This window comes from Vicia villosa, linkage group LG7 (genome assembly GCF_029867415.1).
Source record: "Vicia villosa cultivar HV-30 ecotype Madison, WI linkage group LG7, Vvil1.0, whole genome shotgun sequence".
Classification (NCBI taxonomy): domain Eukaryota; kingdom Viridiplantae; phylum Streptophyta; class Magnoliopsida; order Fabales; family Fabaceae; genus Vicia; species Vicia villosa.
In genome coordinates, this window is record NC_081186.1 from 4,536,663 (window position 1) to 4,608,751 (window position 72,089).

A 72,089-nucleotide genomic window follows, 5' to 3' on the forward strand; every position below is an offset into this window, starting at 1 on the left:
TGGTTTTCTTTCCCATGATCATTGGGAGCAGAGAAACTTAAGAAAATATGTTTCCACCCTGATACATTCTTTTGGGAAAAAATGAAATGGCAAAGGAGAAGAAAAAGGGTGCCCAAAAATAATATAAGGGAAACCCCAATGGAACAATCCATACTGTCACCCAATGAAGTATCTACCACGAGAAGTGGGAAAATCGCTACACCTAGAAGACGCGTGTAAGAAACAAGGACAAGTTAGTTTTCCTCAAAAACACCATCTTAAGGTGAATTAACCTGCACCCATGCTCTGTCTCCCACTAAAACACTCCAAGCTTTCAATAGTGATAAGCGTCTCAAGGTCTAATCTGAAGAAATAAGACATCCCCCTCTGAAGTCCATGCATTTAAGGAGCGTCGCCTTCAGCTGAAGGGCCTACCCCTAATAAATATTTGCCTCAAGTTGAGGGACTCGCTCTTTAACAAGTAGTCGTCTTCGACCGAGGACTCGCCTCTTAATGCATGGTCGCCTCCTTCCAAGAGACCCACTAGGACGAGGAGCACCCTGTAAACGAAAAAAGGTCTTAAAAACACTTTGTCCTTAGCAAAGCCCTCGTGCTTGAGGGACAATGTAGTTTTATATTTGTGAGCATCCTAAATTAGGGCGTCCTTTCCCAAGAGTTGTATCACCCAAGTGGTAACATAAAGACTCGCCTTTATCACTGATTATGTTGCGTTGTTAGTCAAATAAAAGGGATTCATCCTCTGTCCCCTAAAGGATAGGTGGTCAAGAACTTCTCGTGATCAAGAGGGAGCATTTGTCGCCACTCAGCGTTACCCGAACCCTAGGCCCAAGAGACCTCTATAAATACTATCTCCCCAAGTGATGAGGGATAGATCATAATAAGCTTATACTTGAGCACATTGTTCATCTACAGAGTCTCTCACCTCACGTAGCAGGACCCCTAAAACCATCGTAAAACATCACTATACAAGGCTTCTCGCCATCGGGGGCAAGGCCTAACCACCATATAGCATTATAAACCTACTAAAATCTCTGAGTCTCCCTGCCCTTGCAGAAGAAACACACACTTGTACTTTTTGACCATACAAGAATGTATGTATCAATTTTACTTTTTCCAATATGTACTACTACTTTTCCTATATTGTCAATTTTTAGTAATGAAGCTTTTATTTATGTTGATTAAATATTTTATTACTTTTTTAACAATTTTATTTAAAAAAATGAATAATGTACTCATATATTTTTCATGCAAAATTAATTAACAACTAATAGTTAATATCAAAAAAGACCTCTTTAAAATCATATTGTATGACTTTAAATAGCCCTAACTTATTAATTTTATTTTTCTCATTCTTCAATTACGATTATTTTATGTTATATTATATATTTAATTTCAAGACTATTTTATAAATTTTTTATTTCTATTTCTATAATATTTTATGGTATCTATATTTATTTTTAATTAAAATCAATACAAACAATTTATTATTTCTTCAATCTTAATCATTTTCAATTTTGAACGTAGGCGTAATTTTAGGCACAATTTTATTACTGGTTGAGCCATAAAAAAACCGTGCGCACCACCCATCTTCCAATCCAACAAGTCATCCATTCGTCACCAATCAAACCCAAAAAAATGAATGAATACTAATTGTCAGTGAAGCAGTTACAAAAGAACAAAACAAGTAACTATTAAAAAAAAAAGTTTTATTATTACATTTATTTCAATTAAAAAACAAAAAATATATATAATATATTGACAATACAACATAATAGAATGACAAATAGAGTGTTGGTGTATCAATCAATGAATGATATCTAAAAAAAGAGAGCAAGATATCTAAAAAAGAGAGCAAGAAAATAGTCCAAGTAACTACCTTTATCTTCATCTTGTTCTTAGATCCAACAAAAGACTGTATAATCAAATGGCGAAAAAAGCTGTGTTGATTGGGATCAACTATCCTGGAACAAAAGCAGAGTTACGAGGATGTGTCAACGATGTCTGGAGGATGCACAAATGCTTGATCCAACGATACGGATTTTCCGAAGACGACATCACCGTTTTGATCGACACCCGATTCGTCCTACACGGAGCCGACAGGAAAGAACATACGTCGTGTGCTGTCCAAGTTGATCCGATCCGCCGAGGAAGGAGATGTGCTGTTCGTTCATTATAGTGGACATGGCACACGTCTTCCTGCTGAAACTGGAGAGGATGATGATACTGGTTTTGATGAATGTATCGTTCCTTCTGATATGAATCTCATCACTGGTTTGTAACCAAAACTTTCCAATTATATTATAGCATATTCTTATTTCTTTTATCTTTTTCTCTATTTAAATGTTTTTCTCTGCTTTTGGATCTTTCAGTTTAAGATTAACAAAAGATTAATATTTTTTTGACAAAAAGTGTCTTGAGATTGAGATATACTATTTCAGTGTATCTTTTGGTTTGGTTTGATTTGATTTGATGATAAGGAATCACCAGATAACTCTTGTTCGATTTGATTATTAAAATTGTATTGATAGTTTCTGGTTGGTTCATAATTTTTTCTATTCTCATCCTTGATTGTCATCATTATTTTGGTTTTCTTGTTAGTTTTATTAGTTAGTATTGGGTCTTTATTTGAGGTAGAATAGAACAGTGTTGAATTGACGTGATAATTTGTGTCTGCAGATGATGATTTCAAGGAATTTGTGAATGGGATTCCTAGAGGATGTAGGCTGACAATTGGTATCTGATTCTTGCCATAGTGGTGGCTTAATTGAAGAAGCTAAAGAGCAGATAGGAGGAGAGCACAAAAAGGAGAAGGAGAAGAGGAAAAATCTGGATCTGGATCTGGCTTTGGATTCTCAAGCTTTCTGCATAGGAAAGTTGAGGATGCCATTGAGTCCAGGGGATTTCACGTCCCTTCGGGATTGCGCCGTCATGCACACAGGGATCAAGAAGATGCAGAAGCTGAAGATGGGGACAGCCAACTCCCACATGGGGAATATGGTTATGTAAAGAATAAGTCTCTGCCACTCTCAACCCTCATTGAGATACTCAAGCAGAAAACTGGAAAAGATGATATAGATGTTGGAAAACTGAGACCTACCCTTTTTGATGTTTTTGGGGAAGATGCTAGCCCTAAAGTGAAGAAGTTTATGAAGGTTATCCTGAACAAACTCCAACAAGGAGGTGGTGAAGGTGAACATGGTGGGATTACTGGGAATGGTGGGTAGTCTTGCCCAACAGTTTCTCAAGCAAAAAGCTGGATGAGAATGATGAGGGATATGCAAAACCTGCCATGGAGACAGAAGTGGGAAGTAAACATGAAGTGTATGCTGGATCATCAAAGCGCGGTATGCCGAGCGGTGGGGATTCTGATGAGCGGCTGTCAGACAGACCAGACTTCAGCAGATGCTTGTCCTGCCGGAAATGCAGCTAATGCTTATGGAGCTTTCAGTAATGCAATACAAGCTATAATTGAGGAGTACTGATGGTTCAGTTACATATTCAGAGCTTGTTCACAAGGCTAGACAGAAGCTACAGAAGGCCGGATTCACTCAAAAGCCTGGACTCTACTGCAGTGATCACCATGTTGATGAACCATTCGTGTGCTGATAAGTTCTGATGCAGACGAAGAGAATAATGAGTGTTCCCCTCCTGTGGATGCAAAATTTGCATTGTATTTATTTTTTTCAAACTTGGCGAGTGAGATGCAGTTGAACAATTGCAATTGGTGTGTTTCTGTATGATACAGTTGTATTACTTGTTTGGATAATCAGTATTTGCTCTAAAGGAATATTTACTTATATTATAAATATAAAAAATATTAAAAAAAAAAAAAAAATATGTATTTCAACTATTATATTAATAATCATTGATAAATTTGATACAAATTGGTTCAAAGTCAGACTGGATTATGTGATTATAGCAGCCTTTTCAAGACTAGACTATTTAATACAGCCTAGCCATCTACTGTCTAGTGAATTATCTTTTACAAATATACAAAATCGAATTATATGCTAAAATGGGAGATAAAAAAAATTGATAACTAAATGAGACTGCACAATTGTGTTGAATGGCACAGAGGATGAATCTTTTCCTCCCAAAAAATTCAGCATCAAGGTTGAGCCTTTTCCTAAAACATTAATTGCCTTGTTGACTTGCAGAGGACAGTGAATACTGGAGACGTCAAGCAACTATCAAAAAGGCTTCAAACTTTGTTATAAAGAAAATGCGAGGCTTCAAACTTAGTTAAAACAAAAATGTGAGCAAAGTCTACTATCACACGTCATCATCAATTTCTTGAACCCATGCTAAACCTGTGAATTATATCAGTAGGTTAGTTTCTTGATTGACTTTGACAAATGAATGGGATGAAAACTTATATCAATTTTCTACCTTGAAGAACAGTTTTCAACAGCAGCATTAGGAACAAGAAGCCCAACAATTCGTTTGCTATCCACAGTAGTAGTTTCTATGCGAACAACTCGTAGCCTCCTATGGCTTAGGCGGGCCTGTACATATTTGATCATCAATTTAGTTTTTTTTCGAGATATATATTTAAGTAATTTCTGAGGCCACTGCCAACAAAAAGATATCAAATAATCAGTCACCCTTGAAGTCATGAAGTATAATGGTCTAAACTAAACAACGGGACCAAGAGCCACCTTACAAAAAAAAACCTTTTCAAGCAGATATTAATAATTCATTTAGTTGAAAGTTCTTCTACAATGCAAACTCGATTGTGCGAACACTTTACTAAAATTTATATCAGAATCCAAGCCATCCATTACAATTTTGACAATGAAAAATCTCGAGATTGAAAAACTCAAACCAGCATATAAATAATAGGACAAAGTGACAAACCAATGCATGAGTTGATATTTTAGCATCAGCAATACAATATTTTCTCAATAAAATGTTTTAGTTTTTGTTTTTCATATATGCTGAAGAAATACCTGCTTAGAAAGGGCCTTTTCTATTGTTCCCCAAACAGGAAGAATGAGGCCACCCAATACATTTACTTCCTGTAGTCTTCTTCCACTGTACAGAAGCTGCCAATCTTACAATTGGGACCGTGCATGCACTTCCAAAAAAGGGAAAAGAGAAGTGGGTGTTAAACAGTTTAGAGTACGTGTGGATTACAATTTTTATCATCTCAGTTCTAATGCATCTTTCAGGTAATATAATACCATTCAGGCATCATACATGGCTATATACTGATCGATGGTGTTAGACAGTACAGATAATAACATCAAGGAAGAAAATACAATATATGTCTAAGTATATGACTAAGTTAAGAATAAATGACTATTGTCCAAGAAATTCACAACAAACAGCTCGAGTCAGTTCTATGTACGACAAATGTGTCAGGAATTCACAAGAGAGAGAGAGAGAGAGAGAGAGGAGAGAGAGAGAGAGAGAGAGAGAGAGAGAAGAGAGGAGAGGAGGAAGGAGGGAGAGAGGGAGAGAGAGAGAGAGAGAGGAGGAGAGAGAGAGGGGGAGAGAGAGAGGGGAGATGAGAGGGAGAGAGAGAGAGAGAGAGAGAGATAAAGAAAGTACAATAGCATATTAGTTGATCTTAGAAAAACATAGTATGTATGACTGCAATATTTGCTTAGTCTACTTCCTTAAACGATTTATTTATGAATCTGTAGTTAATACAGGTGTGGCAGTACTGTATGTGGCGGAAAAAATTGCAAAGAAAATGAGCAGAACAGAGAAGACGAGTGGAAAAAAATGCCCTCGTTTTTTATCATTTTTTTACTTCTGCAACCTCTCCCTTCCCTATCAACCTCTCTTCTATTTCGTTACTTACTCTCTCTCTCTCTGCGAGAAAGCGACCTCACTTCTCCCCTTGTTTTTCTCTCCCCTAAATTTGGCGTAGCACCCTTGCCTCTACCCGACAAACCACTAAGGCATTTTGGTGGTCATCCACCATGCTACGCTACCCGTCATTGACTACATACTTATGAATAGAGGAATGAAGAAATTGACAGTAAGAGAGGAGGAATGATATTATTCTTTAAATTTTATATAACCACTGGCTACAAACCTATATATAATAAATAAACTATTCCCTATGCAGTTTTAGCAAAACTGGTACCCTAATTAACCTGCAACAAGCAACACTAGATTTTTACCGTAAAGCCTCGAGAATTCAATATTTCATTTCAGTAACATTTGGTTTCATTGAAAACTAACAAACAGGAAATACCTTCTAAAGAAAATACCTGTTTAGATGAAACTTCATATTCCTCTTCCCAACCAGTTTGAGCCTTTTCTAAGGATAAAACTTTTCTGTATTTACTTTTCAATTCAGATAGAGGCATCTCCCTAAGGGATTGAAGGGAAACCATGATCAAAATACAAAAAAAAAATAAAATGAAATGCCCAACAAAGCCTAACTGCTAGAATACATACCGGTTTGATTCCCCAACAGGTGGACGGACTATCTTATACATACCCGAAGCAGAACTGGAACTGCGCGAGGGACAAAAATGAGGAAATACAAATCAATAAGAAGATCGAGTGAAGAACAGAAGGACTTAAGCAAATCAAGAAGATCATGTATGCCGCATGAGGTTACAACACCATGCCATGATCTGTATGTGATCATGTCTAACATTATAATGAATTAATACATTGAAAGCATGTAGTATATTCTCCTAAAATTCTCTTAAGCAAGTCAAATATCATGATGATATCGAAAAGTATATTGAGAAAAATGAACATCTTGAACTGGGCATCAGACGTTAGTAAAAACCAGTGCAGAAATCAAGTTTGATAAATGAATCTCCTAATTTAGTAACCAGAAAAAGGAAAACTAAGAAAGAATAAAGCAAACAAAAGGAAATTATGAGGCCAGCTATCTCTACTTTTTTGGAGTATCCAAGCACATGTGAACATAAATAATAAATATAAGCTCAGGTTTTTAATTTGGCAACCTAACTCAGCAGAGAGAAATGCTTGATAATTAGTTAATACAGTTAATATTCAATGAAATTGAATCTGAACTAAGGAAACAGGAATACATAATGAAAAACGATACCTTTCAAACGCTAAAATGAAATGACGTTTTCCCAACCATTCCCTCTTGGACTCATAGAAGCCATCATTGGCTGAGCCAAGCCCATCCTTCTGTTTTTCATTCAGCATGTTACTTGCTGACTGACATGTAAACAACAAGAAAGTCAGTATTTTCCGTTTGAGTAACGCACACTAGTTGGGTCAAACAGAAAAGAACAAGCACCTCCCACGTGATCCCCCGATCCAAGATGAATGTAAACAGAACAGTTGAAGCCGCAGTTAATTGATCAATGTGAACTGTCTGCATGTAACGAAAATTTCTCTAGTCCATATCAGCAATATAACAAAGACTAAAAGAACAAAGACGAGATTTTTTTTCTCTAATGAGAAAAAATGAAGGAGTACAGCTCAAAATATAGGAGTAGAATTGGTTCTAAACAAGGTGTAGAAAATAATTCTGATGTATTTCAAAGTAGTAAAAAGAGTATATGCAGTAATTCATTTAAATAGACTAGTCTAAACCAAATGGGGCTGATATATGGGCTGAGCGTACAATTATTATAAATAATAATTACAAATATACATTATTTACAACACAAGGAAACAATTTTGCACACATGAAATGAAAAGATCCTAAGATCAGCTCAAATATCAAAATGATATTTGGAGCAGTTTGATACAACGCAATTATAATTAACACTGAGGAAGGAATAAGGAAAGAAGTTGATAACATAAATATTGAGCAGACACAAGTTTAGCAAACAAACCTTTGGAGTCCCCTGTAGTTCTATAACATTAGCTTTCAAGTCAACTATTCCTGTGTCGAGGTTACCTTCAATGCGTGCATTCCGAACGAGAAGATCCAAGATGCTCACAAATAACTCAAATAGCCTGTTGATACAGTAGTATTTAGCATATTGAATTTAGTACTATAAATTAGAAGCATCAAGACATTCAATATACATAGGACACACCCGTTTTGAATATCAGGAGGTAGACCCAAAAGCCGGTTGAGGAATCGTCCAACTTCGTGCATATCTGAATCAATAATTCGACCAGATAACCTTCCAGGATCTTTACCGTTTCCTATAAAATAGAAATCACGTGTATAGTCAAAAGGTTAGGTAGTGCAATTTGGTATCACAACAATACTTCAACAATGAACTTAACCACTCCATTGAATGTTTAGTTGAGGGTAGTAATGAATTACCAAGAACTGTGTCCCTAACTATCCCAACAGATACAAGAGCAGCTTTTGCCTGCGTAATGAAATCTTGAATAGTATCTGGTCTCTCAGATGAACATCCTGGAGGAACAACAGGTAGAGAATCCTAGAAAACAGTTTGTCATTAGATGGATTTGAGCACTCTTTTCATATATATGGGGACGACTCTAGTAAGAACACTTGGTTACTTTGTGAAATGAAAACAATTACCCTTAACCACCAAATTTAAATCAATGCTCAGATTACATTTTAATGTCACAGAACTTTATTCCTTTCTCTGTTGCTTCGCCTTCGCCGCCCTTTTTCTTCACTCATGGTTCTTCGCAAAACAAATCCCAAGAGGCGGCTCAAAAAAAAACACTTTGCACAACAAAAATAGTCATGAATGATATACCAATGCACATCAAAACACACTCGAACACCAAAGCTCAATCCAGTGATTGTGGCAGTATCACTCACTGATGCCCATTAAGTAGTCAGTTATGCGTATACACACCAAAGCTCAATCCAGTGATTGTGGCAGTATCACTCACCGATGCCCATTAAGTAGTCAGTTATGCGTATACACACCAAAGCTCAATCCAGTGATTGTGGCAGTATCACTCACCGATGTCCATTAAGTAGTCAGTTTTACGTATACAGGATCTTTACTAGTAAAGATATAATTACTCTTAGGAATATGGGTTTGGCTTAACTCATCCTTACAAAAGCGACTTGTAGGTTGAGGATTATCCACACTTACAAACAAATGTTCTTGCCATATATTATCCGATGTGGAACTCTTAATACACCCTCTCACACCCAGGACTAGATATATGGAGCGTGAAAATAAATGGTGGCCCAACAAATCTTACACTAGGCTCTGATACCATTTTAAGAATGTGGGTTTGGCCTAACTCATCCCTACAAAATTGGCTTGTAGGGTGGGGATTGTCCCCACTTTTAAACACATGTTCAAACCATATATTATCCGATGTGACCCAACAAATCTTACACAAAGCTCTGATATCATCTTAAGAATGTGGGTTAGGCCTAACTCATCCTTACAAAACCGGCTTGTAGAGTGGGGATTTCCCCCACTTATAAACACATGTTCAGGCCATATATTGTCCGATGTGGGACTCTTAACGTATACTAATAGCCAACACTAGTTAATTAGCATTCAAATTCAACATAAATCCTCGCAGGATTAAAGAAAAGTTGGAATTTCACTATACTCAATTTTACGTCATTGTTATGCTTCTGGTGTTGACTAGTTGGCGTCATCTTGAAGGACCCTCACACAAGTAAATTAAATTGAATAAAAGAATAATTAATTGGTATGCTAATCACACCCAAACATTGGGTCTGGTCCAGCTTACTAGATTATACCAGTTTGCTATTGTAGAATTTGGGTGAAGTCGCCATTGTAGATGAGAAAAGGAAGAAGGTTCAGTCACATGATACTTTAATTTAAAATGTAATATGAGCCATTCATGCAAATCTAACAGTTAGATCAATTGTTCTCGTCTCTCACAATAACCAAGTATTCTCGCCGGAGTTGTCCCCTATATATTTGTATGTGTATGTGTGATTGTATGCCTCCCTATTTCAAAGAATAATATGAAACCTGCTCCATTATTCCTTTGTACATAATCACCAGAGCCCTCTTTCCATAAGCACTATCATAATTATAAGCACTTAATGAAGGCCCAGCCCTGTAAGACATAAAGGAAGTCAGGAACATAGACAAAGATGTAAAAGTTCACTGATCCAAACACATTGAAAATAAAAAAACAGGTAAATCCAACATGCCTGCGGTCGCCTTGAGTCAAAGCACCGAGAGATTCTAATCTCTTCGCAACAATTGATGCAAATCGTCGTTCTCCACCAAGATTAGTAAAGAGTATCCTGATGCATTTATGAGCATAGAGATCAGGTAAACTGGTGTAAACTGGCGGGATAATATCAACAAAAACTATTGCTGGAATCATTTCATATCCAGTCTAAGGAGATTACATCTTAACTTCTATAGAATTTATGAAACAGTGCATAGTATACACCAGAATATAGCATTTTGACAAAGCAGTATAACCTATTTTATCAATCTCGGATAGAAGCACTGCGCAGCCATCTCCAAAAATGGAATGGAAAAGGAGCAGGGAGCAGAACGGACGATATTTTAGTGACGTGGACACTAATACCGTTATTACTAATGAAAACATAATTGTTAAAAACTAAAATAAATTAATCAAAATTTATGAAGTATTCATATTTAGAAATAAAAGTCTAAAATAATCTTGCTATCCTTAAAAAGTTAAGGGTAATATCATATACGGATGACGTGCTGCTCAGTGCAGTGATGCTCTCCAATCTCATTATTGTAGTCGAACCAGCCGAGTCACCCATTTGTGACGGAACGGCACGGTCTGACGCAGTTTTCTTGGTTTTGCTGTTCCGTGCCGAGATAACGGCCGGGACCGCTGAGGTTAACAACTTATGTCTTGGGTTGAAACTTGAAACAATTGAAATTATCTGGTTACAGTAAGACAGTAGAATGGTGAAAAAGAGAGATATGAGACTCTCAATATTTCTATTAGATCAATGTATATCAAACACCGTAGTATCAATGTTTTGGACACACCTTTGACACTCATACTTCTTTAACATGTGTCACACACTACTCACTAACTCAGTGGGTGTCCAGTTAAAAAAAACTTTAAGATAGGGATCAAACAATTTTGTCCAACCATTGCTTAAGCCATTTTGAACTTATATGTCTGAAACTGAACACTTTGGTTTCGGGCGTCGGTTTTAAGTTAACTATTTTGCAGATAATGAAACCAGAGAGACAGCAAGTTAACAAATTAATTTAGTCAACATAAATAACAATATGAAAAGCAAGCAAACAGAGCGAATGCAATTCATTCTAATCAATAACCTGTATTCTGGTGCTGAAGCTTGATTTGATCTATGAGTTCTTCCAAACTGCTGAATTGCACGGTCAGCACTCCACGGAAGCTCTAGCGTTAAATGAACCCTTCTTTTCTGTTATGTAAAGATCACAGGGCATAAAATTGGGAGAAAAGGCAGACAAAAAAGAATAAAACAGAGCATAAGTTCAATCACAGAAGTTCTAAACCACACCAAATCATAAACATAGGACAGACAAGACAATGGTATCAGGGACAAAAACACTTTCAAGTCAGTTTGACATGCCTGATTTGCCGCTCTCCTATCTGCCTGCAAAGAAACACCAGCTGATCCAGCTTCAGAAATAATAGCAACAAACTTTTTTCCGTCCATAAAAAGCTGCTTTTCGTGCATGTTAACCATTTCCATGGTGACATCCTTTCTACACAGATACACAAAACTTGGCATAATGCGGCTACTATTAAATGCTGTTAAACAATAAGATATGGACACTACAACTTACGTATTACGAGCCTGATAAGTTACACCCTTTCCGGTAGGGCCCCTCACAAGCATGCCTCTCCTTCCTGTAATTTCTGCAACTTTGTCGGGCCCTCCTAGCTGTTTTATAAATAAAAATTTTAACCAGAAATGTGAGTAATTTTAATTCATAAACAAAACAGTAATAATCAGAAAAGGTACAACAAAAAGGACATGGCACTCTCACAAAATGATAACCAAATAATAAAAACTAGAACCTATGAGATTTAATGATACAACACAGCATGCTAATGCCTCTGAATGTTTTACAGAGTGTTAAGAGTCCCATATCGGACAATATATGGCATGAACATTTCCTTATAAGTGGGGGCAATCCTTACCCTACAAGCCGGTTTTGTAGGGTTGTGTTAGGCCCAACCACACTTCTTAACATGGTATCAGAGCCTCGTTTAAGATCCGGTGGGCCACCTTCTATGGTTTCCGCTATCGGACCACCCGCCATTTATTTCCACGCTCCAGTTGTCTAGTCCTGGGCGTGAGGGGGTGTGTTAAGAGTCCCACATCGGACAATATATGGCATGAACATGTCCTTATAAGTGGGGGCAATCCTCACCCTACAAGCCGGTTTTGTAGGGTTGTGTTAGGCCCAACCACACTTCTTAACACAGAGAAACACATAAAAAAATCATTAATATAACAACAAAAAGAAAGCTTAAAATAATTCTATCACTAATGATTATAGCCACAATTAAGATTATTCTCTCTACTACTTATTGTTGATATAATTTCCTAAATATTTCAAACAGAGGTCAAATTATTTATACAAGAACAAAACTGGAAGTTTCAAAACTCTAAACCAAACATTTTAGTTATTCCATGACAGCAATAATAGAGTAGCTTACTAATATGCCTTTGTTTTTATCTTTCTATTCTGTTATGCTGAGCTGTCAGCTTGTTAGTGGTGTGCTGTTAGTTTGTTATACGCCTCACACCTTTTCTGTTTTGTATCACATGGCTATATATAGTAGCCTCTTGTATTATTGTTAATCACTGAATACAATGAGAGTTTCTTTTCATTCTCTCTCTTTACCTAATTCTATCATGGTATCTTGAGCCTGAAATTTTTTTTCGATCCATGGAACCTCTTTTCCCTTCCTCTCAGGTGAAGCTATCTCACCTGATTTCTGTTAAGCTAGACGACAAAAACTTCAAACAGTGGAAGCAGCAGATTGATGGCGTCGTCCGTGGCCATCGTCTACAACGCTTCGTCACTGTTCCGGTGATTCCGCCACCGTCTCCCTCAGATCCTGCATCTCACAGTGCATTTCTTGAGTGGGAGCAACAGGATGCTCTCATCTGCACCTGGCTTCTCTCTACCATCTCCGACGCTCTTCTTCCCAAGCTAGTTGACTGCAAGCACGCGTGGCAGGTGTGGACAGAAGTTGATCGCTACTTTGATGTTCTTCTCTCCACCAAGGCGCGTCAACTTCGTTCGGAGCTCCGGCGACTTACGAAAGGTTCGCTAACGATTGCTGAGCTTATGACGCGTTCGCGTGAAATCAGTGAGTCACTAACCTCCATCGGCGATCTTGTTCCTCTTCGTAACCTAATTGAGATTGTTCTTGATTCGTTACCTGAGGAGTATGATTCCATTGTTGCCGCTGTTAATAGCAAAGATGACGTTAGCTCCTTGGAAGAATTGGAATCTTCCTTGCTTGCTCATGAGTCGCGATTGGAGAAGCATCGCAAAGCTGCGATTACTGAACCAGCGACGGCGACAGTCAACCTCACTCTGACTACCTCTTCTCCTGCTCCGGTCGCTTCTGATCAAGTCGTCTCAGAGGCCTTTCCTCAAGGAACGAGTCACGTTACTGCTAATGCTGATAGTCATTCTTATAGTGCTCGTGGTGGTCGTTCTGGTCGCGGTGGTGGTCGTTTTGGCCATGGTGGAGGTCGCTTTGGGAAATCACCGTGTCAGATCTGTCACAAACCTGGTCACGATGCCTCAGTGTGCTACTATCGTTATGCAAATTCTGGTGGTGCTAGTTATTCACATCAGCGCGCTCCTTTCAATCCGTTTCTTATGGCTCCTCGTGTTGTTTACCCTGTGCAACTTGCTTATGCTTCTCCTAGAGCTGCACCTCCTAGATCCTCTGCACCACAAGCTTTTTATGCAGGCACTGAAGCCAGCAGTGCAAACCAGTGGTGGTATCCTGACTCAGGGGCTTCTCATCATGTCACTCCTGATGCTTCTAATGTGTCTGACTCTTCCTCCGTGCCTGGAACTGAACAAGTCTTCATAGGTAACGGCCAAGGTTTGTCCATTAACTCTGTAGGATCTGTCTTTTTCCTTACCTCACAAACCTCACCTATCTCTCACACTTAGAAATCTCTTACATGTCCCTCACATCACCAAAAACCTTATGAGTGTGAGCAAATTTGCTCAAGATAATGTTGTTTTCTTTGAATTTCATCCTAAGTTTTGTGTTGACAAATCTCAGGCTACTTCTGAAGTCTTACTCAGTGGTCTTGTTGGTGCTAATGGCCTCTATAAATTCCCCAATCCAGCTGCTCCTCCAGTGTCCAAGTCTCCTTCCTCTTCTAGTTCTAGCCATAGTTATCCTACTACATACAATTGTAATACTTCCTATAGGACAGATTCTAGAGTTCTATATCTCAATGTACTGAATCTGTTTCCAATCATACTATAGATCATTTATCTCCTTGTAATGAATCTTACAATCATAATGTTACAAGCTCCTTTTTCAATCCCTCTCTGAATTCTGCTACTGTTAATACATTATCACCTTCTTCACATTCTAATACTGCTAACTCTATTGCATCAAATAAATATGTGCTTTGGCATACTAGGCTGGGACACCCCAACCATCATGCTCACTGAAATTTCTAAACTGTGTAATCTGTCTTTTCCATCTAAACCACCTGTTGAATTATGTCATGCTTGCTGCATTGGCAAGTCACATAGACTACATTCCTCCTTATCTACCACAGTTTACTCTCATCCTTTTGAGCTGGTTGTTTGTGATCTCTGGGGCCCTGCCCCTATGCAATCTTCCAGTGGTTATACCTATTTTCTTACATGTATTGATGCCTTTTCTAGGTTTGTTTGGGTCTTTCCTCTCAAACTTAAGTCTGACACCGTGATTCAATTCCTTCAGTTTAAGAAAATGGTTGAACTTCAGTTCAACTGTCCCATTAAATGTGTTCAAACTGATGGGGGAGGTGAATTCAGACCTCTCACCAAATATCTCACAGACCTAGGAATTGTTCACAGATTCACCTGTCCCCATACACATCACCAAAATGGCCTTGTTGAACGTAAACACAGGCACATTGTTGAAACTGGTCTTACCCTTCTTGCTCAGTCCACTCTTCCCTTAAAATTCTGGGATCATGCCTTTGTCACAGCTGCATATCTTATCAACAGAATTCCCACTCCTATTCTTGATAATGTCTCACCCTATTTTAAACTGCTTCACAAAAATCCTGACTATACTACTCTTAAAGTCTTTGGATGTGCATGCTACCCTTTCCTTCGTCCCTATAACTCTAACAAGCTTGACTTTAGGTCTCAATTGTGCATTTTCCTAGGGTACTCTACCTCTCACAAAGGCTACAAATGCCTTCAGATGGTCGCATCTTCATTTTCAAGGATGTTGTTTTCAATGAAGCAAACTTTCCTTATTCCACCTTATTTTCTTCCTCTAAATCTTCCTCTCTTCCTAACTCTGCATCATCTCTCTCTCCCTCTCCCAGTTTTCCTCCTGTTCCCTCTGCTCCCTCTACCCCTACTCTGTCTTCCTCAAATTCTGCTTTTCCACAACATAACAGTCCCACTGTACCTCATATTTCTCCCTTATCTTCTCCCTCTTCCTCTGCTGCCCCATCTAACACCTATTCTCTTTCTGGTCAGCAGTCCATTCCCCAACCCCTAACTGTCATTCCTATTATCTCTTCCCCTTCTCCCTCTCCTGCTCTTATTCTATCTGATCTAGCTGAAGCTAGCACCCTTTCTCCCTCTTCTTCACATTCCTCCTCCTCTGTTGGCCTTTCTCCCAGCCCTAGCCCTGTTTCCACTTCTGCTGCCACACCCTTACCTTTACCTTCAATTCATCCTCAAAACGTTCACCCTATGCAAACTAGAGCCAAAAGAGGAATCACCCTCCCTAGACTTCACCCTACTCTTCTTTTAGCCCACCTTGAACCTACATCTGTTGAGCAAGCCTTGGCTGCTCCTAACTGGTTTCAGGCCATGAAGGAAGAACATCAGGCACTGCTGGAAAAATCAGACCTGGACCTTGGTGAAAGCTCCTGCTGGAAGGAAGCCTATTGGCTGCAAATGGGTGTTTAGGATTAAGGAAAATCCTGATGGTTCCATAAATAGGTATAAAGCCAGGTTAGTGGTTAAGGGTTTCCATCAAAAGGCTGGCAGTGACTTTCAAGAGACTTTTTCTCCTGTTATTAAACTTGTTACTGTAAGAATTGTTCTTTCTATTGCTGTTACAAACAGGTGGCCATTGCAGCAGATTGATGTTAACAATGCCTTTCTCAATGGCATTCTTGAAGAAGAAGTTTTTATGCAACAGCCCCCTGGTTTTGAAGCTGCTGACAGAACTCTTGTTTGCAAGTTAAATAAGGCTATTTATGGTTTAAAACAGGCTCCTAGGGTCTTGTTTGATAAGCTCAAAAGTGCCTTAATTCATCTTGGTTTCTCTGCCAGTAGATGTGATCCTAGCCTGTTTTTGTTGCATCAAGGCAAACTTTAGATTCTAATTCTGGTTTATGTTGATGATATCATCATCACAGGCAATTCTGCTCCATTTATAGCTTCCTTGATCAAGCATCTCAATGATAAATTCTCTCTTAAGCAGCTGGGTCAGCTTGATTACTTTCTTGGGATTCAAGTGACTCACCTCTCCAATGGTTCTCTTCTCCTATCTCAGACTAAATATATTACAGACTTGCTTTCAAGGCTCAATATGCTAAATGCCAATGGCATGCCTACCCCTATGGTCTCTAGTAGCAAACTGTCCAAGATTGGGTCTGCAACTGTTGATGACCCTACTCAGTTTAGGTATGTGGTTGGTGCTCTTCAATATGCTACCTTAACTAGGCCTGAGATTTCTTTTTCAGTCAACAAGGTTTGTCAGTTTCTGTCTAATCCTTTAGAGGACCATTGGAAGGCTGTTAAACGAATTTTAAGATACCTCAGTGGTACTCTCCATCATGGCCTCCTTATTCAGTCAGCCCCTGTTCAGCAGCCAACGCAGTTGCTAGGGTTCTGTGATGCAGACTGGGCATCATACCCTGATGACCGACGATCCACTTCAGGGGCCTGTATATACCTTGGTCCTAATATTGTTTCTTGGTGGTCTAAGAAGCAACAGCTTGTTGCAAGGTCCAGTGCTGAAGCCGAATATCGAAGTATGGCTCAGCTAGCTGCTGAACTCATTTGGATTCAGTCCTTACTTAAGGAACTCCATTGTTCTTCTCAAGTTCCTAAGGTACTGTGTGATAACTTAAGCACAGTTACATTGGCTCACAATCCCATTCTCTACAACAGGACTAAGCATATGGAGCTTGATATCTTCTTCCTGCGGGAGAAGGTACTCAGTAAAAGTCTGACTGTTGTTCATGTACCAGCTCAAGACCAATGGGCTGACATTCTCACTAAGCCCCTCTCTGCTGCCAAGTTTGTTCCTCTTCATTCCAAGTTACGTGTGTGTGATAAAGCTGCTTTGACAAGTCTGCCATCAGCTTCTAAGGGGGACTAATAGAGTAGCTTACTAATATGCCTTTGTTTTTATCTTTCTATTCTGTTATGCTGAGCTGTCAGCTTGTTAGTGGTGTGCTGTTAGTTTGTTATACGCCTCACACCTTTTCTGTTTTGTATCACATGGCTATATATAGTAGCCTCTTGTATTATTGTTAATCACTGAATACAATGAGAGTTTCTTTTCATTCTCTCTCTTTACCTAATTCTATCAAGCAATTGTGATAGAGGAAAAGGTCAGCATTCGGCAAGCATCTTTATTTTCTTGCTCCCTTGCATCTATGTAGTTGTTTTCAAATAACCTCTAAACATTATAGTTAAACTGTATTTGAGTATTTAAGCAAACGATCTTCAAAGCAAGCAGGTAAAATCAAACATGGAATCACTACCTGGTCAGTAATATCATCCAAGGGGTTATTTGGAAGATCCAAAGAACGAATGATCTCTAATATTTTTGTCCTACGTTCCAAGGCTGCATCATATCTGCCATAATTTAATAAAGCAAACAGCACTTTATTATATAATTTTCCCTCTACTTTAGGTTCATGAAGATAATGTGTCTTGTAATCTCTTTTTTAATCAGTTATTCAACATAAAACGATAATTAAAACCATTAAAGTCAGACCCCAATAACTTAAGAAATGTTTAAATTGTATACCTCTTCTGGAGTTCGGCTATGTAGGCCTGCCTTGCTAGAAGATATTCATCTGTTTTTTCCTTACATAAATGGCATGACCACTCTTCAGGAACTATATCACCAATTGGTGGCATCAAGCATGTGGAATGGACTAATTTACCACAGCAGGAACACTGTAACATTTTTTTCCTTTCCTGCGGTGAAAAAACTATGTGACTACTACATCCATAGCATAACATCAAAATAATTCAAGAGATTCAAAACAAAACAAAAAAAGAAAAAATCGAAGAAAAACTACCTCCTCAGTGGTGCAAATTTCACATATCTGAAACTCCTCATCAGAGTCATTAGACTCAATGTCAGAATCACCTGCATCAAACCAGATGAATCTTGATGAAATTGAAAAATATCTTGATAAAATTCATACACTCATTTTCAAAGGTTTGGTAAGAGGATAATAGAAGTTTGGTGCAAAGTGTTGTTAAAGGGATAATGTGTTGTGGTTGAGGTTGTGGTTGGGAAAGAACCACAAAATCACCGAGGATTTCTCCTCGCCTCAGATTTGTCATGGTGCTACTGTTGCTTCCCTTTAGACTGTGTTCTTATTTTGACGGATTCACTATCCTCCACTATTGCAGCTTTTGTCTTCTATAAATTCTTATGGAAAAAAAGTAATAAGCTCTTGCAAAAAAAAATGTTATCACTTTTTTTCCATAGAATAAACAATTATTTACAGCAAGGTATTTAATTTGCATTTTTTACTATCTATCAGCATAGCAAGCCAAATGAGTAAATAAATGCTAATACATTATGAAATAGAAAGTGCGTCAAAGCATGCATTTGTGCATACAATGTAGTCCTCAAGGTTGTCAAACTCATAAATCCTGCCTAGGGCTATAAACCGCATACTGTACCATTGCATACTAATTAATTAATTAAATATAGTACAAATGGAAGTATATCTTGTTTTCCTCCTAATAACAAATAGTGGCTGAAAACATTTAAGTTCACATTACCACTGGAAACAGTAAACCCTGATTTCAATACATAATGGTCTTGTCATTCATGTTTTTTCTTGTTAGGACTTCAATCCTAGTATGCTTGTTATTTAGTACAGTAACTAATTTGTATGACATGTATTCTCATATCCCAGAAAAAAAGAGATCACAAGAAAAGCTTACAACAGTGTGTTTTAGTAGCCAGCGTATCTCCCTTTCCGGGAACCTCTAAGTTGGGGCTACGTAATTTAGGAAATATGGCTTCTCATCCATGTACCACAGAAGAAATTTTATTACAACTGTGAAGCTTGCAATGATGTATGGGACTAACTGTTGGGAACCAAAGTGTGATAAGGCTCCATTTTTGTTTTTTGTTATTGGCCACTCATCTAAGTAAATTGGGTGGCTAGGATGGTACTGGTGCGCTAATGCTTGATTAATTGAAATATAATCTCAGCAATAGAGTTATCAATGTTATGAGGTGAAATTGAAGTGTGAGGACCACATACTAACTACTTTTTTCTAGAATGAATTGCTGAAGCAATGGTAGTTCAGTGGGTTAAAAGCAAGATGAAGACTAAAATATATAAATAAACAAAAAGAAAGTTCTCATATCTAAATGGTTTTTTTCTGAACACTTGACATTCGAAATATAGCAGTAGCACAGTGGCTTCATTGTTCAGTTTAGGTGACCCAACAAGAGAGATGAGGCTTGGATGTAGATATTTGGAAAAATAGCTTCATAACATATGCAACTAAAGCAAAAAAAGGAAAAAGGCTGTGTATACAAAAGATTCATCAACTTTGCTTGGAGACTCACTTTCAGATTCTTCGTCAGTTTCTGCATCACTAGGAGGTTGCCACTTGGCTACTTTTCTGACCCTTCCTTTTAATGAAACACCAGGGGTTGCAGAGTGCCTCTTCCTTTGGAGCTCCTTAACACCATCCTCTCCTATAATGTAAAAGAAAAAAACTATAAACTAAGTGCACAATAAACAAATGAAAATCATTTGGCAAAAAAATCTTAAACCTGGGAGGAGTTCAGGTTTCTCTGGTAATGGATAATTTTCTTCCACAAATTTAAGCAGCAATTCTCGAGGTCCAGAAACAAAGTCATCAAGTTCAGAACCCTTTACAAAAAATAAAACAAGTGAGAAAATTGAATTGTAGAAAAGCAATTGTTTACATGGAATTGAATACATAATCCAAATACACACATATTTTGTCACAGCTTCCTCCGTCCTTGCTTCACCAGTACTCTGAAGACCAATGACTACACATTTTTCATCTACTAATGCTTGCTTTGCTAGTCTTACAGTAGCAGGGACTTTAGCAGACATACACATGTGTCTAAAGAAACGCTACAGAGTTAAGAACATATTTAGTATACAGACAAATGACACATCAAAATAGAGATTCTGCCTGCAGGTACTAACTATAAATTAATACCTGGTGGCTTGCCCAGTACAATCGCCATAGTTGACTAGTGTTAGGTTTATCATTTAGGAAAGCACTAGCTGACAGCAATTCTACTCGTAATTCTGCCCAAAATTCTGCTGCCTTTTTATACATGTCCTAAGTAGTTTGATATGAACAATAAGGTCATCAGGTGAAAATATTTACCTCAACGGATAAATAAGCAAAACATCAATGTCATGATATCATATATGACATGGATAATACATGTTACAAATTTACAATTATATGAAAACAAAAGTTGACCAGTATGCAGCCAGGAGACGTCTCTAGTTTTCTACAATACCAACCCCTTTCTTACCATACATAGAGTGAACCAAAAGGCATTGAAATATACAAAATAGAATGGAAAAATATATTCCTAATCTGATACTTCCAATAATACATCCACAATCGTCTAAATATAATGCAGGTAATTTGTATATTAATCAATAAAATTGAAATTGGCAAATGAAAATCAATGAAACACAAACCAGATGTGGAGGGAGGGGGGAGCCAATTACAACACATCACAAAACTAACAGACAGTTGAAACTGGTTGATGGGATTCCTTTTTCTTAACCTTCTGCTCTACGGTTATTATTTTCAGATGCCAGTCAACCAGACAATATTTACCAGATAATCTCCATTATTTCTTTTGTAGAGCACTTAAGTTACAGCTTTATTAAATAAAGATAACATTAGTTAACAAGTTAGTATCCCATACCATCATTTTATCTTCTAATGGTGCTTCAATAACTTCAAACTCAGCACCCTCATAACTAAGTGTCCGGCATAAATACATCCCCCTACAATGAGAAAAGTGAAGCAAGACAATATTTTTTCATAAACATACATTCTTAAGTCTAAATGTTCATGTATACGTGAAAATATTATAACCTTGCTTTCATGTCCATGGCAACTAATTCTAGAGCTCCAACACCCCCTCTGTCAAGAGCACCTGGATGTATAAATTCAAATAGTTAATTTAAATTTACGCATTAAGGGGATGGGCCTGTGAGGAAAACATATTCAGAAAGAAAAGTATATAAGAAATTCTATTATGTAGCTATAGTAAGTAGAAATGTAAAAAATTGTAAAATATTAGTTATCTATCAATACATTCATAAATGCTTTTAAAGTTATAATACCGGTCAAAAAATTGAAATATGGTAAGTTGAAATATAAAAAATTCTAAAACATTTTATATTATGTAGCTATGGTAAGTTGAAATAAAAAAAATTGTAAAATTAATATTAGTTATCTATCAATAGATTTGTAAATGCTTTTGAAGTTATAATACAGGTCAAAAATGGTTATATTAAAACAGCAGTATGTTCATGAAGAAAAATACATAGTGGAGGAGCATAAGTACTTGCCAAACATTGCAGCAGCAAGTATTGTAAAAGAAGTGCAAAAATTAATTTATCCAAGAAAAATATCTAAAGTAGATCAATAACAAAAAAAGGAAATGGTACCCAAAAATTCACGGAACTCAGAGAAAGAAGTTCCATCTCCCCAAAGACCAAGTCTAACCATATAACCCATATTGCGGGGTTCAGATGCACCAGTTGCTGAGCAATAAACAACACGAGCTTCAGGTAGTCGATCCTGTAAAATTAAATCGCAATAACTGAAATCATGCTTTCAACGCCAAATTTTGCAAAGTAATTTGACTTCAAAAAATAATGACAGAGAGCAATAGACACTTGGGTACCAGCCAAAAAAATACACATTATAAGTAGTTAAAAAACCTGCAGTAAGTGTACAGGCACAGGTACTGTTGACACGGTTGAGCGGATAGAGAAGCGATTACAGGTGCTTTACTATGCACACTGCTTTGCACCAGCATAATATTTATTTATATTAGTATACACACTTACATCATATTTTAAAAAGAATCCAATCAAATTCCTTATGCGACACTTATTTAATGTGCATAGCATTTGCATTTAGGAAATGTTTTTGGTTGAAGATATTAGTTTCACAAGGGTTCAGTCTTATATATAGGATTAAATAGTTTCCCATATTTTAAACTAAGTATTTGAAGTCAGTTTTTATGATTCCAGTGAAGATGATTTCCAGTATTGCTATTAATATTATATCAAAAAGATGATATATTGCAGCTTAATAATGAGGTGACTGCAAGAGACTTTAGGTGATAATAAAACTTGAAACAATATGTGTAACTAGATAATAAGGATGAGTTTGACACCTAAATGAGTTCATAGATTGTGTTCGGAAACGCAGTGGGAACCCTTTCAATGTATGGTAGCCCAACACGTCAACATGTAGCTTTTGTTAACTGTGAGATTCCACCATGAAAAGTGTCTTCCAAACATATGTTGAGTTTGAAATTTTAAAATTGTTGTTGCTCCTAATGTTATTTAACAATTTATTGTAGTGAAATTGCAGGTAATGGGTACGGATACGAGTAGTTAGCAACTCCGCGGGTATAGATAATGAAATTGTTAATCGCGCAGATACGCGTACTTTTTCTAACTGTGATTATGGGAATAGGTACTATAGTATACTGCCTTGCAAAATAAGCTAAAAAATAGTATATAATCGTTCATAACTAATTCTTGTTTCAAAACACAGACAAAAAATATAATAACCAAGCCTTATCTCACTAGGTGAGGTCAGCTACATGGATTCAGACAATGATATAATCTCTAAACAAACTAAACTGACAACTACTCATTTTCTATATGACCTTTTGTAGTTGGAGTAGGGGAAGGAATGTTTGAGAGCAACATCCCATCAAAACTTGCAATTTTAACAACTAAAAAGATATCACTACTGCTATCTTACAGATCAACCACCCAAATATTTTTAGTACTGTAAAAGCTATTATCTTCTTGTCTACTAACAATTATATCAAATATTTTTAGTACTGTAAAAGCTATTATCTTCTTGTCTACTAACAATTAGATTAAATAGTCCCATGTTTGGGAACTATATTTTCAGTCATAAAATAATATTCCTTGTTTCAAAATAAGTTCATAAGTTTGGATCGAAATTCAATCTGAATTGCATCATTAGGCCCAACCTTCAACAAACACTATCAAATTTGCACTCTACCCAGCAAAAGACTTTAAACTTCTGTAAAATTAAGTGGATCAAAACTAAATTGTTCATATAGCCTAGTTTAAATAATTGTCCATTTATTTTTGTTATCTAGTAATTGAATGGTCCAATATTAAAAATCTAAAGAAATAAAGTTCACCCCAATTTTTCAAAAACTAGTCAGTTTTTTCAAAAAGAAAACTTAGATTCCATGCATTTTGGATAGTAGGACTTCGGTTTTTATTTATTATAGTCGACATGCTCTCTAAAAGGGAAGCACAGAAGGAAGGGAGTCCTAAGATGGGGGACACTAGTGGAGATGTCTGGGATAGCTTTGATGGGGCTGGAAGTCATAAAGTGGCATCATTGTCTTATAATGGACGAAACATACAAGCTGCCCAATTTACGGATGATGATCAAGACGGGGATGAAATGGATACCATTCCAATTTCTTAGTTTGTATCTGATTCTCGCGCCAAATACTGGAGTACAAATATACAAGCACTGCAACTCAAATTAGTTCATGGAGGTTAATCTTACACAGATGTTTCAATTAGATTAAATCACTTCAAAAATTTGTTGTTACAAAATTAATTTTGAGAATCTTTGTTTTGCCCCTGAACCTACAAGTTGCATCTATTAGGCAAAGCTAAAACCAGGTCCTTGTATCTAATCTTTCTTTCTGATATGATATCTATGGCTCTCTCAACTGTTCATTTAATTTTATCTTTTGAAAATATCGTCCTAAGAAATAACAAAGAATGACGATTAAGAGAGAAACCAAATCATCCGAAAAGTAAACAAAAATATAACTTTCTCAAGATTGACACCCACCTCAATATAAAATTAAAGTAAAAAAATTATTAAAAAAGGACAAATAATATCAAAAACCTTCATTCACTGTTCCAAGAGATTGAAAATTAAGAACCGAACCTGAATTTCAAGCACTGCTTCTCCAGTGCGTGTTGGCTGACTACCAGCTTCAGGGACCAAATTTTTTGCTTTGTGACACTACAATGAATCACCAAACCTTAGTAACAAAAAGTAATGGAATAAAATTGAATCCAAGAAGCAATTGAACGATTAATGTTATCCTTCAAAACAAAAATTGGAAATAATAATTTGTACAAGAAAATGTTTGCATACCTCGTCAAAAATTACAAGGCCATCAAACCCTGGTCCACACCACTGCACAAGCTGCTGAAGACGAGAACGACCTTTCTCTGAAGATGCTATAAGGCTATTGTATGTCAAGAAGACAACTCCCTCCCTGATCCCAACAGACTTTGAATCAAGCTTAGAATAAGGTAGTTTGTTCAAAGCATGCACTGGATTAAAGGGGAGGGAAAAAGGAAGAAGTTTGAACTTATCAGAACATTGTTTGTAATATAGATGAAATAATTAATTACAGGAACTTTTTACATTAAATTTTGATAAACACAAACACCTGAAATGGGCTAAAGATGAAATTTCTCCCATGATGATAAACAAACAGAAAATTTTCATTCTTTGGATAAAAGAAGCATAATTAGAGTTGAGAAGGCAGAAAAGATGATGATGATGACGAAGAAGAAGACAAGTATAATAACCAAGTCTTATTCCACTAAGTGGAGTCGGCTACATGGGTTAACTTCCGCCATAATTTTCTTCCCAGGATTGTGCCTCTATCCAAATCTCTTACCACAAGATCTTTTTCTAATAACTTCTCTTATAGTTTTTATAGGTTTTCCTCTACCCCTAACTGTTTGACTCCTCTCCATCTGATCTAGTCCTTACTACAAAATCTACAAGTCTTCTCTTTGCATGCTCAAACCACCAAGTATATTTTTCACCATTTTTTCTGCTATATGTGTTATATTATACTAACATTCTCTAATATTGTCATTTATAATCCAGTCTTACCACACCCCCAACACAACATCCTCATCTCTACTACACTTACTTTATTCTCGTGTTGATTCTTAACCGTCCACAACATTTTGTTTCGTACAACATCGCATGTTCTACCCCAATCCAATATAAAAATTCCCTTCAGCTTTAGCGATACCTTTGTGTCACATAAAATCCCTGAAACCCTCTTTCATTTCAGCCACCCCGCATGAATTCGATGGTTTACATTCCCTTATATTTCTTCATCGTTTTGTAATACGGGCCTAAGATGTTTAAACCGCGTGACTTGTGGGATGATATGGCCTCCAACTTTCACCTCTAGGTTAGAAACTTACTTTTGCTTAACTTACATTCCATATACTTCGTCTTATTTCTTCTTATGCGAAAATCATCCGTTTTTAAAATTCATCTCCAACCTCTACTTTAAATCCTACTTCGACTCTCCAAGTATGATTATATCATCTGCAAAAAGCATGCATCTCAGTGCTAGCTCTTGGATGTGTTTCGTAAGTACATCCAAAATTAAAGTACAAAGGTAGGAAGCTCAGGGTTGAACCTTGATGCAAACCTAAAGGAGAAATCGTTCGTCTCGCCACCCTCTCAACTCTGAGTCCGCACACTAGTCGATATCCCTTCATACATATCTTGGATAGCTCGAATATTTGTAATCCTAACCTCTTTCTTCTCTAGGGCTTTCTATAAAATCTCTCTAGGCACTTTATCATATGCCTTCTCCAAATCAATAAAAATTAAGTGTAAGCCTTGTTGGTTCATCCGATACTGCTCCATTACACATCGTAGTACATAGATTGCTTCCTTGGTTGACTTCTCATGCATAAAACCAAATTGATTCTCAGCGAGTTGAGTATCTTTTCTTAGTCTCCGTTCAATCACTCTTTCCCATAACTTCATGATATCTTCATGATATGACTCATAAGTTTAATCTCCATATAATTTGCACAATTTTGTATAAACCTCCTTGTTCTTATAAAGTAAAACTAAAGTGCTTCTTCTCCATTCATCTGGCAGTAATCCGTTTCATCCGACAGTAATCCGTGATAATGATGTATGAGGCTAGTTCATATTATTAGAGAAATGTGTGTGTGTGTGTGTGTGAGAGAGAGAGAGAGAGAGAGAGAGAGAGTTTGTAACTGAATTCTCTAACTGAATGAGTTACAAGATATTAGTATATATAGTGGCTGCAGTGACTGACACGTGTCACTGCCAGTACAGCTATGCTTAAACTAATATCTAAACTTGTTCTAAGCTATTCATAAACTGATGACTAGGTATTGACTCTTACATATATCCAATACACAACAGCAAGGGATGAAGGAGGTATGACAAGTAAAAATAAAAAACTAGCCATTTAAGACCAATGATGTAACAAGGCTAGTGGAGTAATAAGAATCATACTGTTTTTAGCAATGTTGATCTTATTGAGAACCACTGTAAAAGTAAACATACATACTCAAAAATAAACTAATACACATTTAAAGAGATCATCAAACATTCACACTTAATAGTTAAGAACCTAAAGTATAGAATAATAAAACTTCTGCAGAGAAAAAGAGTAAAACAAAACTGAACTAAAATTAGGAAGAGCAGAACGATTATTGTGAGCAAGAACATAACATTACTCATTGAAATGTATACCCTTAAGCTTTGTTTGGGAGTTTGGAGGAGAAGGGAATGGAGGACTTTAAATAATAGGAAGGATTGAGTGAAAATAATAGAAGGATTTTGGTTGGGAGGATTTTGAAGGGTTTGTTTTTATTCATGACATAAAAATAAAATAAAAACCTAATTTGGGAGAACTAAAAAATTGTATTAGATGAGATGAGGGTTTTGGGGGAATGGCTTCAGTAACTTTACTGTTGTCATATCTTTGTAACTTTAGTTAATATAATGAATGATAGATTAATTTAAATTAAATTGATGTAAGAGAATAATTTTTTAACTTAAGTTACCAAAGTTATGTTATATGAAAGTCACTGAAACCCTATCCAGGTTTTGAAGGGCTTGAACAAATTGTTCAAATACAATTTTTATTGCTATACTATTCCAAAAATTAAAAATATGTTAACGACAAGTACTATTTTATTTTTTATCATTCTAACCAAAATCTTTTTTTCAAAAAATGTTAAAAATTTCTCAATATTTTTTTTAAAAATCATTTTTCGAAGCCCTTCCTTCCCTCCCCTCCAAAGCCCCAAACAAAGCCTTACAAAAAAACAACAGTTAATAGAAACGAATTTAAGGAACTTATCCCCAAAATTCTAATGGCGTCTGCTATAGCACGGTTTGGGGCCGCAATTAGCGGCTGCTACAATCGCTATTGTTGACAGCGGCTTGCTGACAAATAGCATTGCTTCGAACCCTAGCGCCGCTATAGTGTGCTATTGACAACATAGTCCAAAATCCTAGTTCGATATGTGATATTAAAAACTACTTCATAAAATATCCATACAAGTCCTAAAATTTGAAAAGTGGAAAATAGGAGGAACCCCATAGTGAGAAAGATTTTTGCACCTAATATGTATTTAACGAGTGTGTAAGTGTAACAGGTAAGGACATAACCACAGTGGGTAAGTGTGCAACACAACTTTATACATATATAATATCACCGAAGGAATACCTATTTTTGCACCTAATAGTGTGTAACAGGTAAGGACATAACCACAGTGGGTAAGTGTGCAACACAACTTTATACATATAATATCACCAAAGGAAATACCTTCAATGCATGTTGCACCTGCATCATCCAAGTCTCTTCTAGCATCAAACTTCAAGTCTGAACCAATAGAAATCCACCTGTGTAAGATCGTTGAAAACATGACAGAGCATCAAAACAAGTAAACTCTAAGAGTATAGTCAGGCATCGAGTTCAAATTACAAACACACATGGGCATATGGTTTGGTTAATGTGTTCGAATTTGCATTGAAAGCATGAATTTGCTTTTAACTCAAATTCTAATAACATGCAAGTATCATTGGATGCAGAGACAGTGTGAACTAAACTTACAATGCTTTTGTCCTTCCATGGTGCCAGTTCTCCCAAATTAGACCTGCAATTGTTCGACCTTTACCTACACCAGCTCCATCTCCAATAAAGAATCCTGCCCTAGCTCCACCAGGGAGGTGCTGAAGGTGTCTCTGTAAAAAACATTACATTAAACACGAGAAAGGCAAAGTAAATCAAAATTATATACTGTTCATTATGTCAAAGAAGAAACCTGACAAGCATAGACCAAGGTCTCAATTTGCAAACATGATAAAGCCTTTGAACTTTCCAAAATATCTTTAGACTTTGGATCATAGGTAGGATCCGGTGGCTGCACTGCAGCCAATGAAGATGTCTCCACAACAGGATCTGGGTGTGGAGGTCCAATCGATACTTTTGGTGGTCGCTGCATAAGGAGACAATTTAATATCACAATAGTTTGCTTGCGTAACTTGAAATAACAAATGAATTGTTGATAACAAACTTCTAGCATACAATGCTGGAAAAGCAATTAGTAACTTACATAATCTGTAAATGTTTCTCCGGCCATGCCACCTTCATCTTCATCCCTCTCCACTTCAACAGCAACCTGATTTAATTCCATGCAGGATAAAAGTAAAAATAAAAGCATAAGGCTAGTTAAATATATAAACCTTTTTCAAATAACTATTAGAAAACCAATAAAATAATAAAAGCAGGGAAATATCAATAAACAGCTAGACATAATTTAACAAAGTATCAAAAGGTAGAGAGTAGGCCATCCAATCTCTTTTGCCTGTAGGGGGTTTTATATTCACAAATATATTTTATTATTCAAAAACAAAAACAAAAAACTTCAGAGGCAAAAAAAAAACACCTATACATCCATTTGGTCGAACAAAACTATAGAATCAAGAATTCTACCATGTACACAGAAAAAGAAAAAATATCAATTCAAAAGAGCAACCAATTCCCTAGGCAGGCCCAATCTACAAATGTACAAGTATAAAGTTAAAATAACCATCAAAAGAATGCTTGTAGCAATGAAAGTCTTTTTTTACTAATTTTGTGGGACAAGCTTGTTTCTTAACCTCATATTTTAGTCTATTGATGATAATTGTACTGGACCAGCAGGCTGCACACAAATTCTTATCTCACTTTCTGATATATTCAGGTCCTTCCTTTAAAGCACAGGGCCTGAACATCAAACATCATGATTCATGACAATCTCAATCCTATACAAATTATTTGGGTTCTTTTTAATTGAGTAGGTTAAAATTCAGAGAGTATAAAACAGAGAATAAGAAGAAAAAATATATTCTCAATCGATGTTTTGTCCAGAGTGAAAGATAAGTACACTATAATATTCACCCTTTACTTCTGTTGCACCATGCAAACATGAAGTTATTTGCATTCAAGATCTTCCACTTTCCACCTAGCCAACTGCCAACCAAGGTTTGGATAGAGAATACTTGTGGAAAAGGGATGGAAACGTAAACTTGTGTATCTAATCTAAATTGAGAAATTATAAAAGTTGCTTCCATTTTATAAAATCCTCATGTAAGGAAACAAATGTCTAATCAAAATAAAAATTCACACTCCTTTCCCTTTACCGGCAAACCCTTCCATCCAAAGGATAAGAGATCAAAGACAAAAAGGCTGGTTTTGCCATGTGAACAATTGATTTTTACAGACTAAGGGCCACTTAATTGCAAAAAAATATAAATAAATAAGACCCTTAAACAATCTCACTTCTTTAAGGAATAACTCCTATTCCAAGTTCACAATGCATGAAACTTCTATTAATAGCAGTTCTGCACCCATCAAAGCCAACTATACATTCTTATCCTAAAATGACAACAAAAAACCGTGCATGAAATGGACGAAGAGGGAAGCAAAACGGCAACGTAGAAACCAATTGTCAGTACCTTAACAAGTTAACTTACATTCCCCCACAGCATTAATTCCCTCTTCTCTCATTGATAAACTACTTTCTCTTAATCTCGAAAAACAAACATATCAAGCTTGTTTCCCAATTCTTATTAACACATTCACCTTATCAACTATCAAACATATTTTCCTTTTTTATTTCAATGCTTATTCATCCTTAGATAAGAATGACATATGAGTTCCTCCATATAAACTAGATCTTAAAAGTAGAAAACAACTCAAATGCAAATTTGAAGTGAAAGCAACAATCTATCATTACAACTCAATCTCAATGAAGTGTACTCATAATGACACACTAAATTACTGTATTTCCATCATTGTCAATCAAAAATGCTAGATGAAATCAATTACATACAGAAATCAGAATCGCATTATTCAAGTGTACACACAGTAAAGCAGTGACACGAGCAACTTGATAATTCCAAAATTGGAGTAACCAAAGCAAACCTCGTTAACTTCTTCAAGCGGAGGCGGAGGCAAGAATTGTTTAATCTTAGAGAGATCGACGGCGAGGTCAACTTTACATTGAGGACAAGAGAACCGCGAGAGGCCATGAGGAACATTGAGGATTGCCTTACAGGAAGCGCAAGGAAGCTGGATCTTAGTAGGATCAATTCCGTGAGCAGGCAAATTCTGTGAAGGAGGAGTTAACGGCAATGTTGACGGTGCCGTTTGGTGGACCCTAGCCATGAGTTCCGGCGGAAGCATCTGCGGCATTCGGCAGGTCGGGCAAGCGAATTCGGTCAGCCCGGGCGCTACGGTCAAGATCATGCGGCAACCGGCACAGCGGACACGAACGCCGCCGTCGGAAGGTTGTGACGGTGGAGCGGTTGATGGGGGAGGTGGTGGTAGAGGCGGAGGAGGAGATGGTACCGATGGTTGGGTCATTTTATTGTTCCTTTCGGGCGAGAAAGCGCGAAAGGGAATGGAACGTTTAATTTGTTTGTTATGCTTGTAACTTGTTTCTTTCTTCTGCCTGTGTTTGGTGCCCCCTCTCTCGGAAATGAGCCCGACGGAATGGTTTGTATGGTGGGAGGATGGAGTGTGTGAGATTGAGGATTAGGGAAGTTGGGCTCAATTCTTTCCCAAGCTGGAAAATTGGCACGTGACAAACATTGTGGGTGTATATTTTTATTTTTATTTAAATGTTTCTTTTTCTGATGGTTTTATCATTAAAAAATAGGATACAATAGGAAGTAGACTCCACCGCTGTTATCACTTGAGGATATCCCATCCTCCATCGGAATGGGAGAGTCAATAGAGTCGTTGTCCTCATCGGAGTTGTCATCGTCACTGTAAAATTGTTTTACACTATCAATTAAATATTATCACTAATCCATTATATATGTAAGTTTCAAGTTAATAATATGATATGGATCGGTGATGAATTCCTATTTGATAATAATGTGAGACTATTTTACACTATAAATGCATAACTATTAAACTCTTTAACATTTATCCCCCTATTTTGAAATTTAATTTTTTGAACTTTTATTTCACGATTCTTAGAATTTTTTTTGGTTCACCTCTACTCCACTTTGGTACATATAAATTTTTATTTAACGTGACATTGTCATTTTTTTGTCGTGTAACCTAGTGACTTGAGTTCATCCTTTAAAGATGAATAAATTGGATATCGCATGTTCGAACTCGTAACCCTGCACCTGATGTCACTTTTCACTATAGTGTCAAGTAAGTAATAATGGTCATTTTTCACTTTAAAAAAATAAAATAATTTGTTGAATTTTTAATATAAACTAATATGATTTTATTAAATATTATTTAAATATTCATCCATGTTTTCTTAGATTTTATCTCCATCGTCTTTTATAAATGCATACGAACGAACCTTGGGAGAAACTTCATAGATTTCTTCTTTTTCCTCCCAATGCAAAGTCTGTCAGCTTCAATCGTTGTTGTTCTTCAACGTTGTTGCATAACTCTACTTTTACTATGGGAAACGGATCTTGTACGAATGCAAATGTGATCTTGATACTCCATTGGTGATAGCATGGACTGATTTGAACCCAAGTTGTCGTTTCTAAGGGTGTGAGATGTATAAGGTAGTTTTTCATTTCTTTAGATTTTGATCTTGTCATGTTTTACCTAGGTCGTCGTTTTTTTATATAGGTGGTCGTTTAAAGTGTGTGATGACAAAACGAGGAAGGGACTGATGAATGAGCGAGAAGAGTGTGAATCATATTGTTAATGGTGTGTATTTTACGCTCTACTTTACCATTTTATGATGAAGTGTAAGGGTAAGAGAAACGAAAAATAATACTATTATCAACACAATATTTTTGAAATAGTGAATTATCATATTCGCACTCATTATCATATTGAAAACATTTAACAATTTGAGAAAATTGTATGCGGATTTGATTAGAAAGTGAGGTAAAATTTTCAAAAACTTAAGACTTGTTGCTTAAAGGAAATGTCCATAAAAAATTAGAACAATCATTCGAGAATAAAACATAAAGCTGATGACCGGAGGAGCTTAAAATAGGTGATGTCCATAAATCATTGTGTAAAATATCAAAAGGCATTAAAGTAACATTTTTGGACGAATTAAAAGGTAACTTAACATGTTTGTCAAACACACAAGAATTACAAATTGTCTTAGGTTTCAAATGTTCACTGCTAATGAACTTATTTGTACCTCGTCAAAATATTCACAGTCATATCCTTCTTGCTTTTGAACTTACCATTGGTTACTCTAGGAAAGCAGGCCCTTCTAGATGCATGATGCAGATTTATTTACAAAAAGCATACGACACGATTGATTGGAAGGCTCTTGAAAGTATCCTTAATGAAATTGGATTCCCTATGAAGTTCATTAAATGGATCACGGTACCTGTCACAACTGTCCCATACAGGTTTAACATCAATGGTCAGCTCGTTGAGGTTATGACAGCAGAGAGATGCCTCAGGCATGGGGATCCAATCTCCCCCTCCCGTTTGTACTGGTAATGGAATACTTAAACAGGTGTTTCCAAAAAAATGCAATAAAATTCGAACTTTGATTACCACTCAAAGTGTGAGAAGGTAAAGATCACAAATTTGAGCTTCGTTGATGATTTATTATTGTTTGCAAGGGGTGATAAAATCTCAGTTAAGCTAATGATGAAAGCTTTCACTAAGTTCTATGACTCTACACGCCTCAATATGAACGCAAATAAATGTCAAATTTAATTTGGTAGTACGGGTGATAGAACCAAACAGGAGATCATGCTAAGCACTAGATTTTCTGCAAGTCATGTTCCTTTTTGTTATTTAGGGATGCCTATTACTACCCGAAAGCTCAACATCCAACATTATATGTGTTTGATTGAGAAGATAACTGGGAGGATCAAACATTGGAGTGTGAGATCGCTAAGCTATGTTGGCAGAGCCCAACTACTTAAAAGCATCTCCTTTGCCATCATCAATTATTGGATGCAATGTTTCTTGCTCCTGTAGCATGTCATAAAAAGAATTGGTGCACTCTATAGAATTTTTTTATGGACGGAAGGGTGTGACATTAGTAGAAAACCTCTCATCTTGTGGGATAAAGTCTACAGTCCAAAGAGCAATGGCATGCTTAACATGAAATGTTTGAATGTCTGGAATAAAGTTACTATGACTAAACTTTGTGGAAAATCGACTGTAAATCTAACAGTTTATGGGTGAGATGGGTTCATAAGTATTACCTAAAGGATAAGCAACTGATGGACACCCAGGTTAGACCCAATATCTCATGGATCATGAAAACTATACTTAAGCAAAGGGATAGAGTGATTAATTTCCAAGCTTGGAACATGATGAAAATAATGGAAATTTCCATATGAAAACAATATATCTGGCTTTTTTGAAGACTGGTAGAAAGTGAGTTGGAGGAAATTGCTATACCATAATGTGGCACAGCCAAAAGCTCTTGTTACCCTATGGCTAGTGATCGTACCTGATCAGAATGGATCGTCAGGGCCTGTAACTGTGATCTTCTGTGAACTAGGGATGTACCTATAAGGTACTTCGATGCTAAAGTAAGAAAGAGAGCAAGGAGAGAAAGTACAAAATAGGTGTGAATGAGTGAATAATGAATACCTGATCCTCCAATGAAAGAGGGTATTTATAGCCCCCAGCGCTGGGCCAAGATTTCCTAGTTGAGTCGGATCCATTGGAGGCCCACGTGCTAGGAAACTGCTATAATTCTACGTGGTATGGCTGAGTCATTAAGTGACTCATATTTTGGATGAGCATAGCGTAGGGTTCGGAAGGAGTTGTCTGAATCCCTCGCAAGCGAGTTTAACCATGTGCTCTTCGTGTAGCACGTGGGTTGAACTCATAACGGTCATAAAGGGAAGAGCCTGAATTGAGCCTAGAGCGCATTTGGGCCTGCTCGTCTAAGAATTGTGGATTATGCCTGCTCGGCCCAAACTAAAACAGCTAGTATGCCATGAAAGGTTAACAATAAGAGGAATGCTCCATCGTTTGGCACGGTTGATAGCAAAGATTGTAGATTTTGTGCAATGGAAGAAATTGTTAGGCATCTCTTTTTTTAATATGACAAATTGAAAAACGATTTGAGTGAATATCCTCAAGTGGATCCATGTGGTATATGAGCCTAGAGGTTGGGATACTGAGATGAACTGGCTGATCCAGTATTGTTGCAACCCAAAATTTGCCCTCCAGATTTTTATTTCTAATTGGCATATGCCTTGCATCTTCATTTGCATATCCTCATTAGGTCATGTTAATTCTCAGTTTTTCTGATTGGCATTATGTTTGGTAAAACTAACTTATGGGAACATGTTGAATGAAATGTTCCATGCAACTAATGAAGACATGTCGAGAAAGATGTTTTATGCCGAGTTCATTTGATATCACGTCTGTTGTGCTACAGGTGGATCGGTTGGAGTTAGTCGATGCACATGTGCAGAATATATTGGAATATTATGCAATCCTATGTGGCGCTTAATTTAAGGGATAAGAGATTGTCTCTGATTTCAAGATATTTGATTAGTTACTAAATATGGAGAATATTTAGTAATATAATATTTGAAGTCCTATCTTTATGGAGAAGATTTTCTGGAGTGCCCTATGTAACACCCGTATAATTTTAATTTTAATTTAATTTGAATATTAGATTAATAATTATTATTTTTATGGATTTTATGAAAATAATGGAAAATGATGGTTGAATGGCATTTGGGCCATGTGAGAGATTAGTAAGAAGAGGGGGTGTGGTGTAGTAAAGCCTTACTAATTTAATATTATTTTTCATAAAATAATTAGAATTGGGAAAGAAAGAACAGAACGTGAAAAGAGAGAAGTTGGAACACGAAGAACGTAGAAGAGGAACAAAGAGGAAGGACCAAAGAGCAAGAATTTGACTAAGGTAAGGGGGGACTCTTCCAATTATCATCTCTTATTGTAATTATAGATGAATAGTGTATGGATAGTTGTGTTTTGTTGAGTCAATTCGGTTTGTATGTCAGAGTTAGGTTTTGGGTCTTAAGAATTGGTTTAGATTTTGGGATTTTGATGTATGAATTAGTGTAGGATGATAGATTAATCCGTATGAATGAATCCTATGATTAATAGAGTGAAAATTTGACTGTATTAGACTCAAAATCATGGACTGGTATGAGTAAAAACGAGTGGGTTTTGGACTGTTACGAAGTTGCAGGTTCTGGACATTTTTCTGGTGTTTTGCGTATGAAACAGTACCATACGCGTATGGGATGAGGTCATACGCGTATGAGGGACATTCCCCTAGGGCTATACGCGTATGATACGCGGCTGCCCTGTCCCAAATACCCTGTACTGGTGATTTGCGTATGAGGAGCGTATGAGGATGCTCATACGCGTATAAGAATTTTTAAGGAGGAAAATGGACCTGGTGATACGCGTATGGCAAGGCGGATACGCATATGAGTTGGTCTTAGGCCATTTTAGACTCTGATGAAATGCGTATGATACGCGTATGAGGCATGGTGATACGCGTATGGACGCGTATGGGCTATATGATACGCGTATGGTCGCTGTATGTGAAATTCCTGTTTTGTAATTTTTCTGGAAAGTTCAATGATGTGTAACTTTCGATCTGTAGGTTTGTTTGTATGTTATTTGAGACTGTGTAAACCTTGTGATTTGATTCTGTGGTTTACTAATGATTGATTGAATTGAATGATGTTAATGTATATATGAACATGCTTAGTAATGATGATGATGATGATGAAATGAGTATAGAGGATGTTACTCATAGAGTGGAGATGATGAAAGTATGTTATATATATATATATATGTTTGCATGCATTCATAAGCATTGAAGATGGCTGAATCCTAGATGATGAGAGGATTCAGTGAATGGCAGAATTCCCATTGTGTGGAATTTGTGCTGGCAGGGCCGTGTCTGGATGATGATAGATCGGTCGGTGGATGATTCCACTGGTGATGTTTGGTACCACATGCATAGAGTCAGTTGCATTCATTTGCATGAATTAATAACATGACTATATGTATGCTCTTGTATTGTTTTGATGGTATGTGTTTGTATGATTGATGGATGATCTGAGTATAGATGAGTTGGGTGAATAATATAACTGTTGATGTACTGTTATTTATAATGCAATAATATTTATTAATTGCGAATGAGACTCGCCCTTACACTATATTTTTCAGATTGAGGATAGCGGCTTCGACTCGGTGAGGATTAGCTCATGAGTTAGTGTATCTGTTAGCGTCGGGTCATGCTCTGATGGGTGTAACACTGGGGAACGCTGTTTTTTTAAGTTTATGACATTAACTCTGTTTTGTTTATCTTATTTGAGGATTAAAGCATGGATGATGTAATGCTAGTTTGATGACTTATTCCGCTGTGTAAACATGAGATAGTTTGTTTATGAGTTATGTTAGTATGTTTCTTCAGTGAATGCATGACTTGTGACCGATGTTGTTTTATTCTATTTATTAATTGTGACGCCCTTGTGCATGTAACTCTGATTTATTTGATTAATTGCCGCGGGGTTTAGAAGGGTGTTACAATAGTGGTATCAGAGCATAGTCGGTCGTTGTGACCAGAGTCGTAGTGTCAGTGTCAGTCTTCTATGTATGCGACTAATACGAGTTATTTGTCGATACTTTTGTTCTGACTAGATTGTTTGTGATTAAGCAGAACAATGGCTGGAAGAGGAGGAAGAAACGATGATGCTCTAGCTGAGGCTCTGGGCATGATTGCTGGTGTACTTGGAGGAGGGACTGTAGGAACAGGGATTGGTGCTGATAGGCAACTGGGGAATTTTCAGAGGAACAATCCTCCATTGTTCAAAGGCACGCATGATCCTGAGGGTGCTCAGAAATGGCTCAAGGAGATCGAGAGGATTTTCCGAGTCGTTGACTGTGCTGAGAATCTCAAGGTGAGGTTTGGCACTCACATGTTATCTGAGGAAGCTGATGACTGGTGGTTGACAACCAGAGCTGAGCTGGATGCTGGTGGTATAGCAATTACTTGGGCTATATTTAAAAGGGAATTTCTGAGGAGGTATTTTCCTGAAGATGTCAGGGGCAGAAAGGAAGTTGAGTTCCTAGAGTTGGTGCAAGGTAACATGACAGTACCAGAGTATGCTGCCAAGTTTGTGGAACTGGCAAAGTACTACGTGCACTACAACAACGACGAAGCCAGTGAGTTCTCGAAATGTGTCAAATTTGAGAATGGTCTTCGTGATGAGATCAAGCAGGGTATCAGGTACCAGAGAATCCGAAGATTTATTGACCTGGTAGATTGTAGTAGAATTTTTGAGGAAGATAGCATCAAGCTAAAGTCATCTCACTCTCGCGAGTTGGTTGACAGAAAGGGTAAGAAGCCTATGGATAGAGGTAAACCATATGGTAGAGGTAAACCTGTCGATTGGAAGAAACCCAGTGGGGGAGATTCCAGTGCTCGTATCAGATGCTATAATTGTGGTGAGATGGGACATCGTAGGAACGAGTGTAAGCTTGATCAGAAGAAGTGTTACAAGTGTGACCAAGTGGGCCACATTGCTGCTGACTGCAAGAAGAGGGTTGTGACTTGTTACAACTGTGGTGAAGAGGGTCACATCAGCCCTAATTGTCCTAAGCCAAAGAAGAACCAATCGGGAGGAAAGGTTTTTGCTTTGACCGGTTCAGAGACTACTCCAGAAGACAGATTGATTAAAGGTACGTGTTTCATTCATGGCACACCTTTAGTTGCAATTATTGATACTGGAGCAACTCATTCTTTTATTTCTTTGGATTGTGCTGAGAGGTTAAATATTGAGATATCTGATATAAATGGAAGTATGGTTATTGACACTCCTGCGTCGGGTTCAGTAACTACTTCGTCTGCATGCTTGAATTGTCCGGTTGACATTTTTGGCAGAATTCGGGATGGACTTAGTGTGCCTTCCGTTGAAACAACTCGATGTAATCCTGGGAATGAACTGGTTGGAGTTCAATCGTGTTCATATCAACTGTTTTGCAAAGACGGTAATTTTTCCTGAAGAGGTTAGTACTGATGATCTGGAAATGACAGCCAGACAGGTGAATGAGGCTATAGGAGATGGGGCAACAGTGTTTATGTTGTTCGCCTTGATGAATGTGAAAGAAAAAGTGGCGAGTAACGGACTTCCAGTGGTATGTGAGTTTCCAGAAGTTTTTCTAGAAGATGTGAATGAATTACCACCGGAAAGAGAAGTGGAGTTTTCTATTGATTTGGTTCCGGGAACTAGTCTAGTGTCGATGGCACCGTATCGCATGTCGCCATCTGAATTGGTTGAACTGAAGAAGCAGTTAGAAGAATTGCTGGAGAAGAAATTTATTCGTCCTAGTGTTTCACCGTGGGGTGCGCCTGTGTTGTTGGTAAAGAAGAAAGAAGGTTCAATGAGGTTGTGTGTAGATTACAGACAATTGAACAAGGTTGCTATCAAGAATCGGTATCCTTTGCCGAGGATTGATGGTTTGATGGATCAACTAGTTGGAGCATGTGTATTTAGTAAGATTGATCTGAGGTCTGGGTATCACCAAATTCGTGTGAAAGATGATGATATTCAGAAGACTGCTTTTAGAACAAGGTATGGACATTATGAGTATTCTGTAATGCCGTTTGGAGTTACTAATGCACCTGGTGTTTTTATGGAGTATATGAACAAGATCTTTCATCCTTATCTCGATAAGTTCGTGGTGGTGTTTATAGATGACATCCTAATATACTCTAAGGATGAAGAAGAACATGCCGAACACCTCAGAACGGTATTGGAACTGTTAAAAGAGAAGCAACTTTTTCACAAGCTGTCGAAGTGTGAATTCTGGTTAGAGGAAGTCAGTTTTCTCGGGCATGTGATTTCTAAGAATGGTATTGTTGTTGATCCTACAAAGATAGAAGCTGTGTCTCAGTGGGAAGCTCCGAAGTCAGTGTCAGAGATTCGTAGTTTTCTTGGTCTTGCAGGTTATTACAGGAAGTTTATTGAAGGATTTTCAAAGTTAGCATTGCCTTTAACTAAACTAACCAGGAAGGGACAAGCTTTTATTTGGGATGCAAAGTGTGAAGAAGGATTCCAAGAGCTGAAGAGGAGGTTGACTAGTGCTCCTATCTTGATTTTGCCGAATCCAACAGAATCATTTGTGGTTTATTGTGATGCATCATTGATGGGTTTAGGTGGTGTATTGATGCAGAATCAACAAGTAGTCGCTTATGCATCGAGACAACTCAAAGTACATGAAAGGAATTATCCGACTCATGATTTGGAGTTGGCAGTTGTAGTCTTTGTTTTGAAGTTGTGGCGGCACTATTTGTATGGTTCGAGATTTGAAGTATTCAGTGATCATAAGAGTCTGAAGTATCTCTTTGATCAGAAAGAGTTGAATATGAGACAGAGAAGGTGGTTAGAATTTCTGAAAGATTATGATTTTGGTTTGAATTACCATCCGAGTAAGGAAAACGTTATTGCTGATGCATTGAGTAGAAAGACTTTGCATATGTCTATGCTAATGGTGAAGGAATTGGATTTGATTGAACAATTCAGAGACTTGAGTTTGGTGTGCGAAGGTACTCCTACTAGTGTCAAGTTGGGTATGCTAAAGCTGACTAGTGGTATTCTGGAAGAAATCAGAGAAGGTCAGAAAGCCGGCGTTGGATTGATTGATAAGTTGACTTTGATTAACCAAGGCAAGAGTAGTGAATTCAGAATTGACGAGAATGGTATACTGAGGTTTGGCGACCGAGTTTGTGTTCCTGATATTGATGAACTCCGAAAGCGTATTCTAGAAGAAGGACACCGTAGTGGGTTGAGTATTCATCCTGGTGCTACCAAGATGTATCATGATTTGAAAAAGTTGTTTTGGTGGCCTGGAATGAAGAAGGAAATTGATGAGTTTGTGTACTCTTGCTTGACTTGTCAGAAGTTAAAAATTGAGCATCAGAAACCATCTGGGTTTATGCAACCGATGTTTATCCCTGAGTGGAAGTGGGATAGCATATCGATGGATTTTGTTTCGGGTTTGCCGAGAACTGTCAGAAATTGTGAAGCTATCTGGGTCGTGGTGGACAGGTTGATGAAGTCTGCACATTTTATACCGGTGAGAATGGATTATTCGATGGAGAAGCTAGATCAGTTGTATATTGAGAAGATAGTTAGTCTACATGGTATTCCTTCAAGTATCGTGTCAGACAGAGATCCGAGGTTTACGTCTAAGTTCTGGGAAAGTTTGCAAAAAGCTTTGGGTACTAAATTGAGACTAAGTTCTGCTTACCATCCACAGACTGATGGACAGACTGAGAGGACGATTCAGTCGTTAGAGGATTTGTTGAGAGCTTGTGTGCTAGAAAAAGGAGGTGTTTGGGATAGTTATCTGCCTTTGATTGAGTTTACCTACAACAACAGTCATCATTCGAGTATCGGTATGGCTCCGTTTGAGGCTTTGTATGGTAGGAGGTGTAGGACGCCGTTGTGTTGGTACGAATCTGGTGAGAGTGCTGTAATTGGTCCGGAAATTGTACAAGAGACCACAGAGAAGATTAAGATGATTCAAGAGAAGATTAAAGCTTCTTAGAGTCGTCAGAAGAGTTATCATGACAAGAGGAGGAAAACACTTGAGTTTCAAGAGGGAGACCACGTGTTTATGAGAGTTACTCCTATGACAGGTATTGGTCGGGCATTGAAGTCAAAGAAGTTGACTCCACGTTTTATTGGACCATTCCAAATTTCTGAAAGAGTGGGAGAAGTAGCATATCGTGTCGCGTTACCGCCGATGCTTGCAAACTTGCATGATGTGTTTCATGTGTCTCAGTTGAGGAAATACATATCAGATCCGTCCCATGTGATCCAAGTAGATGATGTACAGGTAAAAGACAACTTAACGGTTGAGGCATTGACTGTGAGGATTGAGGATCGAAGGCTGAAGCAATTGCGTGGTAAGGAAATAGCTTTAGTCAGAGTAGCTTGGGGAGGACCGGCTGAAGGAAATGTTACTTGGGAGCTAGAGAGCCAGATGAAGGATTCTTATCCTGAGCTCTTTACCTAAGGTATGTTTTCGAGGACGAAAACTCTTTTAGTGGGGGAGAGTTGTAACACCCGTATAATTTTAATTTTAATTTAATTTGAATATTAGATTAATAATTATTATTTTTATGGATTTTATGAAAATAATGGAAAATGATGGTTGAATGGCATTTGGGCCATGTGAGAGATTAGTAAGAAGAGGGGGTGTGGTGTAGTAAAGCCTTACTAATTTAATATTATTTTTCATAAAATAATTAGAATTGGGAAAGAAAGAACAGAACGTGAAAAGAGAGAAGTTGGAACACGAAGAACGTAGAAGAGGAACAAAGAGGAAGGACCAAAGAGCATGAATTTGACTAAGGTAAGGGGGGACTCTGAAGGATAGAAAAACACTTAGAAAGGGGGGGGGGTTTGAATAAGTGTAGTCTAAAAACTTGGACGATAAAAATAAATTGCACAGTAATTTTTATCCTGGTTCGTTGTTAACTAAACTACTCCAGTCCACCCCCACGGAGTGATTTACCTCACCTGATGATTTAATCCACTAATCGCAACAAATTACAATGGTTTTCCACTTAGCCCACGACTAAGTCTTCTAGAGTATCCTGATCACAACCTGATCACTCTAGGAACAAATGCTTAGACACAAGCTAAGACTTTTTTAGAGTATCCTGACCACCACGTGATCACTCTAAATACAACTGCTTAGACACAAGCTAAGACTTCCTAGAGTATCCTGATCAACACTTGATCACTCTAGTTACTTACAAATTAATGTAATCAATTCTAAGAGTATTACAAATGGTTCTGAAAAGCTATAATCACAACAGTGATATTTCTCTTAAAGTTTAAGCTTAATCTCACTAATATATTACAACAACAATGTAGTGAGCTTTGATGAAGATGAAGTTTCTGAGCTTTGAGTTTGATCAGCGTTTCAGCAAGTTAATTGTTAGCAAATCGTCAACCTTGCTTCTCATCAGAACTTCATACTTATAGGCACTTGAGAAGATGACCGTTGGGAGCATTTAATGCTTTGCGTGTTCCGTACAACATTGCATTTAATGTTTCACGCTTTTGTCAACTACCTCGAGCCTTGTTCACGCTGTGTCTACTGATGTTGCCTTTAATAGCTTCCAACGTTCCTTTTGTCAGTCAGCGTAGCCTGCCACCTGTACTTTCTTCTGATCTGATGTTTGTGTATACAACGTTTGAATATCATCAGAGTCAAACAGCTTGGTGCATAGCATCTTCTTGTCTTCTGACCTTGAAGTGCTTCTGAGCGTGATACCATGAGAACTTCAGTGCTTCTGCTTCTGATCTCAAGTTCTTCTGATGCTTCCATAGACCCATGTTCTGATTCTGCCTTGACCATCTTCTGATGTCTTGCCAGACCATGTTCTGATGTTGCATGCTGAACCTTCTGAGACAAAGCTTCTGAGCGCTGATTTGTGCATACTCTTTATATATATTTCCTGAAAAGGAAATTGCAATGTATTAGAGTACCACATTATCTCACACAAAATTCATATCCTTGTTATCATCAAAACTAAGAATATTGATCAGAACAAATCTTGTTCTAACAATCTCCCCCTTTTTGATGATGACAAAAACATATATAAATGATATGAATTTGCGATCAGAAAGAGCAGACAGCTAAAGACAATTACACAGCTATAACATAAGCATGTGAATATGTCTCCCCCTGAGATTAACAATCTCCCCCTGAGATGAATAATCTCCCCCTGAAATTAATACTAGAAGAATTTTATAAATAAAAGACTTCCCTGAGTATTTCAGTAGAGACGTTCACAATGCTTGATCTTTAGAACATTCATGACTTCTGATTTCTGCTTCCATAGGACAGCTTCAGAATATTGAATTTCTTTAGATCCTCAGAACATTCACAGCTTCTGATTTCTGCTTCCATCGGACAGCTTCAGAACTTGAATTTCTTTGATCTTCAGAACATTCACAGCTTCAGAACTTGAATTTCTTTGATCTTCAGAACATTCACAGCTTCTGACTTCTGCTTCCATCGGACAGCTTCAGAACTTGAATTTCCTTGATCTTCAGAACATTCATAGCTTCTGATCTTTGCTTCCATTGGGACAGCTTCAGAGCTTGAATTTCTTTTTACACCACTTCATGCTAGATTGTATCAGAACATTGTTGAATGTACCAAAGCATCATCAGAGCATCTCTACATCCTGAAATGTTACAGAACAAAACTAAACGACAAAAGTCAGCATGAAAGAGTCAGAGCATGGAATATGTTTCAGAATACATAATATGTATCAGAGCCATATGGTATGTGTCAGAACACATAAACCTAATGTTTCAGATCATATTCTATCATCAGAATATCTGAACATTTTTCCTTCTTGCTTCTGATTCTGAAGCTTCATAGCACTCAGCTTGCTTCAAGAATCCAAGAACTTGATTCATCTTGTTGCTTCTTGTGTTGATCTTGAAAAGAGAATCTTCATTACCTGCAACAACACAACTAAAAAGCATAGAACTTTGCAAGTTCTGTTAGTTAGTAATGTGGGGCCTTTTTAGTGGGGCCTTTTTACCCGATAACTGATAATATTAATCAGATCATTTATCATATATTTCTCCCCCTTTTTGTCATAACATCAAAAAGAATATAAAAGATTCAGATGTAAAGTAAGAGACAAAAAGAATGAAACAGAATAAAACTTTCTCATTGATTTGAACAAAGAAAGGTACACAAAAGGATGCTGAACGAACAGATGCAACAAGAAAAGAAAAACTACAAATACCAAAGACTAAGACCCTAGTTTAGACAAAAGAAGTGATTAGCACAGTTACCTAAATAGGCGTCCCCTCAACTGCACGCACGCTTGTCCAGGAATAGTGAACATGTGTTTACCATCTGGATAGCCAGTTACAGCTGTTTTACTTTTAAAGAGATTCTGAGTCAACTTAGACAGTGAAACGTTAGTAATAACAGAATCATTACTTCTAATTGATTACAATCAGAACTTCTTGTAAAAGCCTAATCCAATCTTATTTCAGAAGATACTCATACATAAGATCTTCTCATCTTCTCATTCTGGGCATAAATCCATACTGATATTCTTCAGAATGAACTTAAACCTATCTTCAGCAAGGGGTTTTGTAAAGATATCAGCCCATTGATGGTCTGTATCCACAAAGTTTAAAGATATAACACCCTTCTGAACATAGTCCCTTATGAAATGATGTTTAATCTCAATATGTTTAGCTTTTGAATGTAAAATAGGATTCTTAGATAAACATATAGCAGAAGTATTATCACAGAAAATAGGAATGTTACTCTCAAATATCTGATAGTCTTCTAGCTGACTTCTCATCCAGAGCATTTGTGTGCTACAACCAGCAGCAACAACATATTCTGCTTCTGTTGTTGAGAGAGCAATTGTAGCTTGCTTCTTGCTGTACCATGAGATCAGATGACTTCCAAGGAATTGACAACTTCCAGAAGTACTTTTCCTTTCAATTCTATCTCCAGCATAGTCAGCATCACAGAATCCTACTAAGTTGTAATCTTTGGATCTTCTGTAAACTAAACCAACATTAGTAGTACCTTTCAGATACCTCATAATTCTCTTAACCGCAGTTAAATGAGATTCTCTTGGATCTGATTGGAATCTAGCACACAAGCAAACACTGAAGAGAATGTCAGGTCTAGAAGCAGTAAGGTATAGAAGATATCCAATCATACCTCTGTACAACTTCTGATCTACCTTCTTACTTACGTCATCCTTACCTAGAACACATGTTGGATGTATAGGAGTTTTGGCTTCTTTGCTTTCAGAAAGATTAAACTTCTTCAGAAGTTCTTTCACATACTTCGTTTGATGGACATAAGTTCCGTCAGAAGTTTGGTTGATTTGAATTCCAAGGAAGTACTTGAGTTCTCCCATCATGCTCATTTCAAATTCAGCCTGCATAGACTCAGCAAACTCCTTTCCAAGTGTAGCATTAGATGTTCCAAAGATGATATCATCAACATATATTTGACATATTAAAATATCCTTTTTAAAGGTTTTACAAAAGAGAGTAGTGTCCACTTTTCCTCTAGTGAAACCATTTTCCAGAAGGAAGGAACTTAAACGTTCATACCAAGCTCTCGGAGCTTGCTTCAATCCGTATAATGATTTCTTTAATTTAAAAACATGATTTGGAGACTTGGAGTCTTCAACATCAGGAGGTTGATGGACATAAACTTCTTCATCTATATAACCATTTAAGAAGGCACTCTTAACATCCATCTAATAAAGAGTGATGTTGTGTTGAGTGGCAAAAGAAATTAATAGACGAATAGATTCTAACCTGGCCACTGGTGCAAAGGTTTTTGTGTAGTCAATCCCTTCTTGCTGACTATAACCTTGAGCAACCAGTCTGGCTTTGTTTCTTACCACTTCTCCCATCTCGCTTAGCTTGTTTCTGAACACCCACTTAGTGCCGATGATGTTAAATCCTTTTGGTCTAGGAACCAAGTCCCATACGTCATTCCTTGTAAACTGATTTAGTTCTTCTTGCATGGCAATTATCCAGTCAGGATCCTCTAGAGCTTGATCAACAGAAGTTGGCTCGATCAAAGAAACAAGACCTAATTGACATTCTGCACTGTTCTTAAGGAATGCCCTTGTTCTGATGGGATCATCTTTCTTCCCAAGGATCACATCTTCTGAATGAGCTGAAGCAAGTCTAGGTGATCTTCTGACTGTTGGTTCTTCAGAAATCCTGAGATTCTCTAAAGATGCAGCAACTTGATCTTCTGATCCATTGCTTCTGAGACTGCCAGCTTCTGCAGCATTGCTTCTTGGTTCTACTGCTTCTGATATATCAATATCAAAATCTGCAAAATTCTCAAACTGCTTTGGTTGTTCAAGACCAAGCTTATCATCAAACCTGATATTGATTGATTCTTCTACAATCAATGTTTCAGTATTGTATACTCTATAGCCTTTAGAGCGTTCAGAATATCCAAGAAGGAAACACTTTTGTGCTTTAGAATCAAACTTACCAAGATGATCTTTAGTATTCAGAATAAAACATACACATCCAAAAGGATGGAAATATGAAATGTTGGGCTTTCTGTTCTTCCACAATTCATAAGGAGTCTTATTTAGAATAGGTCTGATAGAGATTCTATTCTGAATATAACACGCAGTGTTTATTGCTTCTGCCCAGAAATGCTTAGCCATATTGGTTTCATTGATCATGGTTCTGGCCATTTCTTGTAGAGTCCTATTCTTTCGCTCTACAACTCCATTTTGCTGTGGAGTTCTAGGACAAGAGAAATCATGGGAAATGCCATTTTCTTTGAAGAACTCCTCAAAGAATTTGTTCTCAAATTCACCACCATGATCACTTCTAACCTTTATGATTTTGCACTCTTTCTCAGATTGGATCTGAGTGCAGAATTCAAAGAACACAGAATGAGACTCATCCTTGTGTTTTAAGAACTTTACCCATGTCCAGCGGCTATAATCATCAACGATGACTAATCCATATTTTTTTCCCTCTGACAGATGCTGTTTTGACAGGGCCAAACAGATCAATGTGCAAGAGTTCTAACGGCCTTGAGGAAGAAACAACATTCTTAGACTTGAATGCAGGTCTGGAGAACTTGCCCTTCTGACATGCTTCACAAAGAGCATCTGATTTGTATTTCAGATTTGGGAGTCCTCTGACCAGATTTAGTTTGTTAATTTGAGAAATCTTTCTCAAACTAGCATGTCCTAATCTTCTGTGCCAGACCCATTGCTCTTCAGAAACAGACATAAGACAAGTCACCTTCTGATTCTTAAGATCCTGAAGATCTGTCTTATAAACGTTGTTCTTTCTCTTGCCTGTAAATAGGATTGAGCCATCCTTCTGACTTACAGCCTTGCAATACTTTTGATTGAAGATTATATCATAACCATTGTCACTTAATTGGCTTATGGACAATAAGTTATGCGTTAAACCTTCTACAAGAAGTACATTAGTTATGGAAGGAGAGTTACCAATACTTATGGTTCCTGAGCCAATGATTTTGCCCTTCTGATCTCCTCCAAACTTGACTTCTCCACCTGGTTTAAGCACCAGGTCTTGGAATGTAGATCTTCTTCCCGTCATGTGTCGCGAGCACCCAGAGTCCAGGTACCATGACATTTTGCTGTTTGTCCTTTTTGCCGCCAAGGATATCTGCAACAGAAATTATCTTCTCCTTAGGTACCCACAATTTCTTGGGTCCTTTCTTGTTAGTTCTCCTCAAGTTCTGATTGAACTTGGGTTTAGCAAAATATTTAACAGGAGGAACAGCATGATATTCTTTAGGTTTGTTAGCATGATATTTCTTAGGATGTGTCACATGCTTCTTAGTGTGAACAGTGTTAAGCTTCTGTGCATGTGAAGTGAGCCTAATATCATGAGCATGGCCATATTTGAACTGATCATACAATGGCTTGTATGTGATCTTCAGATCATCAACAGGTTCAAATTTATGTGAGGTATCACCCTCATAGCCAAAGCCAAACCTTCTGTTTCCAGAAACACCATATATCATAGAAGCAAGATGACTTCTGCCAATGCTTCTAGATAAGAACTTTCTGAAGCTCGAGTCATATTCTTTCAGAATATGATTCATGCTAGGAATGGATTTTTCTGTTCCAGAAGGAGATCCACTATCTTTGGATAGATTTAAAACTTTTTCCTTCAGTTCAGAGTTTTCCACTTCCAGCTTCTTAGTTTCAAATTCAAACTGCTTCTTCAGCTTTTTGTATTTGATACTAAGATGAGCCTTGAGTTCCAGAAGTTCTGTTAAACTGGAAACTAACTCTTCTCTAGATAGTTCAGAAAATACCTCTTCAGAATCTGATTCTGATGTAGATTCTGATCCATCATCTTCTATAGCCATCAGTGCAAAGTTGGCTTGTTCTCCTTCAGAGTCTGATTCTGATTCTGATTCAGAATCATCCCATGTTGCCATAAGACCTTTCTTCTTATGAAACTTCTTTTGGGGATTCTCCTTCTGAAGTTTTGGACACTCGTTCTTGTAATGTCCAGGCTCATTGCACTCATAGCAGACAACCTTCTTCTTGTCAGATCTTCTGTCACCAGAATATTCTCCACGTTCAAATCTCTTTGAACTTCTGAAGCCTCTGAACTTCCTTTGCTTGCTCTTCCAGAGTTGGTTTACCCTTCTGGAGATCATGGACAGTTCATCTTCTTCTTCTTTAGATTCTGATTCTTCAGGATCTTCTTCTCTAGCCTGAAAAGCGTTAGTGCATTTTTTAACATTTGATTTTAATGCAATAGACTTACCTTTCTTCTGAGGCTCGTTTGCATCCAGCTCTATTTCATGGCTTCTCAAGGCACTGATAAGCTCTTCCAAAGAAACTTCATTCAGATTCTTGGCAATCTTGAATGCAGTCACCATTGGAACCCATCTTCTGGGTAAGCTTCTGATAATCTTCTTTACATGATCATCCTTGGTGTAGCCTTTATCCAGAACTCTCAATCCAGCAGTTAGAGTTTGAAATCTTGAGAACATCTTCTCAATATCTTCACCATCCTCCATCTTGAAGGCTTCATATTTCTGGATTAGAGCAAGAGCTTTAGTCTCCTTGACTTGAGCATTTCCCTCATGGGTCATTTTCAATGACTCATATATATCATAGGCAGTTTCCCTGTTAGATATCTTCTCATACTCAGCATGAGAGATAGCATTCAGCAAAACAGTCCTACATTTATGATGATTCTTGAAAAGCTTCTTCTGATCATCATCCATTTCTTGCCTCGTAAGCTTTACGCCACTAGCTTTCATTGGATGTTTGTAACCATCCATCAGAAGATCCCATAGTTCACCATCTAGACCAAGAAAGTAACTTTCCAGTTTATCTTTCCAGTATTCAAAGTTTTCACCATCAAATACTGGTGGTCTAGTATAACCATTGTTACCATTATATTGCTCAGCAGAGCCAGATGTAGATGCAGATGTTTGAGTTTCACCAGCCATCTTATAATGAAGCGTATTTCTCTTCCTGAATCTTTTCTAAACACGGTTAAGTGCTTGCACCTTAGAACCGGCGCTCTGATGCCAATTGAAGGATAGAAAAACACTTAGAAAGGGGGGGGGGGGTTGAATAAGTGTAGTCTAAAAACTTGGACGATAAAAATAAATTGCACAGTTATTTTTATCCTGGTTCGTTGTTAACTAAACTACTCCAGTCCACCCCCACGGAGTGATTTACCTCACCTGAGGATTTAATCCACTAATCGCAACAAATTACAATGGTTTTCCACTTAGCCCACGACTAAGTCTTCTAGAGTATCCTGATCACAACCTGATCACTCTAGGAACAAATGCTTAGACACAAGCTAAGACTTTCTTAGAGTATCCTGACCACCACGTGATCACTCTAAATACAACTGCTTAGACACAAGCTAAGACTTCCTAGAGTATCCTGATCAACACTTGATCACTCTAGTTACTTACAAATTAATGTAATCAATTCTAAGAGTATTACAAATGCTTCTGAAAAGCTATAATCACAACAGTGATATTTCTCTTAAAGTTTAAGCTTAATCTCACTAATATATTACAACAGCAATGTAGTGAGCTTTGATGAAGATGAAGTTTCTGAGCTTTGAATTTGATCAGCGTTTTAGCAAGTTAATTGTTAGCAAATCGTCAACCTTGCTTCTCATCAGAACTTCATATTTATAGGCACTTGAGAAGATGACCATTGGGAGCATTTAATGCTTTGCGTGTTCCGTAGAGCATTGCATTTAATGTTTCACGCTTTTGTCAACTACCTCGAGCCTTGTTCACGCTGTGTCTACTGACATTGCCTTTAATAGCTTCCAACGTTCCTTTTGTCAGTCAGCGTAGCCTGCCACCTGTACTTTCTTCTGATCTGATGTTTGTGTATACAACGTTTGAATATCATCAGAGTCAAACAGCTTGGTGCATAGCATCTTCTTGTCTTCTGACCTTGAAGTGCTTCTGAGCGTGATACCATGAGAACTTCAGTGCTTCTGCTTCTGATCTCAAGTTCTTCTGATGCTTCCATAGACCCATGTTCTGATTCTGCCTTGACCATCTTCTGATGTCTTGCCAGACCATGTTCTGATGTTGCATGCTGAACCTTCTGAGACAAAGCTTCTGAGCGCTGATTTGTGCATACTCTTTATATATTTCCTGAAAAGGAAATTGCAATGTATTAGAGTACCACATTATCTCACACAAAATTCATATCCTTGTTATCATCAAAACTAAGAATATTGATCAGAACAAATCTTGTTCTAACAGAGCTTTAGTCTCCTTGACTTGAGCATTTCCCTCATGGGTCATTTTCAATGACTCATATATATCATAGGCAGTTTCCCTGTTAGATATCTTCTCATACTCAGCATGAGAGATAGCATTCAGCAAAACAGTCATACATTTATGATGATTCTTGAAAAGCTTCTTCTGATCATCATCCATTTCTTGCCTCGTAAGCTTTACGCCACTAGCTTTCACTGGATGTTTGTAACCATCCATCAGAAGATCCCATAGTTCACCATCTAGACCAAGAAAGTAACTTTCCAGTTTATCTTTCCAGTATTCAAAGTTTTCACCATCAAATACTGGTGGTCTAGTATAACCATTGTTACCATTATATTGCTCAACAGAGCCAGATGTAGATGCAGATGTATTTGTTGAAATTTCACCAGCCATCTTGTACTGAAGCGTTTTTCTCTTCCTGAATCTTTTCTAAACACAATTAAGTGCTTGCACCTTAGAACCGGCGCTCTGATGCCAATTGAAGGATAGAAAAACACTTAGAAAGGGGGGGTTTGAATAAGTGTAGTATAAAAACTTGGACGATAAAAATAAATTGCACAGTTATTTTTATCCTGGTTCGTTGTTAACTAAACTACTCCAGTCCACCCCCACGGAGTGATTTACCTCACCTGAGGATTTAATCCACTAATCGCAACAGATTACAATGGTTTTCCACTTAGCCCACGACTAAGTCTTCTAGAGTATCCTGATCACAACCTGATCACTCTAGGAACAAATGCTTAGACACAAGCTAAGACTTTCTTAGAGTATCCTGACCACCACGTGATCACTCTAAATACAACTGCTTAGACACAAGCTAAGACTTCCTAGATAGAAGATCAGAAGCTGTGAAGCTCTGAAGCTCTGAAGCTGCTTAGACCAATTCTATAGAGTGCACCAATCCAAGCTCTGAAGCTGTCCCAATGGAAGCAAAGATCAGAAGCTGTGAATGTTCTGAAGATCAAAGAAATTCAAGTTCTGAAGCTGTCCGATGGAAGCAGAAGTCAGAAGCTGTGAATGTTCTGAAGATCAAAGAAATTCAAGTTCTGAAGCTGTCCGATGGAAGCAGAAGTCAGAAGCTGTGAATGTTCTGAAGATCAAAGAAATTCAAGTTCTGAAGCTGTCCGATGGAAGCAGAAATCAGAAGCTGTGAATGTTCTGAGGATCTAAAGAAATTCAATATTCTGAAGCTGTCCTATGGAAGCAGAAATCAGAAGTCATGAATGTTCTGAAGATCAAGCATTGTGAACGTCTCTACTGAAATACTCAAGGAAGTCTTTTATTTATAAAATTCTTCTAGTATTAATTTCAGGGGGAGATTATTCATCTAAGGGGAAGATTGTTAATCTCAGGGGGAGACATATTCACATGCTTATGTTATAGCTGTGTAATTGTCTTTATCTGTCTGCTCTTTCTGATCGCAAATTCATATCATTTATATATGTTTTTGTCATCATCAAAAAGGGGGAGACTGTTAGAACAAGATTTGTTCTGATCAATATTCTTAGTTTTGATGATAACAAGGATATGAATTTTGTGTGAGATAATGTGGTACTCTAATACATTGCAATTTCCTTTTTAGGAAATATATATAAAGAGTATGCACAAATCAGCGCTCAGTAGTTTAGTTAACAACGAACCAGGATAAAAATAACTGTGCAATTTATTTTTATCGTCCAAGTTTTTAGACTACACTTATTCAAACCCCCCCTTTCTAAGTGTTTTTCTATCCTTCAATTGGCATCAGAGCGCCGGTTCTAAGGTGCAAGCACTTAACCGTGTTTAGAAAAGATTCAGGAAGAGAAAAACGCTTCAGTATAAGATGGCTGGTGAAACTCAAACATCTGAATCTACATCTGGCTCTGCTGAGCAATATAATGGTAACAATGGTTATACTAGACCACCAGTATTTGATGGTGAAAACTTTGAATACTGGAAAGATAAACTGGAAAGTTACTTTCTTGGTCTAGATGGTGAACTATGGGATCTTCTGATGGATGGTTACAAACATCCAATGAAAGCTAGTGGCGTAAAGCTTACGAGGCAAGAAATGGATGATGATCAGAAGAAGCTTTTCAAGAATCATCATAAATGTAGGACTGTTTTGCTGAATGCTATCTCTCATGCTAAGTACGAGAAGATATCTAACAGGGAAACTGCCTATGATATATATGAGTCATTGAAAATGACCCATGAGGGAAATGCTCAAGTCAAGGAGACTAAAGCTCTTGCTCTAATCCAGAAATATGAAGCCTTCAAGATGGAGGATGGTGAAGATATTGAGAAGATGTTCTCAAGATTTCAAACTCTAACTGCTGGATTGAGAGTTCTGGATAAAGGCTACACCAAGGCTGATCATGTAAAGAAGATTATCAGAAGATTACCCAGAAGATGGGGTCCAATGGTGACTGCATTCAAGATTGCGAAGAATCTGAATGAAGTTTCTTTGGAAGAGCTTATCAGTGCCTTGAGAATCCATGAAATAGAGCTGGATGCAAACGAGCCTCAGAAGAAAGGTAAGTCTATTGCATTAAAATCAAATGTTAAAAAATGCACTAACGCTTTTCAGGCTAGAGAAGAAGATCCTGAAGAATCAGAATCTGAAGAAGAAGAAGATGAACTGTCCATGATCTCCAGAAGGGTAAACCAACTCTGGAAGAGCAAGCAAAGGAAGTTCAGAGGCTTCAGAAGTTCAAAGAGATTTGAACGTGGAGAATCTTCTGGTGACAGAAGATCTGACAAGAAGAAGGCTGTCTGCTATGAGTGCAATGAGCCTGGACACTACAAGAACGAGTGTCCAAAACTTCAGAAGGAGAATCCCAAAAAGAAGTTTCATAAGAAGAAAGGTCTTATGGCAACATGGGATGATTCTGAATCAGAATCAGAATCAGACTCTGAAGGAGAACAAGCCAACTTTGGGTTGATGGCTACAGAAGATGATGGATCAGAATCTACATCAGAATCAGATTCTGAAGAGGTATTTTCTGAACAATCTAGAGAAGAGTTAGTTTCCAGTCTAACAGAACTTCTGGAACTCAAGGCTCATCTTAGTATCAAATACAAAAAGCTGAAGAAGCAGTTTGAATTTGAAACTAAGAAGCTGGAAGTGGAAAACTCTGAACTGAAGGAAAAAGTTTTAAATCTATCCAAAGATAGTGGATCTCCTTCTGAAACAGAAAAATCCATTCCTAGCATGAATCATATTCTGAAAGAATATGACTCGAGCTTCAGAAAGTTCTTATCTAGAAGTATTGGCAGAAGTCATCTTGCTTCTATGATATATGTTGTTTCTGGAAACAGAAGGTTTGGCTTTGGGTATGAGGGTGATACCTCACATAAATTTGAACCTGTTGATGATCTGAAGATCACATACAAGCCATTGTATGATCAGTTCAAATATGGCCATGCTCATGATATTAGGCTCACTTCACATGCACAGAAGTTTAACGCTGTTCACACCAAGAAGCATGTGACACATCCTAAGAAATATCATGCTAACAAACCTAAAGAATATCATGTTGTTCCTCCTGCTAAATATTTTGCTAAACCCAAGTTCAATCAGAACTTGAGGAGAACTAACAAGAAAGGACCCAAGAAATTGTTGGTACCTAAGGAGAAGATAATTTCTGTTGCAGATATCCTTGGCTGCAAAGAATGAAAATCACAACATGTCATGGTACCTGGACTCTAGGTGCTCGCGACACATGACGGGAAGAAGGTCTACATTCCAAGACCTGGTGCTTAAACCAGGTGGAGAAGTCAAGTTTGGAGGAGATCAGAAGGGCAAAATCATTGGCTCTGGAACCATAAGTATTGGTAACTCTCCTTCCATAACTAATGTACTTCTTGTAGAAGGATTAACGCATAACTTATTGTCCATAAGCCAATTAAGTGACAATGGTTATGATATAATCTTTAATCAAAAGTCTTGCAAGGCTGTAAGTCAGAAGGATGGCTCAATCCTATTTACAGGCAAGAGAAAGAACAACGTTTATAAGACAGATCTTCAGGATCTTAAGAATCAGAAGGTGACTTGTCTTATGTCTGTTTCTGAAGAGCAATGGGTCTGGCACAGAAGATTAGGACATGCTAGTTTGAGAAAGATTTCTCAGATTAACAAACTAAATCTGGTCAGAGGACTCCCAAATCTGAAATACAAATCAGATGCTCTTTGTGAAGCATGTCAGAAGGGCAAGTTCTCCAGACCTGCATTCAAGTCTAAGAATGTTGTTTCTTCCTCAAGGCCGTTAGAACTCTTGCACATTGATCTGTTTGGCCCTGTAAAAACAGCATCTGTCAGAGGGAAAAAATATGGATTAGTCATCGTTGATGATTATAGCCGCTGGACATGGGTAAAGTTCTTAAAACACAAGGATGAGTCTCATTCAGTGTTCTTTGAATTCTGCACTCAGATCCAATCTGAGAAAGAGTGCAAAATCATAAAGGTTAGAAGTGATCATGGTGGTGAATTTGAGAACAAATTCTTTGAGGAGTTCTTCAAAGAAAATGGCATTTCCCATGATTTCTCTTGTCCTAGAACTCCACAGCAAAATGGAGTTGTAGAGCGAAAGAATAGGACTCTACAAGAAATGGCCAGAACCATGATCAATGAAACCAATATGGCTAAGCATTTCTGGGCAGAAGCAATAAACACTGCGTGTTACATTCAGAATAGAATCTCTATCAGACCTATTCTAAATAAGACTCCTTATGAATTGTGGAAGAACAGAAAGCCCAACATTTCATATTTCCATCCTTTTGGATGTGTATGTTTTATTCTGAATACTAAAGATCATCTTGGTAAGTTTGATTCTAAAGCACAAAAATGTTTCCTTCTTGGATATTCTGAACGCTCTAAAGGCTACAGAGTATACAATACTGAAACATTGATTGTAGAAGAATCAATCAATATCAGGTTTGATGATAAGCTTGGTCTTGAAAAACCAAAGCAGTTTGAGAATTTTGCAGATTTTGATATTGATATATTAGAAGCAGTAGAACCAAGAAGCAATGCTGCAGAAGCTAGCAGTCTCAGAAGCAATGGATCAGAAGATCAAGTTGCTGCATCTTTAGAGAATCTCAGGATTTCTGAAGAGCCAACAATCAGAAGATCACCTAGACTTGCTTCAGCTCATTCAGAAGATGTGATCCTTGGGAAGAAAGATGATCCTATCAGAACCAGATCATTTCTTAAGAATGACAATCAGAAGCAGTGATCAGAATCTGAAGGCGTAAAGTCTTTCAGAAAGATACAGATGTCATCTACTTTCTGATGATGAACACGTGTCTGTACGGTTGGTACAAAGCGTGCAGTTGAAAAGACGCCGACCTAGGTAACTGTGTTAAATCATTTCATTTACCATGTTCTCTCTCTCCTAACGTCATTTCTCATTTAATACATAATGATTTCTTTTTTAAACAGTTTCTTTTATCTCTTTTTCTTTTCAAATTGTTTAAACAACCCGCTTCATATTCATTTCTTTTCTCTCTCTCTTTTACACATCTCTTTCGTTGCATCTGTTTTCAAACCCTAGTTTTTGATTTGATCTCAAAGCATAATCATCATGAACTCCTCTTCAAGTTCATCAAACCCTGCAGAAAGACTCACCTCTTCACAGATTCTGCTACGCAAATATCAGTATGCTCCATTGAAAACGTGCCTAATTCCCACGGAAGAACTGGAAGTTCTATGTGAATCTGCTGTTGACATCAACAATCTAAAAGCAAATGGCTTCAAGTGTGATGTAAGAATCTTTGAGCAAGGTTGGTCTAAATACCTTAATAGATTGGTTGGACCAATTTATCCTGAACTTGTGAAGGACTTCTGGGTACATGCAACGGTTACTCCAACTACCATTATTTCTTTCGTGCTAGGGCATGAAGTAGTTATCACTGAAAAACTCATCAGGAAGCTATACAATCTCAATGATGAAGAAGGTTGGTCTGGTCTTCAACCCGCAACAGTTGACTGGACTCCAGTTGAAAAACAAATCTCTCTGGCTACTGGAATTGATTCTCATAACACGGGCACCTTAAGGCCTTTCTATAAAGCATGGGCTGAGATTATTCTGGGTTCCCTTCACCATAGAAAGAGGATGCTCTCCTCCTCCTACATCAGTCCGGCTCACAAGTATACTCTTTTCTGCATTGGCAAAAAGACTGAGATCAACATCTCTCATATTTTGTTTGAGAATCTGAAGACTTCTATCTTTGATTCAAGAGAAGATGAAAGGGCGAAGTACCCTCATATTTCAAGAACGACCATTCCGTTCAGAAGAATGATTTCAGACATTCTGATTGAAAGCAAAGTGCTGGACTCCATCAGAAAACTCAATGCTTCTCATTTTCTTGGAGTAGTTCAAGGTCCCATCTTCAATGGTGTTGATTTGTTCAGACTGGAACTCATTAAGAATGTACCGTTTGTATGCACAAGTTTTCCTGACATTCTGTCAAGAAGAGTTGCTGTTGAAGGATTCGTCTCCTTGTTCCATAAAGAACTGCATCAGGTTATCAAGCTTTACCTGGAAGATTATGTTAGGAAGCAATCAGATGTTGATCCTGCTTGGATCCGTGGCAGAGTACTTCCGTCCAAAGCTGATATTCTGAAGAAGGATAAGAAGGAACGACAGGCAAGGCTAAAAAGAAAGGCCCAGGAAGATGAGGCTGAGAGAGCCAAGAAGTTGAGGGTCACCTATGATCCTGACAAGGTGGACTCTTCTGAACGCAGGGAGAAAAGGATCATAGACTCCTTTCACAGAACCAGATCTTCACATGTTTCTTCTGAACACTCCTCCAGGCAAGTTTTTACTCCATCTCCTTTTGTCCCTAAACCATCTCTCCAATCACCTCCATCTGAACCAAAAGTAAACTTCACTTTGCCAAATCCTTCTCCATCATCCTTTTCCTCTCCCATTCTAAACCCCACACCTCTAAGTATTCTTCCCCCAACTCCTTCCAATAAATCTTTCTCACCAATTCCCTTTACAACTACTCCATCCTCTTCTCAATCTATCATCTCTGATATTCCATCTTCATCAATCATTCTCTCAGATATCCCTTCTTCCTCATCCACCGTACCTCCACCTTCTATATCCTATCCCTTACTTACCAGAAAATCCAAACCCTACTGTCTTCTCTACCCTGACTACAAATTCACCTTCAATCCGCCTGAACCTGAACCCTATACCTGCTTGGAACTGTTCAGACATGAGGTGATTAGCAGTCTAGACCTTCTGAAGGATGCTTTTCTAAATGGTCTGGATGATGTTTCTACAAGAAATCTTTGGAAAAGATTTCGCAAGGATTTTCAAGTAGAAGCAATGGGAGTACAGAAGAGATTAGTGGCTGCTGCCCCTGGTTCCCCTGGATACCTTCTGAAGGATGATAATGGTATATACTACCATCCTCTCAGAAACTGTGTTGCTGCTAAGGAGAAGCCCTTTGTGGATGAATTGGATGAAGCAAGATTGGCTGCTGCATTGGAAGCTAATCCTTGCAGGGAGATTGTGGTCTGGAGACCTCATTATCCTGTTCTTCTCGGGGATTTCAAGACCCTCTTTGACTTTCTGAGGGAAAACCCTTCTAAGGAAGACCCAAGCTTGGTCATTCCAGAAGTTGTTGACCCACAAGAAGTTGAAGGTCCTTCTGCCCCCAGGAATCTAGCTGTCATTCTTCAGGCACTTGAGAATGGAGACTCTGAGATTCCGGCTGCAGATTATGGAGATGCTTCTATGCAAGAAGCAGATGCAGAAGATCATGTTGCTGAAACAGTTCCTGTTGAGGAAAATTCTGCAAATGATTTATCAATGGAAGCTGCAGATCACAATGCCATCCCTGTGAATAGAAGCTGTGAAGCGTCTTCTGATGAACCTTCCCGTCTTGCAAGGACTCTGGAAGTTATTCAGAAGAAACAGGATGAGCAAAGCTCAGTCAATGCTGAGTTTAGAGCTTTCATGGAGAGGCAAGATGAATACAACAATGGGGTTCAAGAGATGCTGGCCAAGATCTTGTCAAGGCTAGAGCCATCTTAGATTGAGTCTTAGTTGTTTTGTTTTTGCTTTGCTGCATCTGTTTTTATGCATCTTTTCTTCCTTCTCTCCTTGTACTTCTGTACTTCTATCTTGTTGAGCTTAAATGAAAATTATCTTTTTCTTCCATGTGTTTCTTTTTGTTTTTCATCTGAATCTTTTATGTTTTTGATGTTATGACAAAAAGGGGGAGAAATATGTGATAAATGATTTGATTTAATCAGATACATTACTAACAGTTCTTGCAAAGTTCTATGCTTTTAAGTTGTGTTGCTGTAGGAACTGAAGATCAACATAAGAAGCAACAAGATAATGAATCAAGTTCTTGGATTCTTGAAGCAAGCTGAGTGCTATGAAGCTTCAGAATAAGAAGCAAGAAGGAAGAATGCTCAGATATTCTGATGATAGAATATGATCTGAAACATTATGTTTATGTGTTATGACACATACCATATGGCTCTGATACATATTATGTATTCTGAAACATATTCCATGCTCTGACTCTTTCATGCTGACTTTTGTCGTTTAGTTTTGTTCTGTAACATTTCAGGATGTAGAGATGCTCTGATGATGCTCTGGTACATTCAACAATGTTCTGATACAATCTAGCATGAAGTGATGTAAGAAGAAATTCAAGCTCTGAAGCTGTCCCAATGGAAGCAAAGATCAGAAGCTGTGAATGTTCTGAAGATCAAAGAAATTCAAGTTCTGAAGCTGTCCTATGGAAGCAGAAGTCAGAAGCTGTGAATGTTCTGAAGATCAAAGAAATTCAAGTTCTGAAACTGTCCTATGGAAGCAGAAGTCAGAAGCTGTGAATGTTCTGTGGATCTAAAGAAATTCAAGATCTGAAGCTGTCCTATGGAAGCAGAAATCAGAAGTCATGAATGTTCTGAAGATCAAGCACTATGAACGTCTCTACTGAAATACTCAGGGAAGTCTTTTGTTTATAAAATTCTTCTAGTATTAATTTCAGGGGGAGATTATTCATCTCAGGGGGAGATTGTTAATCTCAGGGGGAGACATATTCACATGCTTATGTTATAGCTGTGTAATGGTCTTTATCTGTCTGCTCTTTCTGATCGCAAATTCATATCATTTATATATGTTTTTGTCATCATCAAAAAGGGGGAGATTGTTAGAACAAGATTTGTTCTGATCAATATTCTTAGTTTTGATGATAACAAGGATATGAATTTTGTGTGAGATAATGTGGTACTCTAATACATTGCAATTTCCTTTTCAGGAAATATATAGAGTATGCACAAATCAGCGCTCAGAAGCTTTGTCTCAGAAGGTTCAGCATGCAACATCAGAACATGGTCTGGCAAGACATTAGAAGATGGTCAAGGCAGAATCAGAACATGGGTCTATGGAAGCATCAGAAGAACTTGAGATCAGAAGCAGAAGCACTGAAGTTCTCATGGTATCACGCTAAGAAGCACTTCAAGGTCAGAAGACAAGAAGATGCTATGCACCAAGCTGTTTGACTCTGATGATATTCAAACGTTGTATACACAAACATCAGATCAGAAGAAAGTACAGGTGGCAGGCTACACTGACTGACAAAAGGAACGTTGGAAGCTATTAAAGGCAACGTCAGTAGACACAGCGTGAACAAGGCTCGAGGTAGTTGACAAAAGCGTGAAACATTAAATGCAATGCTGTACGGAACACGCAAAGCATTAAATGCTCCCAACGGTCATCTTCTCAAGTGCCTATAAATATGAAGTTCTGATGAGAAGCAAGGTTGACGATTTGCTAACAATTAACTTGCTGAAACACTGATCAAATTCAAAGCTCAGAAACTTCATCTTCATCAAAGCTCACTACATTGCTGTTGTAATATATTAGTGAGATTAAGCTTAAACTTTAAGAGAAATATCACTGTTGTGATTATAGCTTTTCAGAAGCATTTGTAATACTCTTAGAATTGATTACATTAATTTGTAAGTAACTAGAGTGATCAAGTGTTGATCAGGATACTCTAGGAAGTCTTAGCTTGTGTCTAAGCAGTTGTATTTAGAGTGATCACGTGGTGGTCAAGATACTCTAAGAAAGTCTTAGCTTGTGTCTAAGCATTTGTTCCTAGAGTGATCAGGTTGTGATCAGGATACTCTAGAAGACTTAGTCGTGGGCTAAGTGGAAAACCATTGTAATCTGTTGCGATTAGTGGATTAAATCCTCAGGTGAGGTAAATCACTCCGTGGGGGTGGACTGGAGTAGTTTAGTTAACAACGAACCAGGATAAAAATTACTGTGCAATTTATTTTTATCGTCCAAGTTTTTAGACTACACTTATTCAAACCCCCCCTTTCTAAGTGTTTTTCTATCCTTCAAGCTCTTGCTCTAATCCAGAAATATGAAGCCTTCAAGATGGAGGATGATGAAAACATTGAGAAGATGTTCTCAAGATTTCAAACTCTTACTGCTGGATTGAGAGTTCTGGATAAAGGCTAGACCAAGGATGATCATGTAAAGAAGATCATCAGAAGCTTACCCAGAAGATGGGGTCCAATGGTGACTGCTTTCAAGATTGCAAAGAATCTGAATGAAGTTTCTTTGGAAGAGCTTATCAGTGCCTTGAGAAGCCATGAAATAGAGCTGGATGCAAACGAGCCTCAGAAGAAAGGTAAGTTTATTGCATTAAAATCTAATGTTAAAAAATGCACTAACGCTTTTCAAGATAGAGAAGAAGATCCTGAAGAATCAGAATCTGAAGAAGAAGATGAACTGTCCAAGATCTCTAGAAGGGTAAACCAACTCTGGAAGAGCAAGCAAAGGAAGTTCAGAGGCTTCAGAAGTTCAAAGAGATTTGAACGTGGAGAATCTTCTGGTGACAGAAGATCTGACAAGAAGAAGGCTGTCTGCTATGAGTGCAATGAGCCTGGACATTACAAGAACGAGTGTCCAAAACTTCAGAAGGAGAATCCCAAAAAGAAGTTTCATAAGAAGAAAGGTCTTATGGCAACATGGGATGATTCTGAATCAGAATCAGAATCAAACTCTGAAGGAGAACAAGCCAACTTCACGCTGATGGCTACAGAAGATGATGGATCAGAATCTACATCAGAATCAGATTCTGAAGAGGTATTTTCTAAACTATCTAGAGAAGAGTTAGTTTCTAGTTTAACAGAACTTCTGGAACTCAAGGCTCATCTTAGTATCAAATACAAAAAGCTGAAGAAGCAGTTTGAATTTGAAACTAAGAAGCTGGAAGTGGAAAACTCTGAACGGAAGGAAAAAGTTTTAAATCTATCCAAAGATAGTGGATCTCCTTCTGAAAAATCCATTCCTAGCATGAATCATATTCTGAAAGAATATGACTCGAGCTTCAGAAAGTTCTTATCTAGAAGTATTGGCAGAAGTCATCTTGCTTCTATGATATATGGTGTTTCTGGAAACAGAAGGTTTGGTTTTGGCTATGAGGGTGATACCTCACATAAATTTGAACCTGTTGATGATCTGAAGATCACATACAAGCCATTGTATGATCAGTCCAAATATGGCCATGCTCATGATATTAGGCTCACTTCACATGCACAGAAGTTTAACACTGTTCACACCAAGAAGCATGTGACACATCCTAAGAAATATCATGCTAACAAACCTAAAGAATATCATGCTGTTCCTCCTGTTAAATACTTTGCTAAACCCAAGTTCAATCAGAACTTGAGGAGAACTAACAAGAAAGGACCCAAGAAATTGTGGGTACCTAAGGAGAAGATAATTTCTGTTGCAGATATCCTTGGCGGCAAAGAGGACAAAAGGCAAAATGTCATGGTACCTGGACTCTGGGTGCTCGCGACACATGACGGGAAGAAGGTATACATTCCAAGACCTGGTGCTTAAACCAGGTGGAGAAGTCAAGTTTGGAGGAGATCAGAAGGGCAAAATCATTGGCTCTGGAACCATAAGTCTTGGTAACTCTCTTTCCATAACTAATGTACTTCTTGTAGAAGGATTAACGCATAACTTATTGTCCATAAGTCAATTAAGTGACAATGGTTATGATATAATCTTCAATCAAAAGTCTTGCAAGGCTGTAAGTCAGAAGGATGGTTCAATCCTATTTACAGGCAAGAGAAAGAACAACATTTATAAGACAGATCTTCAGGATCTTAAGAATCAGAAGGTGACTTGTCTTATGTCTGTTTCTGAAGAGCAATGGGTCTGGCACAGAAGATTAGGACATGCTAGTTTGAGAAAGATTTCTCAGATTAACAAACTAAATCTTGTCAGAGGACTCCCTAATCTGAAATACAAATCAAATGCTCTTTGTGAAGCATGTCAGAAGGGCAAGTTCTCCAAACCTGCATTCAAGTCTAAGAATGTTGTCTCTTCCTCAAGGCCATTAGAACTCTTGCACATTGATCTGTTTGGCCCAGTCAAAACAGCATCTGTCAGAGGGAAGAAATATGGATTAGTCATCGTTGATGATTATAGCCGCTGGACATGGGTAAAGTTCTTAAGACACAAGGATGAGTCTCATTCAGTGTTCTTTGAATTCTGCACTCAGATCCAATCTGAGAAAGAGTGTAAAATCATAAAGGTTAGAAGTGATCATGGTGGCGAATTTGAGAACAGATTCTTTGAGGAGTTCTTCAAAGAAAATGGTATAGCCCATGATTTCTCTTGTCCTAGAACTCCACAACAAAATGGAGTTGTAGAGCGAAAGAATAGGACTCTACAAGAAATGGCCAGAACCATGATCAATGAAACCAATATGGCTAAGCATTTCTGGGCAGAAGCAATAAACACTACGTGTTATATTCAGAATAGAATCTCTATCAGACCTATTCTAAATAAGACTCCTTATGAATTGTGGAAGAACAGAAAGCCCAACATTTCATATTTCCATCCTTTTGGATGTGTATGTTTTATTCTGAATACTAAAGATCATCTTGGTAAGTTTGATTCTAAAGCACAAAAGTGTTTCCTTCTTGGATATTCTGAACGCTCTAAAGGCTACAAAGTATACAATACTGAAACATTGATTGCAGAAGAATCAATCAATATCAGGTTTGATGATAAGCTTGGTCTTGAAAAACCAAAGCAGTTTGAGAATTTTGCAGATTTTGATATTGATATATCAGAAGCAGTAGAACTAAGAAGCAAAGCTGCAGAAGCTGATAGTCTCAGAAGCAATGGATCAGAAGATCAAGTTGCTGCATCTTTAGAGTATCTCAGGATTTCTGAAGAGCCAACAGTCAGAAGATCACCTAGACTTGCTTCAGCTCATTCAGAAGATGTGATCCTTGGGAAGAAAGATGATCCTATCAGAACAAGATCATTCCTTAAGAATGACAATCAGAAGCAGTGATCAGATTCTGAAGGCGTAAAGTCTTTCAGAAAAATACAGCTGTCATCTACTTTTTGATGATGAACACGTGTCTATACAGTTGGTACAAAGCGTACAGTTGAAAAGACGCCGACCTAGGTAACTGTGTTAAATCATTTCATTTACCACGTTCTCTCACCTAACGTCACTTATCATTTAATGTAAATTGATTTTTTTTTGTTTCGGTAACTGTTCTTTTTCTAATCTTATTGCATTTTTTTTAAAATTCGTCTCTATATATTCTTTTCAAATCATCTCATATTTTTTTTGCTCCTTGTCTCTTTCTCTTCTTGCATACTCTCTTTTGAAAACTTCTTAGTCTCTTCTAAACCCTAACCAAAACCCAGAATTTGTTCTTCTCATTTGTTCATTCTGTTTCAATGGCTGCCTCTTCATCTCAAAACGTTGGTTCATCTGTTCCTCTCCATATTAAAGATGAAGTAAATCAGGAACTTACTCCAGTTGTTGCGTGCTCCATTCCTAAGGATGAATTGGAAGTTCTTTGTGAACTCATGGTTGATTTTGATAACATTGAAGAACACCAATTTCATCTCAAAGAAGATATAATTTTTCAAGGATGGACTTCGTTGTTCGCAGAGTTCTGTGGACCAGTCTACCCAGATCTTGTCAAGGAATTCTGGATACATGCAGTTGTCGCCCCTAAATCCATCCTGTCTTTCGTCCATGGAAAGTTTGTGGTAGTGACTGAGAACATCCTAAGGATGATGTTTGATCTGAAAAACCCTGAGGGAGTTTTTGAAATCGATCGAAGGGCTGATTGGAAAGATGTTTTATCCACTCTCTACACAGATGTAACTGAAACAAAGAATGTCAAGGACATGAAAGATCTCTACAAAATCTGGACCAAGATTCTTCTTGGGTGTTTTTATCACAGGAAAGGTACACATGCTTCTGATTTCGTCAGCAATGAGCAAAAATACATTCTGTATTGCATTGTCACTAAGAAGAAGGTTGATGCTATCTACATTATCTTCAACCATATGTGGAAGACTGTGAAGGATTCCAGAAACGCCTTCAGAGAAAAAGGTTGTACAAACATTCCTTTTGGTAGAATTATCACAAACCTTCTGGTTCATTCCAAGATTGTTGACAACCTAGAATCTGAAGGTATTATCAAAGACCTTGTTGTCACTTCTGGGAGCTGTCTGAATGCTCTCACTTTAAAGAAGATGAAGGTGATTAAGACTATCACCAAGACTCCCAAACCTCTTGCTGGAACAAGAATCAGAAGAAAACCAGTTCTAGCTGATTTTGAAACCTTCTTCAATAGTGAGGTACCAGAAGTCAGAACTAAGTATCTGAAGTCACAAAAAGAGGATAAAAGTCTTAAAGATCAAGAGAAAGGTGCTCCTATTAAAGTGAATCGCAAGAAGGAAGAAAGGACCAAAAGAAAGTTTGATCATCCTTCTATCAATCAGGTGAAGGTTGTTCAGAAAGCTGCTGCTACCACTGAGAAAGAAGTGGTTCCAGAAGAAGTCATTGCAAAGGTTGTTAAGGCCGTTTCTGTTGATTTTGAGAAGAAAAAGAAGGAAGCTGAGAAAGAGAAGAAGAAGTCAAATGACAATGCTGAGATTGTTGAGAAGAGGAAAACCAGAAAAAGGAAGATGATTCTTCAAGAATCCGATGAAGAAAATGTTGTTCAAGAGGCTGTGAATCAACAGGAAGTTCTGGAGAGCGTCAGAAGGAAAGAGATCTCTAGCGGCAAAACAAAGATTGTTGAAGAGCCGAAGAGTAAGAAGCAGAAGAAGACCGAGGCTGTGGTTTAAGCTCTTCAGAAAGCATCCAAAGGTATATGTATTTCTGAACCCGATTCTACTTCTGTTGGTATTTCAGAAGTTGCACCAATAACGGTTGCCCCTATCCCTGAACCAGAAAAAGCCACATCACAATCACCTATAACTGTCCATGTTCTTACACCTCCATCTTCTCCTGTAACCATTCCTTCTTCTCCACCCACCATCAATCCTGTTCTGGATATACCACCCCTTCAAACTCTCTTTCCACCTCACCCAAATATCTCCATCTCTCAACCTCCTCCCCATGCCAACTTTGAACCCATCCCTTCCACCTCTCAAAACAACCATAGTGGTTCTGATCTTCCAACCTCTACATCACATGAGCAACTGCTCCATGATTGCAACTACACTCCCAAGCCTCGTCCTGAAGCTGAATTGGTAGTGTTAGATTCTGATACTGAAGTAGAATCTTCTTATAGGTTGGATAGAGAGCCTCAACCTTATTCCATCCCTAACCCTGTCTTTTCTAAAACCAATATAAAATCCCGCTGTCTGTACCCTATTGGTGTAATTTTTGAAAAGGTAAAGAGGAGTCTCAGAAGTATCTTTGATACTCTAAGAATTGCTGAAAGTTCTGGCTTGAATGACGTCGCTATGCGGAAGTTCTGGAGAATCTTACGCAGAAAATCATATGCTCTCTTTATGGAACTTCAGGAAGCCTGTGTAGAAGCTGCTCCATGGCCTCGTGGAATTCTAAGAAGCTATGAAGACTTCTGGTTTGCTCGTCTCAGAGGAAGGTACACCTTGGAAGAAAATCCCTTTGTGGATGAATTGGATGTAGCAAGATTGGTTGCTGCATTGGAAGCTAACCCTTGCAGGGAGATTATGGTTTGGAGACCTCAATATCCTGTCCTGCTCGGAGACTTAAAGACTCTCTTTGACTTTCTGAGGGAAAACCCTTCTAAGGAAGACCCAAGCTTGGTCATTCCGGAAGTTGTTGACCCACCAGAAGTTGAAGGTCCTTCTGCCCCTAGGAATCTAGCTGCCATTCTTCAGGCACTTGAGAATGGAGATTCTGAGATTCCGGCTGCAGATTATGGAGATGCTTCTATGCAAGAAGCAGATGTAGAAGATCATATTGCTGAAACAGTTCCTGTTGAGGAAAATCATGCAAATGACTTATCAATGGAAGCTGCAGATCACAATGCCATCCCTGCGGATAGAAGCTGTGAAGCTTCTTCTGATGAACCTTCCCGTCTTGCAAGGACTCTGGAAGTTATTCAGAAGAAACAGGATGAGCAAAGCTCAGTCAATGCTGAGTTTAGAGCTTTCATGGAGAGGCAAGATGAATACAACAATGGGATTCAAGATATGCTGGCCAAGATCTTGTCGAAGCTAGGGTCATCTTAGATTGAGTCTTAGTTGTTTCGTTTCTCGTTTTTTTTTGCTTTGCTGCATCTGTTTTGTGCATCTTTTTCTTGCTTATCTCCTTGTACTTCTGTACTTCTATCTTTTTGAGCTTCAATGAAAATTATCTTTTTCTTCCATGTGTTTCTTTTTGTTTTTCATCTGAATCTTTTATGTTTTTGATGTTATGACAAAAGGGGGAGAAACATGTGATAAATGATTTGATTTAATCAGTTGCTTTACTAACAGAACTTGCAAAGTTCTATGCTTTAACTTGTGTTGTTGCAGGAATTGAAGATTCTCTTTAAAAGATCAACACAAGAAGCAACAAGATGAATCAAGTTCTTGGATTCTTGAAGCAAGCTGAGTGCTATGAAGCTTCAGAACCAGAAGCAAGAAGGAAGAATGTTCAGATATTCTGATGATAGAATATGATCTGAAACATTATGTTTATGTGTTCTGACACATACCATATGGCTCTGATACATATTATGTGTTCTGAAACATATTCTATGTTCTGACTCATTCATGCTGACTTTTGTCGTTTAGTTTTGTTCTGTAACATTTCAGGATGTAGAGATGCTCTGATGATGCTCTGGTACATTCAACAATGTTCTGATACAATCTAGCATGAAGTGATGTAAGAAGAAATTCAAGCTCTGAAGCTGTCCCAATGGAAGCAAGAATCACAAGTTGTGGATGTTCTAAAGATCAAAGAAATTCAAGTTCTGAAGCTGTCCCAATGGAAGCAAGAATCAGAAGCTGTGAATGTTCTGAAGATCAAAGAAATTCAAGTTCTGAAGCTGTCCGATGGAAGCAGAAGTCAGAAGCTGTGAATGTTCTGTGGATCTAAAGAAATTCAATGTTCTGAAGCTGTCCTATGGAAGCAGAAATCAAAAGTCATGAATGTTCTGTAGATCAAGCACTGTGAACGTCTCTACTGAAATACTCAGGGAAGTCTTTTATTATTAAAATTCTTCTAGTATTAATTTCAGGGGGAGATTATTCATCTCAGGGGGAGATTGTTAATCTCAGGGGGAGACATATTCACATGCTTATGTTATAGCTGTGTAATTGTCTTTAGCTGTCTGCTCTTTCTGATCGCAAATTCATATCATTTATATATGTTTTTGTCATCATAAAAAAGGGGGAGATTGTTAGAACAAGATTTGTTCTGATCAATATTCTTAGTTTTGATGATAACAAGGATATGAATTTTGTGTGAGATAATGTGGTACTCTAATACATTGCAATTTCCTTTTCAGGAAATATATAAAGAGTATGCACAAATCAGCGCTCAACAGCTTTGTCTCAGAAGGTTCAGCATGCAACATCAGAACATGGTCTGGCAAGACATCAGAAGATGGTCAAAGCAGAATCAGAACATGGGTCTATGGAAGCATCAGAAGAACTTGAGATCAGAAGCAGAAGCACTGAAGTTCTCATGGTATCACGCTCAGAAGCACTTCAAGGTCAGAAGACAAGAAGATGCTATGCACCAAGCTGTTTGACTCTGATGATATTCAAACGTTATATACACAAACATCAGATCAGAAGAAAGTACAGGTGGCAGGCTACGCTGACTGACAAAAGGAACGTTGGAAGCTATTAAAGGCAACGTCAGTAGACACAGCGTGAACAAGGCTCGAGGTAGTTGACAAAAGCGTGAAACATTAAATGCAATGCTGTACGGAACACGCAAAGCATTAAATGCTCCCAACGGTCATCTTCTCAAGTGCCTATAAATATGAAGTTCTGATGAGAAGCAAGGTTAAGAATTTTGAAAGAACTTATTCTGAAAAACTTGCTGAAACGCTGTTCAACGCAAAGCTCAGAAACTTCATCTTCACCAAAGCTCACTACATTGCTGTTGTAATATATTAGTGAGATTAAGCTTAAACGTTAAGAGAAATATCACTGTTGTGATTATAGCTTTTCAGAAGCATTGTAATACTCTTAGATTTGATTACATTAATTTGTAAGTAATTAGAGTGATCACGTGGTGGTCAGGATACTCTAAGAAAGTCTTAGCTTGTGTCTAAGCATTTGTTCCTAGAGTGATCAGGTTGTGATCAGGATACTCTAGAAGACTTAGTCGTGGGCTAAGTGGAAAACCATTGTAATCTGTTGCGATTAGTGGATTAAATCCTCAGGTGAGGTAAATCACTCCGTGGGGGTGGACTGGAGTAGTTTAGTTAACAACGAACCAGGATAAAAATAACTGTGCAATTTATTTTTATCGTCCAAGTTTTTAGACTACACTTATTCAAACCCCCCCTTTCTAAGTGTTTTTCTATCCTTCAAAATCTACCTGATAATTATACGGAAAACTAGAGTGTAAAATTCAAAACATGCAATCATTTGGGATATCACATTTTCATCGTCTCAAAAACATTTACGGCTTACTTGCCTTCATATAGATACATAGCACAGGAATTTAAAACGATAATCAAATTATTACTAAAAATCACTTTGTTCAAATTCAATAATTAACTCGCAGCAGAATCATCAAACTTCATAGATATTCAAATCAAGTCGTAGCATCATTGCATGGTAACTTTAAGTTACAATTTAAAAACATAATTCACTTAAAAATTCAGCAAACAAAATAATAAATAAAACAATCACTTTATCCCCCCGAGTGCTACGTATTAGAGCAAGACACCAACTCGAATAACAACAACTAAAGATTTCATAAAATCACTTCAAACTTCCACCGCTATCTTGAGTACCTGTCTGTTTCCCATGGTAGGGGAAACATCAGCAGAAGAGGTGAGATATCGAAAAATATAAACAAAAGTATGATAGTTAATATATTAGATCAGATCATACAATTATCACCACTTTCAAACAACAGTTATAATAGCAACTAGCAACAATTTGTAACAACAATTATAACAACCAACGACAACAACAATTATCACAATAATTACAATAATTATTTCGCAACTCAAACCAACACAATTTATATCACCAATAGCTCATAACAACATTAACTTCACAACAACTCAAAATGCGACACAACTATGCACATGCATGTGGTACCTAGGGGTTCAGCCCCCATCGCCAATTGCCAGTTAAACCGAGGCATCAATGCATAAGCCTTCGTCACTAATTTGTCAATCCAGGCCATCGCCAAAAAATGCATATGCATATGAATGCAACAAACATATACAACAACATCATCGTCACAAAGGAATAAGCCTATATCGTCGCTATACCAATAAATAGAGGTATACATCGTCGCTGAAATATCCTACAACTTCGCATAAAACAACAATAATATACACATCGCTGAGAAATCACAAGGAAAATAACAACACAACATACTCCTCATAATTCACAAAACAAGTCAATCACGATCGCCTACTAACATATACGAATTACCTCTACAATTTTCAATTAATTCCGGATAACTAAATTTACCGCTTGAATATACTAATTATCACTTTCGATACTATTTTATTTTACAGCTAACACTGTTACTTAATTATATCTATATACTACTTTAATATCAATTCTACATACCTCTGCTAAATTACTAGTGTTCTGCTTCATAAAAGAATAATTCTACAAGAGTCCCTACAGTACCTACAAATCTAAAGTGCTCAAAAACACCTTATTAACAACCCTTACATATAAGGATAACTCTTATGAATTTAATTGGCTAATGGTTTGACTCAAGTAATAATAAGACAACTCTAAAGAGTCAAATACCTTCAATTTTATATAAAGTATTTTAATTTATTAGACCTTACTCTAAACAATTCGAAAACAACTTTGACAACTCTATTGACAACTCTAACAATCCTATTGACAACTCTAACAGAACTAACAATAATTTAAATTAGCCAAATAATTTAATTATATATCTTTAACTTAAAACTCCTAAAAATTATTATTCTAATATTACCAAATTATTATTATTATTATCTTAATATATATAAATGGAAGGTTGTCATGATGGCAACCCTAGCCACGTGTCATCATGATAGCGATTCCTAGCAAAAACCCTAAAATGTTATTTACTAATTTGACCCTACACCTAATGTGTTATTTACTAATTTGACCCTATATTAAAAATAAATAAATAATAATAATAATAATGATATAATATTTCGGCACTACTATTAATAATAATCATATAAATAATAATATAATAATATATAATAATATAATATATATAATAATACTATCCAGATATTAATATTAAAAATAATTTTATTTATAAATATTATAGTTTTTTGTATATTATACAATAGCCGAAAATAAAAATTATAAATACAATTTTAATAAATATATAATAATATCATAACA

At 37.5% G+C, this 72,089-nt stretch overlaps 2 pseudogenes; one reads left to right on the forward strand and one right to left on the reverse strand.

Annotated features, from left to right (window-relative positions):
• The first annotated feature begins 1,887 nt into the window (after positions 1-1,887).
• LOC131616910 (metacaspase-5-like) lies at positions 1,888-3,737 on the forward strand (annotated as a pseudogene).
• Positions 3,738-4,385: 648 nt separating this feature from the next.
• Positions 4,386-31,541, reverse strand: LOC131617048 (protein FORGETTER 1-like; annotated as a pseudogene).
• Between the last annotated feature and the right edge of the window lie 40,548 nt (positions 31,542-72,089).